Source organism: Chanos chanos, chromosome 9 (genome assembly GCF_902362185.1).
Source record: "Chanos chanos chromosome 9, fChaCha1.1, whole genome shotgun sequence".
Lineage (NCBI taxonomy): Eukaryota > Metazoa > Chordata > Actinopteri > Gonorynchiformes > Chanidae > Chanos > Chanos chanos.
In genome coordinates, this window is record NC_044503.1 from 10,114,504 (window position 1) to 10,185,049 (window position 70,546).

Sequence of the window (70,546 nt, forward strand, 5' to 3'; positions counted from 1 at the left end):
CTAAAACATACACTAAAACATAAGATATACATACACACACACATACACACAGACCTTTCAAGTCCTCCAGTCCTAGGTAAAATACCACCACAATAACTGGAGGAAATAACTGGAGAAGTTGGGGCTTATGGAGCAGCCTTGTAGTGATGGTGGATAAATTAATGTATGAGTATCCATATCATATGAGTCACTAAACTCATTTTCATCCCCGTGAGAATATCTAACAACCGGCTGAGGAATATAACGCAAGTTTTAGATCAGGTGTGCCCTACAGTATAAGACAGTCCCGTCTTTAGGGAAAGACAAGAAGGTCCAAGCGTATCACAGATATGTTACATGAACAGAAGTATGACTTCAAGCACATATCTCCAATTCTATTTCGAGACAAATATTCATTATTTTGTCCATCCAATCCCACGTAGAAGTGTTCATAGGGTGGAAGTGTGTATTTGACAAGTAATGGAAAAATATTACGAGGAAGCTCACTGTGTCGTTTTTGGTTTATGCGCAACTGTTCCTCGGTGATGTAACGGACAGCATACCTTTAGCTTTAACTGAATCATTTTCAACACTACTTGTGTATTATGCTAGTGCCATAGACGATAATTACAAAGGCTTTAACGTGTCATAAATATAACACTCGACCATGTCAACATTCTAATGAAGACCTTAAGAGGAAGTGACGTTTCTGTTTCGTCACCTCTGTGTTGATGTTTTGTGAAAACTGGAGAGCTGGGGGACGGGAGGAGGTTGACGGTTGTTTTTGTTCTCTAAGCATTAGCTAGCTCTCATTGCCTAAAGGGAACCATAACAATTTTGGAGGAAACTTGATTAAGTCCGAGTGTTGTAAGTAAGTACACTCACGACCCGAGCCTTTGCACACGCATACTATTCTTTGAACTGAAAAGGAGGAATCGTCACCCCTGACCCCCTCCCTAAATAGACACCATGACGATTCTTCCGAAGAAGAAACCGAACTCAACTGTCGGTGTTTCAGACCACTCCGACGAATCGGATAGACGCGCCGGTTCCGATCCTCACCAACACACACATGCGGTACGGACAGGTGCGAGGCCTAGAGCTTCGCCGCCGCCTTGGTCATATCAAGCCGCTCCTCCTTCGTCAAGAGAGGACAGACGGAATGAATCAAGCACCCGGCCGCAACAGGCCTCCCCTCCACCCGTAGGATCCGTGTCCCCTGTCGGTCCGGGAGATGGAACTGGAATCGGTGGAATTGCCTGCGTGTCAGGAGGACGCGGAGAGCTGTCAGGTAGTGTTGGCTGTGGTGGTAGCATTGGAAGTTGTTGTTCAGGACCTGGCCTCAGCAAGAGGCGGCGACAAACAACTTGCTCCGGTGGAGTAGCCGGTGGTGGGACGCCCGGCGTGTCCGGGAGTGGTGGAGTGGGTCCAAGCCCAGATTCTGAAGAAGGGGCTGGTTACAATAGTGAAGACGAATACGAGAATGCTTCCAGGCTACAATCAATGGACCCAGCAACAGTTGAACAGGTAACGATGCTAAAATGACAAAGCCTATATTAACATCTCATCCACTTGGTTCCAACCTGATTCAAGTTAAGTATGTGACATCTGTGTGACATGTCCTCTTTATGGTAACCGATTTCCTGGATTAAACCAATCCATTAAATATATGCTTTCCATTTCCTTGGTGCTCCCACTATCTATCTACTCAAATGACAGAACCTGGTACTTACACTTTCTGCATTTCTAATCTAATGAATCTTTTTGTCTTTGAGGACTATTTCAGTCTGTTTTACCCAGTACTTGGTTTTGGTTGATCTCTATAAGTATAAAAAATAATTTTCTGAATATCTTGTAATTTCTCCTCGAGTCTGAATTTTTCGAGATCCATTTGAAAACTGAAAAATATCTTGGATCTTGGTTCTCTGTGGTATGCAGTACTTATCGGCTTTTCAGAAATACATGCGTATAAATTTCATGGAGTAGGCTATTGCATCAAATTTATGAAACACGTTTTGACATTTTTCCCTTTTTTTAATCATAGCTTTCATAACTAAAGCGTTCTTGGTTGCAGCCCATGTATATTCTTAACATACCTTTTCTGAATAATCCACTGAAAAGGAAATGCTTGAAAACAATCCCTTTTTTCCCCCCCTGAAAACCAAATAGTTCACCTCAAACACAGTCCATTTTTAGGAGCGACTCCACCGTAACAGACTACACTGATAAACCATCTATCCAAGAATATGCTGCTAATGACCTAGTTAACTATAGACTATAACCAAAGGAGTAAGAATTCTGTGTGTTGTAGTGTTCACTCTGAAGCACAGAGAGAACGAAGTTTAAACACTTTCATGATAAATTGTTTGGTTATAATATGTGTTATTTGGTTGGTTGGTTCATTGGTTTATATGACTGAGTGAAATGAGAGTACAGTGTCGACTTGCGAATGCTCATGACACTTTTCTGGTCTTCTTTTCTGTAACTTTACTTAGCAAGCTGCCTTGCTCAAATAAACATTCTATTTCTACTGTGATGGTAAAGCTATAATAAATGACAGCAAAACAAATGCACAGTCATTTTTGAGATGCAGGCACAAACAGTGAAATAGGCCTGTATCAAAGACAGTCACGCACTCAACTTTATGATGCGACATAATGACAGTTCTGTGTCATAATGAGTGCTATGTTGGTGTCTGTGTGGTTTAAAATTTGGTCATACTGTATCCATCATGACAGTTTTTTTCTCTGAATCTGTTCTTTTAACATGCTAAAAAAAGAAACATATTACATTTTATTTGCTTGTGTTTTTGACATTCCTGTACTTTGCACTGGTCCCGATGGGGTTCCTGGGAGCAGTTTGCATTTGTGGTGTCCAAAACAAACTTCTCATCAGTTACTGTTATTTTAGATGCATAAGGCCATACAAATTTTCTTTCCCGAACATAACAGTTGATTGCAGAGATCAAGATTTAATCCTGTTTTCCTCTTACTGGAGTGGTTAGCGCCTAATGTTTTTTTTTTTTTATATATATATTGATTAAAGGACGTAAAGTGATACAAAGCACACAAGCGAATGAGAGACGAAACCTTTAGTCAATTTTGTCTTTGGCCCTCTCATCAGGAAGGTAGCACATCTCAGGAAACGCACTTATCAGCAACTGAATCTCAAGATGTTTGATATCAGAACATTAAGTATTAAGTCTCGAGGCTTCTCATTTTGAATTTTTTGTCTTCTTGCAGCAGGAGCACTGGTTTGAGAAGGCACTCAGGGAAAAGAAAGGATTTGTCATCAAAAAAATGAAGGAAGACGGCGCCTGCCTCTTCAGAGCTGTCGGTAGGTGGACGTAGCATTGCCCTCTGTATGTCATTTACTGTTTTCCACTGAACTAAGTTTGTTCCAGAATTTGGGTTAAATCCTAAAATTAACATTGAATGAAATTTCTTGTAAAACACATAATTGGAATTTGACCAGGAAAAAAAAAACATTGAGGTAATGAAATGGAGTTGAACTGAACTTGAAGAAAGCGGAACTGAACCGTGAAACTGAACGCAATTCCACTCTGTGGCGAGAAAATGCAAACACCGCGTTTTGAAAAAAATGGCCTCTAGAACCACTTCTAGAAAGTAACGCCTTAAATACAAACTAAATAATTCACATAAAAATATTTTAACACCAGAGTGTGGTTTTGAAGTATATTAAACTAAACCGAAAAAGAGAAGAAAATTAACCTTGTTTCATGCAACTTTTTTTTTAACATGTTGCATTAAGTATATGTTGATTTAATTTTTGTTTTTTTGTAATATGTGGAAACATTCTCTGAGTTTAGAATTTGTCACACACAATGGCGGTACTATCTAGTTTTTGTCATACTGAATTAAATGTGATGTATTTTACATTATTTTTTTTTAAATAATTTATATTTTAAGTAATTGTAAGTAATACCTCTCACTGTTGTTGAATTTCATGAATATCATTGAATTAAATGATTTTTCCTGTAATTTTAATATTGTGTCCTAATGACAAGTGTCAATGGTCAGTTCAAATACTACAAATTTAATTCAAATTAACTGCCAGTTGTCATTTAGTGTAGAAATGACCCCAGCCCTGGTGTTTACTGCTCAAATACAGAATGGAAGTGGATGAGTTATAACTTGAGATTGTGATGAATGTTTACTATTATATATGTCCTTTCTTATTCACTGTTACGAGTTTTAAAATAATGTTTTTTATTTGTGTGATTCCACCTTCACAAAACTCATCCATTTGGTAAAATAGTCAACAGTTACCACAGGTTTACACAAGGGGGCGCTGCTCATACAGATATGTAGAAATGCATTTTCGTCAAAGCACTAAAAGGAAATCATTTCACTACTTGAAACTTCTTGATCAGAAATTTTGTCTTCCTCTTAGTCAGAGATTCCAGTGTCATTTTCAGCTGTTGAATTTTGTCAGCTGTTGTGTTTAATTATCATTCATTAAATAAGAATGTGATTCTCCAGTGTTAATCAAGAATGCCTAATTTCCTTATGTAGCAGGTTATTACTAATGTTATTAATGAACTGAATTAAGGGAAAATGATCTCATATTCTTGTAAAAGGCACTGTCCTTCAGTTTTCTGGTTCTGCAGTAAATGGGAGTACTATAAAATGCCTTTTCCACCACAAGAAACAGCTATGTTTGCATTGTTGAATCTAGGCAGTTGTTTTACTATTAAGTCTAAATGGCCTTTTGTTCTCAAAAATTAAAAGCGGCAGTTAGAGATCAGGGAGGTGCTGGACTGTGGGTTTTATTTCCTGAGTGTAACAGGAAGAAATTGGCCTTTTGCTGGACACTAGTTGCTTAAGGGTCTTCTCTTTCATTTCAAAGTCATTGTGACCAGGGCTTTGAACCTCATGATGGACCTAGAGCTCTGACCTTTAAACCTGTAAATCTGTTGGGTCACATTAGCTGAATGAATAAATATTTCATGTGATCATACATGTAGATATAGGAAAAAAACACCAGCATTAGTCTTATAGATGCTGTTTCATCCAAATGATAAATGTTCAAAACTTTCTTTTAACAACAGTTAAGACTTAAGGTCTCCTGTGGGGGGCAGTGCTTCTCTGTCCTGTTGCAGTTAAGTTGAGGTTTGTGCGTGTCGTTTTCTTTCTTTTTTTTTTTTTTTGGTCTCTCCCTCAGTTCTCACAAGTGTGGTAGGCTATGTTCTGTTTGGGAGTTATTGTTTTGCTGTGTGAATATTAGCCAGAGCTGCAGTTACTCTGACCTACATGAAAGAATTCCCTCTGGGACACCTGGCCACACAGTCTCTGCACTGCAGGTGTGAAATCAACCCTTCTCCAAACAATCAAAAGAGTCAACCAAGAACCTCGTTATATAAGCTCAGTACTGGAGATGAGCCCACTGCTTTCACCTACCTCGAAATCTGTAACTTAGCACATCTTGATTACAAATGTCCTAAAAAACAAAATGTCATGTGGTAAGAAGTATCGGAACACATTGTAAAAGCTGGAGAGGATTAACCATTTGTCAGTTTAATACAGTTATAGTATTCATAATCTTTCTTAGAGTGCTGAAGCAACGCCTAGCTATAGGCTCTGTTGTCTCGTGTGTTAAAGACAACAGATCGAGCTTATTAACGACAGTTAATTTAGGCTGACCTCCATCTCTAAAAGCTATGTGTTACCTGTGAGTTATCTGAATTTCCTTCTCTTTTCCTGAGTTTTCCTAGTAATCCTTTATGCTGCTCGAAAGCCGGAGAAAAGTGACAAAAATGACAGATTACACATATGTACATGTACCCCTGAACTCTGAATGACTTTTCTAAAACTGTTATGTAACCTTGGATTTCTCATCTGCCTGTACTGCCTCAGCAAGGCCCATTACTGATGATCATTCAAGTAATTGTGAGAGTGTTTTAAAATATTGTAGTATTGTGACTTTTTTTTTTTTTTTTTTTTTTTGCATATTCACATTTTTTAATTCAAGTTTGCATTTGGAAGGTTGTTCATGCTTATGGTGCATTCTCAGTCCGTGTGTGTCTGGACGTCTTGTTGGTGAAATAACTGTGAAAAGTGTGGTTAATGCATTCTTATCAGCTGTCAGAATAAGGTAATGTGGACCAGTCATGGGTAATGAGGCTATGCACAACTACGACCACAATGCGAGCCTTTAAGGTCACTGTACGGCTGCGTTTCTCTGAAGCCTGGGCTATAGGGTCTTTTTTCTTTTTTTTTTTTTTACCGAAAATGGTCGCTGACTCATTTAAAACCTACACAGACACACGCACTTACAGACACGCTCAGTCCCTCACGCATACACACACACACACACACACACACACACACACCTGGTTTTCACTACAGAGTATTCAGGAAACTCTCCTTGGTTTCGTGTTTTTTTTTTTTTTTTTTTTTTCAGTTTTCAGAGGGGCTTGCGGTTTCAGGGGGATTTCAGTGTTGATCAGAAACCCTTTAGCCTGTCGGTAAGACAAATGAAAGTCAAAGGGTTTTGTGTTTTTTTTTTTTTTTTTATTAGAAGCTGACTTGTCATAATATTTTTAGGCTTGGATGGTATGGGAATATAGTATTCACACCTACATGGATACCTTCCATATTCACAAAGGTTGTGGGACCTTCGGTATCTTTTTGTAACCAAATTTCACGAATTGCAGGGTGGTGTGTGATTCTGTTACGACAGAACTTCTGCTTTTGATATGTGGGAAATGGTGTCAGGTGTTCGAGCACTCCCTTAGCTCCAGGCACATTCTCTCTCACTTTCAGAACCACAGTTTTGACCTTAACATTTCCTGACCTCTTTCTTTCTCTCTCTCTCTCTCTCTCTCTCTCTTCATTTTTACTGTGACTGCCCTAACGTTGTGTACACTTGCTTTGGGAGAACTTGGACACCCTGACCCAGGCAGTTAAGCAAACTTTAAATCAGTTTCCCGGTCCGGCTCCACAAAACAATAAATTGACATAGAAATAGGTTTCCAGACGTTGACTGTATGCAAAAAGACTGCATTCCACATATCCAGGTTGAGTCAAATGCTTGCTAGGCACAGATGGGTGGAAGTCAGAGATGAAGCACTCACTGTTAGTCTTTTGTAGCAACAGTAAACTTTCCTTCATATATTTAAGCATAAGTTTTTGAGACGTTTTTTTATGTCAAAGATTATGGCTGCGGAACACAAATCCACTTTTTTAAATTTAATGAGGAACCCAAGTGAAGAAAAAAAGAGCTTTGTTTGTGTTTGGTTCCCGTTGAATGCCCCTTCTCTAGTAATAGAATGGTCACTTAGTTAGAACTACCACTGCCAACCTTGCACTTCTCTAGGGCTATTTCCAGGCAAGTTTATTCTGAATACAGTGTGACAATAACATCCGACCTCAGCACCGATGAATAGTATCTTTGTTTGGTCCGTCACACTGAACTGTCACCCATTCTGTGAGATAAACCTTTGACTCTGTCGCTGTGTAGTATCTGTTGTCATCAGTTTAATATCTGATACGTTCTCTATCAGAGAACTTCTTATGAAACGCATTTTTAGAACAAGGGAACGCCAGAGGGGCACGCTCCGGCTGCTCCGCGCCGCGGCTCAGTATGGCAGCGCTTCCGAGAGAGAGTTGGAAGCAACACGGTGGCTCAGTGGTTAGCACTGTTGCCTCGCAGCAGGAAGGTGGGTTCGAATCTCGGCCGTCTCGGGTCCTTTCTGTGTGGAGTTTGCGTGTTCTCCCTGTGTTTGCGTGGATTTCCGCTGGGCGCTCCGGTTTCCTCCCACAAAACAGTTTACTTCAAAGACACGTGCAGAAAAGGACTGGAGTTGGTCCCTGCTCCTAGCTCCCGCTAGAGGCGTTTAGTGTGTGTGTGTTCATTGCTCCTAATGTGTATAGGATGGGTCAGATGCAATAAAGGTGTGTGATCAATAAAGTGAATAAATGTCCATAAACATCATTTTACAAGACCAGTAATCGAGGAAGAATCCTACTGGCTACTGCTTTAGCAATGCTCAACCCAAAATGTTAATGCGCACGGTAGGCCTGGCTTCTGTCAACTCTAAATGGGAAAAAGAATGACATTCCTGGGTGGGAATTAAAGCTTATTCTCTTTGTACGTTTTGATCTGAGATGACTTGTTGGCACAGGTATGAGTGATATTGTCTATGGAATGTGACAGGTTGCCACTGATGAGAATTTAAGCCGAAAGGCAGCGACGCTAGAAGCAAGACAAACCTGTGTGTGCAAAACATGCATAAAAACTAAAGACTGTAAACCTGTCCTGAAGAATTTTTGTCATACGCACAACGCATTCCGATGTTGGTGTCTTTGTGTCTCTGCCTCTGGATTTGGTCCAGTTTCCCCATTGCTGTGGGCTGATGAAGAAATTGCCAAATTGCCCAAAAAAAAAAAAAGTTTCTCATGTGTAGGATTGTTTATGATTTAATCAATACCACGATCTAGTGTGATCTTGCAGTTATTTTATTTTCAGGTGGTAATCGTACCTATGGTTGAAATTCCACTGTCAGCTGACTGAGGAAGAAGTTAGATAGTTGAATCTTACTATGTATCAGGTGTCTCCTTATCAGCAAAAGTATTAGTACAAGTTGATTTGAAGGGTTTCTAAGGGATATTTTTTTTTTTATGATGTGTCTCACTTGTCTGTAACTTGCTTCAATGGCACTGAACGGTTTGAAACAGAAATTTTTCTCTTTGAAAGTTTCGTATGACTCTTTCATTTTTGGTATTATTGAAAGTGTCACTGATTTGAACATCTGGGAACATCATCGTCGTCATCATCATCATCATCAAAAAAATAAATAAATAAAAAAAGTACATTTAGAGCCTTTTTGTTATCAGTGGTTGTTTTTCTTTTTAAGACACTGTCAAATAAGCATTAATCTTGTTCTGGCTCCGGAACTTTCTGGAATATACCGGTTGACAAAATGCTTAGGCGAGTATGCGAGAGCCTCTCCGAATTATGTCTCCACGGTGACTCAGCAAACACTGGGTCCACCTTGCTGCTATCTGTTCTCCCTTTTTTTTTTTCTTTTGACGTGTCCAGCACATTTGAACTGCTTTGCTTTAGGGCATCGTGCAATGTGGCTTTACACAAACACACGACCAAAGTTTGAAGCCAAGCTGGAGTCAGGAGGTGTCATGGCAGTCCACATACTCTTCTCGTTTTATTGATTTATTTCCTATACGGGAAAAACAACCAGTTTCCTAACATCCCAGTCCGTATGCCACTACTTTTTGAGAGCCAAGATCTGTTTCAGTTTTAAATATTGAGGAAACTGTTGTAAGCATAATGTGAGAGAATCCAGCGAAACAATTATGTGTTTGCAACAGTAGAAATTGTCAGCGCGCGGAAACACTTTGAGCATTGTTAATTGTTATAAGCTGAAATAACTGACGTGTCGGTAAAGACAATGCTGTCTCTGGTTCCCGGTGACTTGCCCTAAAAAACAACGTTGTGAAATCGTACCGTGTGATTCCAGTATCTGATATGATTGTGATAGGATTGTCTGTACCCTTTGGTCTAGTTATTGTAAAAGGCTGTGTATTTCCCATTTGTCTGTGTTAAAAATGGTTTTGACCTTTCCAGTCTCACAGACATGTGCTATTGGGAAAATGTGGAGATCCCTTTCTCCATTACACTAAAGAAAAAGACAAGCTTATGAAATAAGGGGTGTGACCTTTTAACCAGAAATAGGGGTCATCATCATGCTAACATTACTACAGTATAAAAACTTACTTTTTTTTTAAACTCCATTTTTTTTTTTTTAAATCTTTCAGATTGTCTGGCATCTAATGACTATTTGAAAGTGTAAATACAACCGAAGTGTCCAGTGACAGTCAATGTTCATTCAGTCAAATCAGGTAATCAACTGGAGACATTCTTGTCCACATCACAGCTTTGGAAAATGTCTTGTGTAAGGACTGCTGCAATATAGTCACGTGCACAGGGTGTGAATGAATAGACATTGTTGCCTGGGTCCGTCTGTGAAATCCCAAGGAAATGGTGAACTTTCTCAATTTTCTCAGTCCTCTAACTGCTGTCTGGCTGTCAGATGTCACAGATATTGCAATGCATTGGGAAAAAAAATGAAATGAGTTGAGTACATTTTTTTTTTTTTTTTTACCTACATTTGGAGGTCACTGGACCAATGAGTTTTAAACTACACAAACAAATAAAATAATCAAATGAGGTCTTTCGATCCAATTCATCCCGATTTATAATGAGTTTTTACTAATTTGGGTAAAACGTATTTTAACGGATAATCACTTTTCAAGAAGCAGTTTCTTCCAGGTGGAGGCTGAGAGAGCAAACTACCATGAATTTGCTGACCTTTGGCCCAGAATCTAACCCATAGCATAGCACATCAGGTCGCTGTGACCGTCGAATTGAGAGGTTGAATGGGATAATGACCAGTTAAACGCTTGTGGGACCAACGGGTGCTATCGATTTATTTGTTTGCGTTAAATGTTTGTTGGAAGCAGATTAAGGTGAAGATGACCTGGTCTTAGTCTTAGTCTCAGTCACAGGAACCCTTTTGTTTGTCCTAAAGTGACCTCTGCTCATTTTGACCTTTGAAAAAAAAAAAAGATAGATAGATCTAGATATATGTGAGATCATTTTGAAATCCACATAAAGGAGAGTTCCGTATATACTCAGATGGCACAGCATGGTGTCATCATGTAAAGATGAGGACCTTACAAAAAAAAAAGGTCACTCTCTACCTTATCTTTCCCTAACAGAGCCGAAAAGATCTTTTTTACGGGTTTTCAAACGTAAAAAAATTCCTCCCAGCGCCTTCACTGCTGACGTGTTTCCTGTCACTTCAATTATGTTGAATGAGTGCTTTTAGTGTCACTGAGGATCTGGACAAGATCCCAGGAACCCAGAGAAGAATAGATGCCCTCACTGAGTGATGACCTCACGCAACCGGCTGTTAACAGAGGATAACCTTTATCGTGGACAGTCAGACCTTAAAGGGTTGGTCCACCGACTTTGCCGCCCCTTCTAAAGCGCAAAGGCAAGCTCGGCCCCTTTCTTAGAAATGCGCTTACTTGTTACCAGCGAGATGCTATCTTCGTCCTACATTGGCGGTGGAGCGCTTGTGGTTTTTGCTTTTGCTAAGTTGTGGACCTGCTCTCTTCTCTTTTCTCATGAAGCGTATCTCCTCTGTCAGCTTTTCTTGGTAGTCTCAGCTGGATAAATTTGGCCTTCTGCTTTCAGAGCCCAGTCCCATGGTTGACCTGCCGTCTAACTGAACCGTTGTCTTATGGCATTTGTGCAACTGACCATTGTGGTGTCTGGAGATGGAGACACCGTGTGTTTTGTCACAGTGTTACTTTTGAATGCGCTGCACCGTTACTGTTTCGCTGCTTACCAAGAGTCTGATGTGTTTTATATTTCAAAGAGAGTGCATGGAAGACAACAACATGAAGTACCATGAAAATATAAGGTTAAGTGCTGAAACAGGCCTCATAGAAATCATTTCCGAAAGCGGTATAAGTTAAATGCTGTGGGTACACAAAGATGTAACACAATGTTTTGTTTTGTTTTGTTTTTAAACAAACAATAACTCAAAATTGTTTACACCCCCAAAATGAGATGTTTTCTGGGCTGTTGTGGAAGTTATGTTTCCAACACACTTTCTTGTAACATCTCTGCTGTCAGGTGCATGAATAATTTTTTTCAGTGTAAAGATTAACAGGAATAAAACATGCTAATCTGACACATAAATAAATATAATATTCTCTGTCCCAAACAGATGTAGAGTGTTCAAACCTTAGAAACCTAGAAATTAACTCTTTTCTGCACACTTGCATTTAGTGACTTCCAGGTCAGAAGGAAGTGTTTCATAATCTACTTCCAACACACAATTGCATTATGTTGCAACCAGAAAGTGTTTGTACCTTGAAGAATTGAGAAGTTGGTCTATTTTTTTGTTTTTTTTAGCTGACTCAGAAAAAAAATCTCTTCTCTCCTCATTCTAATTCAAACCAAATGAGATAAAGCGAAAGAAAAACGCCAACAAAAAAACCCCCAAAACTTTATTCCGCGCTTAAACTGCCTCCATACATTGTTCTTTTTTTTTGTTTTACCTGAAAAGGGAAAAATCCTTCACACATCCTGTTGATGTTGATGACTGACAATGTGCAATGATAGCAGCACACGCATTAGTCAACTTCATGTCGGTCCAGGCCAACCCTTCGTATGTTATGCAAATGTCTGTTGAAATATGGAAAGAAAACTAACATGGGACTGTTATTATGACGGATGAGTCAGATTAATGCAAATAGGTGAGGGGGGAATCCCTGTCTCGCTCACCCACGGATCCAACTCAGAGTCATACCAACACAGCCTCGGGTGTGAGCAGCCATGCCAACTTTAGCCTCATTAATGGAAACCATGTGAACTGGAAAAAGATACTGAAATTTCATCACCAGGCTGCCCACCAGAACAAACTGGGAACAGAAACCAGTCAAAAAGTTCCAACACTTTAACCACCCTGCTGTGATTCTCTTCGTCTGGTCGATTACAATAGTACTTAGTTTCTTGTATTTTGTTTTATTATTTTTGAACAGCAGATAAATATGGATGCGTGTGCATAATCTTCTGTGTCTGTTCACCTTGATGGATCAGGCTGTTTCTAACACTTTTTTTTTTTTTTTTTTTTGATGTACCCTTTATTCACTTAACAGTGATGCATCCAACTTCTTATCACTTCACATTTTTTTTGCTTTTGTGTTTGTTTGAGCTTGTCTTATTAAACATCATCTAGGATTAAAGACACAGCCATGCAGTCAAGCATATGGTAGATTCATAAAGACAACTAGGGCCTGCCAGACAATGTCAACGCCCTTGCACATCAAAAACACAACAGCCTCTGAGTTTTTCATTTCAGTAAGTCCGTGGCAACTTGGAAACGTTTTTCTTCGGGCGCACATTCAGTATCCCAATCAAATTAAATAAGTTATCCAGTCGATTTTTAAAAAGGGTTTCGGGGGATAGCAAATCAGGGTATTCCCCTACATGCACGCCCTGACCTGCTGCTTACGTACGTCGGTTGAAAATGTATAAAGCGAATAGTTTTATGCACCTTCTTGTTTCTTTTCTTATGAGTAGATAGTGGAAAAAAAAAATTTGATCTACGCATGAGCTGTGAGATGAAAGCGAAGCTTTAAGGCGCTTCACTGTTTGAACAGTCATGCTGGCGTTATAACCTTTTTAGTCAACCGGGCTATATATCTTCCATACGACTTTCGTATGTTTCATAAGAAAAGCAGGTTGCTGCTGCTGCTGCTGCTGCTGCGAAAGAGGAAATTGACTAAGAGATTCTCAGAATCATTGCGGGCTGAGGTCATGTGACTTGCTGGAATGGGCTTTGAGGCTTGAGCTCATTTGCATATACCGCGGCTTTGAGGAGGAAAAGGTGTTGCGACTGCGGAGAAGAGGCTACACGCCTTTGTTTACATCTGCCATTCTGACTCAACAGTGCTGCATAAACAGCCAGTGAGACACAGATGAAGCCCGCCAAAAAAACTTTTCTCACCCCAACGCTCGGTGCGGCCGTGCATGTCAAAAGTTTCGTCAGATAAAAGGCCTCTTACTTTAAGCGTTGTTGTGCACCCTAAATAGCTGTGTTTTGTCCTTATTTTAATTGTAAATTGATGTTATATTAAAAAAAATAAAACAGTTCTAATAGTAAACAAGTCCAAATCTATATAAGCTTTGCGTACTGCTAAAGGATTAAAGTTTCAGTGTAATTAGAGTCAGAGTTGCTCATTTAATTGAGTATGAATTTAACCTTAAATTGTTTGCAGGTTATGAATCATTCACTGTTGCATGTGCCTGACTGTGTGTATATGTTTGGAGCCTTCTGGTCCAGTTTAACGCTGGTTTAACATTCAACTGCATTGCTTTAATGTAGTTGGCAGTCTTAAAAATGTACTCTTTTTAATTCATTCATTCATTTTTTTTTTTTTTTTTACAGAATTTACAGAAATCTGTACTTTTTGTCTCTGTTTACAGCTGATCAGGTGTACGGAGACCAAGACATGCATGAAGTTGTTCGTAAACACTGCATGGATTACTTAGTAAGTTTTCAACTCATCTCCAATTGTGAATTACTGACAGTGCCAAAAAAAAAATCCCATGATATATCCAACAAAATCGTTTTTTTTTGTCATGTATTTAATTACAGATGAAAAATGCAGATTACTTTTCCAATTACGTGACAGAGGACTTCACTACATACATCAACAGGAAAAGAAAAAACAATTGCCATGGGAACCACATTGAGATGCAGGCAATGGCAGAAATGTATAATCGACCAGTTGAGGTTTATCAGTATAGCACAGGTGAGAAAATGAGACCCCTTCAAAACATACTTTCATTTTCAGAGGCAGATGTGGTCAGTCAAAAAGTTGTTAGTGAAAGTGAAAAGTTGAATGATTCAGAGATGAATAAAAGATGGAAATGATCTGTAGGCTGATAAAAATAAAAGTATTCATTTGTTATGCAGGGGCTAGATTAATGAATTATTAAGAGCATAGTGGTAGGAACGTTACAGGTTGCTGTCCTATTTAAGGAGGAGTTTTGGTCGTCTTGGAGTCCTAAACCAACTTAGAGATTAAGTGTTTTTATTTTATGTTGATTCTTTATTTTAAGAAATACTTCCTCCACATGTTATCTTCAAGTCTTTTAGCTAAAAAAAAAAACTTCCTTCTTATGGTGTATTCATAGAGTTTAAATTTTTGGTCCTCTTTCAGAACCAATCAATACCTTCCATGGGATCCACCAGAACAACGATGAACCAATCAGAGTTAGTTATCATCGAAATATTCACTATAACTCTGTGGTGAACCCCAACAAAGCCACCATTGGAGTTGGGCTTGGACTTCCCGCCTTTAAACCGGGGGTGGGTATGATCTTGTGGTATATGGTGACATTGGATAGAATTTCAACTGAATAACCACCAAAACCTATTCCGTACCAATTCATAAACATGCTGCGTCTTATCTCTGAGTGTTTTTAAAATTACTGTAGACTTCAGATCCTACTTTTTCTTAGTCAGAATTTGGATGAACATAAAGCCTCCTAAACTCATTTGGTCTGTCTTGTAACATATATGTCGTTCAGTTTTATTTTGTGTTTTGACGTCTCAAATGTCAAATCTGAGCATGTCAGTTTGTGCTGTTTTAATTAGAGCACGGCTGCTGTTTATTATTGCTGTAGGTTACTCTGTGTGAATTGGCCCCATTCGACCCCATTGGCCTCTGTCAGTCTGATTGATTTAAAGCACTTAAGTGTCAATGCTGCCTATGTGTACTCCAGCACATTGTCCACTCTCTGCCTGTTAACCCCCTGGAGACAAGCAGATCTTGCAATTTAGTGGTATTTCAACAGAGAGATTTCTTCTACGTGCATTGCGAGTAGTATTTGTTCCAGCGGGTCTCGACGAGGTTACCGCCTTTTGGTGTTCCTGACCTATGTGCGTCCATCACGCCGGATTTCTAAGTTACACAAGTTTAAACGCAGAATGTAACAGAATCTTTGACCAGGACATGGGGATGGGGATGAACGATTAATTAAACTGAGTACTCCAAACAGCTTGTGAATTCATGTTTTGATCGTGTTTTACTTAACTTGCAATATTTTTATTGGCAGTTGCGTTTGCAGCGCCGTGCACCTGTAACAGATGGAGAAGCTGAGGGCATTAGTCTTAACGGAATGTTGATGCTAGTCATGCATGAACAAATTGGTGAATAACATATTAAGTGTAAATTTTATTTTTTTCAAGTGGTACTCTCTACTAGTATCAACTGGTGATAAAGTTTTTTTTTTTCACTGAACTGAATCTTAACGGTGCCTGGAAGTGGTTGCGATTGCCTCGATTAAGCTGTTATTGAACTGCTACTTTCAAATACATCGTTGGTGTCTGCATGCTTTTTTGTGCTTGCTTTAGATGTTTTAGACATAAAATCTTTCTTTTCTCTGAGACTGATGAAGTCATTCGAGTTAGTCACGCCATTCGATCAGAGCAACAATTTAGAACTTGCCCATTCCCACCAGGACTGTGGTGTAAACAGTCAAAGTGGTGTAAACCTATACTTAATTGCAGTTTTGAAAATGCTCTTATTAACTGGTTGATTCATAGTCGGTCAGTGTTTGCTTGTCAGAAAGGCCCAAATTTTGTAACACTCCTTGACTCATCAAAGCCCCCTAAGACACAACAATTATGGCAAGTGTCCCACTTCCAGAACACACACATCAAAGGGCTTGGGCTCCTTGCACAGACAGGGGAAACATTCCACAAGTCCCTGTGTCTGCAGAGGAATGTATTAGCAGTGCACTGTCTTGTTTATGCTCCAGATGCTTAATGACAACATTGTAATGGTCCACAGGCAAAGCAGCATATACAGCAAATGACTTCCAATAATTACAAAGCATCAGCACACCCCTCCGCTCTAATCTGACCAACCAGGAAAATCACCCCCCCCCCCCCCCCCCCCCCCCCACCTTTACTGGTGGAGTATCCCAGCTGGTCACTTCACACAATGGTAGATTGGGGGGTGAAGTTTCTTTTACTACTGCCTGGGTTGGTCGGCAGTCATTCCAAACCGAATCGTAGCGGCAGTCAATTCACTGCAATGCCGCGGCAGAGAAAATACATGATTTCATAATCTCTCTCACAGATGTCACAGGTCATGTCAAACAATTCTGGATAAAGTCCTTATCTCCAATGCAAATTTCTCTTGGAGCTACTGTTTAAGGAAGGAAACCACAGTCCTTTCACAGCTTGCCCAATAGCAAAGCATGGCTCAGTAGAGTGCATTGAACACCCAGCTTCGGTCATGTAGTGACTGATAAAAAGGGCAGCAGTGAAATGGTATCTAAGGTACCACTCTGTGTGTGCTTGAGAAACACAACAGATCTTGTCAGTTAGAGCTCAGGAGGTGTCCCTTGTCAGAACAGCTGTTTCCTGCTCTGTGTCGAGGTCAGTCAGCAGTGTTTAATGGCCTGTTTTGGCAGATTGGAGAACAGAAAAAGAGGCCTGCAAGATGCACAGACTCTGTGGTCACTCTGCGCACGCACCGTGGACGTGCAGCGTTGTATGGAAGACTTTCCCACGTTAAAAAAATACAAAAAAAACCCAAAACCAAACAAACAAGAAAGAGGGAGCAAGGCTTTCCGTGTTCGCGCTGTGTTTTCCTTTATTCCTGTTCTGCCGTTTACGTTCATTCCTAATGGGGGATGGCAGAAAAATACGCTCTTACCTAAAGGGCGTCAGATACTATGGATGGTCTTTGGAATTTGGGCTCACCTAGGTTATTTGCATTTTTCCTGACTGCTAAATGTCAGGGTCTTAAAAAAGAAAGCTCTTAAAAAAGAAAAAGAACTTTCTGGAATTTCGCCCAAGGAGGCGGACTCAAGCTTACCCTGGAGGAAAAGCCTTTTCACCCGTTAGCGTGTTTCTTACGTTTTGTGTATCATAGCCACATGTTACCTTTTCTCTCTCTCCCAGCAGTATGCAGACCAGTTACTTATGAAGAATGCCATTAAAACATCAGAGGAGTCCTGGATTGAGCAACAAATGCTTGAGGATAAGAAGAGGGCTACAGACTGGGAGGCCACCAATGAGGCGATTGAGGAGCAGGTGGCCAGGGAGTCTTACCTGCAGTGGCTTCAGGACCAAGAGAAACAGGCACGGCAGGTGAGGAGGCGCAGAGTTACGCGTCAGTCTCCCCGAGCCTGTTTTTTTTTTTTTTTAATTCATTTATTCATTTTTGTCATTTAACCTCTCTCTTACCCGGCGAATCCCAGTGAGACAAAAATCTCTTTTACCAATTAGAACCAGCCAAAATGGCAGCTCGTTTAAAAGGAACTCGTTAAAAAAAAAAAACTGAACGCAATCAAGAAAAGCACAAGTATGTACAGAGGTCAAGCAGAAGTCTCAGACAAACACACTGACTCCAGTATATATATTAGCAGCCAGCTTGACGTGAGATTTAAAATTTTAAAACTGATACTATTAATGGTTTGGATATCTGGGATCTTTTGTTGAAAATCAGTCAAGGAGATGAGATTGACATGGGTCAGACTAACTTCCAACTCATTTCTGGAACCAAGGGCCATGACAATACTGTTGCCTTTCAGTATCTTCTGGTGGTATGTTAGGACAGAAGGATAGCCCTATGAATGGATATGTACTGATGTTCTATCCTACATATATCAAGGCAAGCAGTTATTATGGTGACATCAAAGCAGATGGGAATAATCCTTTAACAAGCAGACACAGAGATGCAATGACATAGTTCGGAATGAAAAACCTGACGTGAACTTGACTTTCTTTACGAGAATTTCAGCGTGCTTTCCAAAATCACAACCTTGATCTCGTCAGATACTTAGATGTGCATAAGCATCCACAAGCTAAATTCCTAATATCTAATACCTACTATAAAGAGGTTTGGAACCTTGACATTAATACGTGCAAGTTTCTTTGTCTTAATAGCATGTCAAAGTCGCTTCAAGTCAGTGAGGGCGTTCTGCATTAAACTGAGATCTTAGTGCAGACTCATGCAATCTGTCTCATAAATTGTATCATCCAGCACAATGGTGGTTTTGTGAGTTTTCAGACAGACTGGGGATATTATCAGTTCGGATAAGACAGAGCTATGAACATTAAATACCTCCCTGGTGGGCCTTGAATCACCAATGACGGTATTCTGACAGTTAACGCTATAATTATATGGTCTTTCTTCGTCAAAGTGCATATTATTCACAATAGCGGTCGACCCCTTTACAGAAAATGCTCTAGGTAACCCTTTGAGACTGAAGTAGTTTGCCGGTAAGCTCAACTGTAATTCTCTCTTTGTGAAGTAAAATTTACAATAGGTGGCTTGTAACAGCTCGACAAAAGCTGTGGTCTGTGTTCTCTCACGTTAGCCACCTGTGAATTGACTTGAGTGTTTACAGAAACAAGAGGCTTTCCTATAAATGGGTCCTTGGCTTATAAACATGAACCGGCAGTCAGAGGACAGTTTTGAAAATTTTATTACAATTATAAATCTGGCTATAGCCAATTGAGTGGTCAAGTGGCCATTTAATATGGGAAATTTTAAGTTTACATACAATGCAAATGTGTCTAAAATATTGGAGGACGCATCTTGTGTGTAGCAAAACATTCTGTTGAATATTGAACATGTGTGCATTATTTCTGTTTTTCCATCACACATTTCATAGTTATCTGTTAAGTATCAGCGGCACCTTGAATTGTTTTAGTGGTGGTTTCGTAAAAGTACTTAATTGAAGAGACAGCACTGTACAAGAAGGGAAATCCATCACTGTCCCTGTAAAGAAATGGAGGGTAGGGAGAGAAAAAGAGGTATTATTCTGTTTCATTGTGTTCAAGCTGGTGGGTACATCACGTTCCATTGTGATGAATGTCGTTCTGAATAGCAAGTCAGTACTTTATGCAATGACGCCGTCTCTGTCTCATAGCCTCGGAAGGCCAGTGCCACCTGTAGCTCGGCCACAGCTGCGGCCTCCAGTGGCCTGGAGGAGTGGAGTGCCCGTTCCCCACGGCAACGTAGCTCTGCTCCCTCTCCAGAGAACCCTGACACATCCCATTCAGATACAACCACTAAGCCACCCTCCCCGGCTGGAGCTGCCCTCATAATTTCCAAGCCGCCTTCACCTTGTGCCCCAGGTTAACACATTTTTTTTTTATATATATATAGAGAGAGACTAAACCTCTTACAGCTTTGAATGTTAATGGAACATTAATAGTTTGATTGAACTGTATCAACTGAACTGTTGCTAATGAATCAAAACCGGCTTGTTTTGTCAGGACCCAGCAACCAGGCATGTGTTGGACCAGACAGACCCACTTCCTCTTCGCTGGTGTCTCTGTATCCTGCGCTGGACTATCGAGCTATCATGCAAGAAATGTCACCCACTGCCTTTGGTAAGGGACCTTGTTAACCATGTCGGTCAGATGTTCTATTTGCATGCTTTCAAGTGTTAAGTTTGTGCACCATGCATGTTTTCAATACAACTGTGACTACATGTTTTACAGTGTATAATATAGGTGATTTATAATACTGTGTCTGTGACAATAAATTAAAAGTGTCTGCACATTCATGTTAAGAAACATGTAGCAAATGTGTTGTAAATAGATAAAGATTATGCATGTTTAAGGTGTTCTGGTCTGCGCTGATATTAGTACTCTGCCTAGTTTATAGTCAATGTGTTATCTGCTCTCACACTCTCGTTTCTCAAGTGGCTTAAGATTTTCAGTGTAGAAGACTCTGACATTGTTTTATATAGTAGTGTTTTGTCCCTTTGGCTCCTGTAGCGGTGGAGTCCATCTATTAAACTGGCCTCTTTCCCATTTACCGCAGGTCTAACAGATTGGGAGGATGACGAGATTTTGGCCTCTGTTTTGGCCGTTTCACAACAAGAGTACCTCGATAGCATGAAGAAAAATGCAATGCATAGAGAACCTTCTCCGGACAGTAGTTGATACAGAAGCTGGAGAACACACGCTGCCTCCATCCTTAGAGGAGACAGAAAACGGGGATCAATCCAATCACATTCTCTCCCATCATCCTAAACCTATCATCTCTGTCTCTCTTTTTCCATCCCCCCATCACCTCCTCTTCCGTCATCCATCAATAAAGTTCTATCATTAAAAGACTCCTCAGCATCTTCCTTTCTAATGCCATTGACGCCATTGGACTTCTTTAGGTGCATGTTTAAGTGAACACAACTGATATTGTCATAGAAAACACAAGGAAACGTTGCAAAAGTGTCATGATGTCCACTTTATCTTCTTAATAAGTAATTAATATAAGCTTTGTTTTATTTTATTTTCTTGATTGGGATGATTTTTTTTTCCTTGGAATAATAAAGAACTTTCTGAAGAATTTCTTTCCCGGACTGTTATTCTCTTATGGTGTATACACATAACTGAAGTTTTTGTGCTTGTCTGTGTCGTGCATTTTATTGTGTAACTGTTATCCATATGCAGGTAGAATGAATTTCTTTGGCACTCATCACAAAGGAGGAATTCTTCTGCTTTTGTTAATTTCTCAACCTAATGAGCTTTTTCATTCAGTCATGGCGGTCAGAGACTGTTTTACTGTTATTGACCTATTAAGGTCGTTGTAGGTTCCCACCGTTCTGAGTTGAAGAGATTTTAATTAACGGACTCATCCTACCAGCGCCTAGTGTTTCACATATTTCGTTTGGACATGAAGTGTTCTCATCATAGTGGGTTGTTCGTATTTATGTCTTGTGAAGCGTGGCTTAATTGCTTTCAGTCAAACCAAAAATTTTTTGGAAAGAAAATGCCTGGGGCAGCCCCGAGTTTCTTATTAGCCCACGTTGTTGTGAAGTAATTTTAAACAAGCTCGGCGCAAATTTCCCTACTTCATAAGGAGGCGGGCATAGCACAGTATTTTTAAGCTAATTTGTGTGACTTGTTAAATGCTGAACAGATGGCATTTTTGGTACTTTTGATAGGGATTCTAACCTCGCTGAAATTCAGAGACTTTATATTCTGTAATAGCTCATCAAATATAGGATACTTAGTATTTGGCGCGACAACAACCACAAAGATAGTATCCGGACCTCAGAATACATTTCCTGCCAAAAGCGCGGCGTTTTACCGGAACGTTGACTTAGCCGTTCAATTCTAAGAAAGGAAACGCTTGCATTTATCAATATTCATTTATTCAAATTAAGCAACCGTGATTGGTTGTCATTTCAAAACACTGAGAGCAAATTGGTAATGGTTGGACAGATGCCTTCGAGTAGGCGGGATTACAAATGTAAACTTAAAACATCAACAAACTCTGTGAAGGACAGTCTACTTTACAGACACCGGGCTGTTGATTGAGTCAACAGACGCATTTTTGACGGTTTTCGGATTTACGACATTCAAATCAAAACTCTCTTAAAATGGATACTCTGTGTTGAGGGGGCTTACCTCTGCTATCTTACCTTCGCGATTTGTTGTGTTTTTCACATTTTTGAATTTTTAAAATGCTGGAGAAACGAATTGCCGATCTTTGTTTGGATTCGAAAGAAGACGTTAGAGGGAAGACTGGTAAGGATTATCAATAAATTAATAGTATCAGCAACTACTAACAACCCTATGAACAAATTAATTCTTGATTCGTGTACATTATATTCTTTGATAGGCAAAGTGTTAAAATGATTAATATAGGTGGCTTTATGTTTGTTTAACCCACTTATTTACCCGTAAAATGGTGGTGAATTTGCAAGGTGTTGCAATAGTTATAGAAATGAATTTTTTTGCAATTTAAGTGCCTCGGTATTTACTTACACTTAAAACTGCAACCATTTTCCGAAGGGACACAAACATAGTAGCCCTATTTCACTGACGTGCCATCAGAATTCACAAAAATGTATTTTTGTTTTTGTATTTATTCTTACATTTGTCTTTACTTCTTTTGAACAGTTAAGGAGCCTTTTGAGAAACAGTATCAGTATGGTGCGCTTCTTGGGAGTGGTGGATTCGGGTCCGTCTTCGCTGGACAGCGTATCTCAGATGGTCTACAGGTAAGCGACTCTCAATGTGTCACGAGCATTTCGTTATTACTAAAGTCATGACGGTAACACAGAATCCTGTCTTTTCAAACAGAAGTATAATTTTTTTTTCTTGATTACAGGTGGCAATCAAACAAATATCTCGTGACAGAGTACAACAATGGGCACGACTGGTGAGTAAGCATTACTCAGTATTGTTTTACTGGGGTTTTTTTTGTGTGTGTGTTTGTTTTGAGCATGGTCTAGTAAATACGGGCATGAGTGAGACTCTCTTGCGTCTCCAGTGCATAAACTTCTAGCCTAAACGTTAAGTAGGATTGCTCCCTCTACTGGTAGCTAAAATTAGATATGCTACTCAAACACCTTTGCGCATGTACAGTGACGTATGGACAGTTACGTAGACGGATTTTTCAAAACACTCCATTCAGGAAGTACACGTAATTTCCCACAAGCTACGGAGAAAACTCCGTGGTATTTGCCCCCCTCCAAAAAAGAATATCTTTATAAATGGCATTTGCATGTTTTTCCCCTACCACATCAATCAATCATATGGGACAGTCTGATGGTGATAGTAATTTCATTTTCTTTTCATCACAGCCTGATGAGCCCAACCTTGTTCCCATGGAAATTGCCCTTCTCCTACGCTTGGGAGGTGGACCAGTGGCTGGACATGGTCATAAGGGAGTGATCCGAATGCTTGACTGGTTTGAAGTGCCAGGTCAGGGTTTTCTAATTGTGTTTGAGAAACCCCAACCCTGTCAGGACCTTTTTGACTTCATCACTGAACGTGGAGCGTTGGAAGAGCCTATTGCTCAGAGGTACATATATATTGGATTTTTTTTTTTTTTTTTAAAAAAGAAACATATCTAGTTTTCTGTAGACTGACTTTTTCTTCTTAGAGACAGTTATTGGTTTTAATATGTCCAGACTCATTTTTTTTTTGTTTACTGCTTATTCACAGGTTTCTGAGGCAGGTTGTCGAAGCCATCCTGTTCTGTGAATCGAGGGGTATCGTTCATCGAGACATAAAGGATGAGAACATTCTGGTGGATACCCGCACTGGAGACATTAAGATAATCGACTTTGGATCTGGTGCTTTGCTCAAAGACTCTACTTATACAGACTTTGAAGGTGAGGGAGATTTAACATCAGAGAAGTCTATGACCTTTGATTTCTTTGTTTTGTTTTGGGTTTTTTTTCACAGAATTGTTATTAGTTGTAAAACATTCTCCTTTATTCATTTTCTGTCTCTCTCTCTCTGTTTAGGGACTAGAGTTTATAGCCCTCCAGAGTGGATTCTTCACCAGCGGTACCATGCTCGCCCACTCACTGTGTGGTCTCTGGGTGTGCTGCTCTTTGACATGGTCTGTGGGGACATTCCCTTTGAAAGGGATGCGGATATTGTCAGAGCCACTCCTAGTTTCACCAAACGTATCTCTAACGGTGAGGTCTTATCCCTCTTCCTTTTTTTCTTTCGTCTTATTTATTTATTTATTATTATATTGTGCATTCATTTGCAATGGAGAGACTTAAAATGTTTAGATGACAATCAGTAACTTACAAAATATTCATTTTTTCTTTCAGAGTGCCAGTCTTTGATTAGGTCATGCCTCAGTTACAAACCAGAGGACAGGCCAAGTTTGGAGGAGATATTACAGCATCCTTGGATGGACAATTCAGAGGACTTTGGAGATTTGCATGGAAAACACATCACACCAAGCCTTTGAATCCTGGACTATTAAAACATATTTGGAGAACTTCACATGCCGCTGTTTTTCCCACTGGATTACTCAAGCTCTGTCTTCTGAATTCATCTGCACATCTGTCCTTTATTTGACGCATTTCTCAAAAACACATCGAAAACATTTGTCACCTTTGAACACTGGCATAAACGCAGAGACAGTGTCATCTTTACCCTGAGTTTGTTGCCTTAAATGTAGCCCTGGATTATTGTGCTAGTGCTGTAGACACACACTGTTCAAGTACGCATTCCCAAACCTACATCCTTGGTGGCTGCATACTTGATTGTGAGATCCTTAACTTTTATTTATTATTCATATGTTACTATTTATTTTGGAAGGATCGTTTCTACATATTTATGAAGGACTGAAGGCGTGTTGAAGTTTCCAGAACAATCTTTTTTTTGTTTTGTTTTGTTTGTTCAAATGGCCATAATGGGTCATGTGGTTTAGTCATTTGTGTGACTATGTTGATGCCTGGTTTTACAGGTTTTCTGTATCGGTGGTATTCTTACCCTTGTTCTAAGGGGGAAAATAGATGCAGGATTCTGTTTCAAGTTGTCTCCTAGTGGGAATTCTGACATAACAATCTAGAGCACTATGAATCCCATCTCCATTGCCCTAAAGTGCCTCTCAGGTAGATTCTGGGAGTGGCAACAGAGGGGAAAAAAAGAGAATGGCATTCCTGAAGATCTTGACTGGATTAAATGACACAGTTCACTTGAAAACTGCCTGGGACTTTTTCTCTGTTTGTTTGTTTAACTTTTGTTTTCTTACAAGACTACCTTTATATCCTGCGTCAGAACTAAAGAATGTTAACAGACCAGCACTGGAAGCAAAACAGCTCAGAAACAATTGTACAGAAATAGTTTGGTTTACTCTTCAAGAGAAGAGATGAGCAGATTTGAAACAATGTAACACAGACGAAAGAAAAACTACTCAAGCTGTTTGTCAAGACATGTTTGTCAAGATGGTCAGAATTTATATTTATGTTAGCCTTAGTATTTGAATCAATTGCTGTTATTTAAAACCAAAGAGACTACATATGGCTATTCTCCATCTATATTTATTTTATTGTATTTTTTTCCCATGTAAGCTGGACATAGAGGACCAAATTTATATTTCATTGTCAAGATTCCATAAATACAAGTTAACTGCAATTCATGTAAGTTGTGTTTGAAAGTACATAATACTTTGGCATCGAGCCTTTGCTTTAGCTTTTGCTAAAGTGGTTCTGTCTGAGTTGGAGTTGTGATATTTTTACCATAATTACATGGTCAAAAATGAAATGACATCAAGAATTACTGTCAAGATGAATTTAAGTTTTGAATTTATCAAAAGCACACAGGTTTAGGTATTTTTAATTACAGCAACTAGTCTATTTTTGTGACACTGAATACTTAAGAAAGGCAAACTGGCATGTTGTCATTCAAGTTCTGTCATTCCAAAAATCCTGACCAGTCAGTCAGGGTTTGCACAATATTTGTTGTAAATACTTGTGTATTGTATTGTTATGATGTGGCAGTCATCACATGTTTTATTTAAATTAAAAATGAAAATCTCTGAATTCAAAATTGCTTCCGTGTACTCATTCTGTTTATTTGCATTTGCTTAAACTTCAAAATACCCAGTCTATGTATTAACAAAGAATTTTACACACTCACAGATATAGGACTACTTTTACATAATCAACGTTGTGAGTAGTGAAGTTCATAGCTGTGTGTTGTGATGTTTCTAGTGTGTCTCCTCCAGTTTTATTTATACATTCTGCTCGTATAGATACTAATTTGAAAATATATTTTTAAACACTTCCTGGATAGTAACATACCGTTTTTGTTATCATCATTATCATTTTAAACAGCAAAACATATGTCTTTTGGTTAACAGCAAAAAAAGGTATTTTGTTCTGATGACAGGCAGATAGATCCTAATTATTTGTTATTCCTTTGCTGAATTCAATAATTCTGTAGGGTCATTTCATGTTGCTGAAAACAAGTGTCATGGAAGAGATGACATAAGAATGATGTGTCATCAAAGGATTAAACTGTCATAAAAATGTTCTGTTGTTAGATTCAACTCTTACAAATTTAATTTGAAGGACCCAGCAGCTGTGTGTGTGCAAACCTGGGTGGTGTTCCAGAAAGCGAGTTTACTGAAAACTCTGAGTTAGTTCACTCAGAACAGGTAGTAAACCTCCTAAAAGAAGAGCCCTGGTGCTTTGTTTTGCTAGGAGAATGAAGACAGAAGGCTCTTCTTTTAGGAGGCTTACTACTTACTCTGAGTGAACTAACTCTGAGTTGTCAGTCGATGGTTAGCCCCCCCCCCCAAAAAACACCCTTTGAAAATAAAGTAGTCAATAGTCAATGGGAGTCAAGGCTGTTCAGTAAAGTGTTAGGTGCCATAGAGACACATTGAACAAGTCCTTACATAGATAGCAAATGTAAGAAGCTTGAGTTCTCTCGCTGTCTCTTTTTAAAGTTGTATAGTATAGTAAACAAATGGCTGCTTATGGCATTTAGTGGACAACAACAACAGCAACGACGAATCCACAGAATTTATCTGATTTTTGGAGATAAAATTTGATTCAACTGCACCGTTACTATGACGGCTGAGTCTCAAATCAGCACCATGACTCTAATTTGCCATTCAGAACGGGTCGTCACTAGGTTGTCTTGAGGTTCATGACAGTTTCACTGTTGTCTTGCTGCTCTCTGGTGGCCATAACAGAAGCAACATGCTGACAGCTTATTTCTAGAGGCTGAAACAGGAGAGGGAACTAAATGGTAACGATGCGGGGGCGTTAAATTACTTTAATTCGATCCAAACCGCTTTACATCAAATTATTACCTAACGATTCTGAAACGAAGCAGTGTTAAGGCTAAACGGAAATGAAGTAAGACAAAAGGCTATGGAGAGCTGTTTATTTGAATTGTTTCACCACCTGAAATTGTATTATGTGCACATATTATATTCCAGTTCCTAGTGATTAAACTGAATTTCATCACTGCAAAAATTTGCAAATGTTAGACAGGTAAAAAAGACAGCCTAATCTTAACTTAAACTTGTACACTACGGCACAAGTTCGATGTTTCCACGTGGTGATCTTACGCATAGCTTTCCTTCAACAAATTGTGGTTGTACATGAGAAATATATCATTCAGCTGAAGTAAGCAATACCTAGAGCAAGACAAAAGCTTTGTTCTCAGACAAAGATAGATTACAAATCCACCTTTGTGTAAAGTGCAGCCACCTTTTTACTTGCTGGATGGACAACTCAGAGTAAACCGCTCCTTACTGGCGAACCATACATGAATTTCCGCCACACCACAAAAGTAACTGGAGAAGGCGAATCAAAATGCTATGATTTTTTCTTTATGTGGAACCGATTATCGTGGGTCTGGCAGTAGATCCACAGACCACAGAAGATCCACATAGTCCACAGACCTGGATTACGTTTAATACTTGAGTGATTGGTGGGATAGCCGTGAGTGAAAATTTTAAAACAGATCGGAACGATTTACCAATCTTGACTATGCACCATACAACCAAATAACAGCTGCACGATAAAGAAACTGTGCAAAAGCAATAGCCAAAGCATTCCGGTCCAGTAGTTGGCGATATTGTACATCCCAAGTGGTAAGTTGTTCACAACAAAACGAAAAGAATGTATGAGCAAAAATATCTGATTGGACAATTAAACAGACACGACCACTAGGTGAATGTAACAAGGAAATGATTGTAGTGGTGGAACTGTCTACTCGTCAACTGGACACAGAATTTAGGTTTCTGTAGTATCTGGGATTATCCCATGGAGGAGATATCGGACTGCCTGTCACTTAATGTTGAGGGACCTTTTCTATGAGTCTTCGTTTTTAACCTGGAGGCAGAGGGTTAGCCGAGAAGCAGAGTCGTAGAAAATCAACTAGCCAAGTCAGTGCTCAGTAGCTAACTCGTCAAATGCCAACATGGCAGCGGGAAACGAAGGACCAGGCTCAGGAGCGGGTGAAGACAAGGCACCCTCCCGCAGGCAAAATGAAGGTAAGAATTAGCACGTTATTTCACATCTCAACCACTTGTCGGTTAACGATGAATTTAAAATACATTTTCCTAACTTTCTTGATTGTTACGTGATTACCTGATTGCAAACAGCCAGTATGAATGTTACCCCTTTCTGATGCAGAATGTTTATTCTTTATGCGCACGTTAACTATATTAGTACTCTTTGCCAACAATATGATATGGTTTGATACCTACAGATACTGACACTAGAACCAGCTCTTTTGAAATGTATGTTTTATACAGCATCATTCATCACGAAGACCTAACTACAAAGTTTAACCGTTTGCTGGGTCAGGTCACTTCATTTACATTTTAGGTGTAGGATGTATCTGTCAAATGGTCTTCAAGTAACAGGATTAATCAGTTATTAATGATGGCACTAATCCGTGCATCGGACGGATTTCAATCAAGCCCTTTAGCAAATCCACGGCAGCACTGCTATCTCTAATTAGGCACCTCTACATCTTAGTACAAGGCTGTAAGATGTGCACTTCCATAAAATACGGTAACTGTAGACGCTCTAGCTGTACGTTCAGGTGCTTAAGATGACGTGGATGGTGGAAGGGGGCTGAAGGGCCAAAGAGGGCTTCGAGTAACAGAGACACTTTTTTCATCACCTTCTGGATTACTGGGTTTAGTTGCTTACATCACACCTGTCAATTCTGTAACAGCAGCTATTTATTAAACTGGAAAAACAGGATATGACTGTTCCTTTTTTTCCGTAACTTGAGCAACTGGCTTATTTCTCTTAAAAAGTAGATCTTGGATATATGTCACAGTCTATTATCTAATATCATATTTGAATACAGGTTCAGTTATTCAATTACTCCTTATTTGCTTAGCAATATGCAGTATTAATATGAAGCTTACCTGCTTAAAAACCTAAAACTTTATTCCTAAGCACTCAGACTTGCTCCAGACACCAGCACGTGGTTTAAAATCACTTTGTGGCATCCATCATAATTAGCCCTAGCAGCTACACAGGAATCTGCCAGAAACAACCAACTGGTTTGTTTGAGATTATGTTAATTTATCAGCAGTGTTTGCAGTTGTTCCATTTACTTTGAACCTTTTATTGTGTGATCACTGATGGGAAACAGTGTTCTTACTCTTTGCTGTTGCATCACCGCCTGAGTTTTTTCAGGATTTGCGAGTGAATCACCGAGGTGTTGACAAGGTGGAGTAAAGTAAACTTTAAACATCCTTCTAGGTGACGTCGTACCGAATGCCCAGTAAATGTGTGTGCAACTAAAAGTTAAACATTAAACTGATTTTATTACTTTTTTCCTATCCAGGCAGTACTGTTTTCTTAAGCATTTTTAACGCATTTAGAGTCGCACACTGTCCATGTGTTAAAAAAACTTGTGAAATCTGTCTGATGACAGCATTCCCTTTTTTTCTCCTTTTCTCGACAGTTAACAAAAACCTGAAATACGCCAGTTTGGCAGTTCTGGTGATCCAGAATGCCTCTCTTATCTTAAGCATCCGTTATGTGAGGACGTTGCCTGGCGACCGTTTTTTCACAACATCTGCAGTGGTCATGGCTGAGGTCCTTAAGGTCCTCACGTGCCTAATTATCATCATGCTGCAGAAGAGAGGTGAGTTCCCACTAATGCTTTTCTCAATATTGTCTCCCTTCATGTTCAGTATTTTATCATTTCCAGAGTCTGATCACAGTGAATATGTCAGAGCAATATGTCATTTAATACTCAAATAAGATTTTGTGAATAGTGTGAACAGTGTTAAATACTAATTGAGTTCAATCGAATATTTCGATGTACGATTATTAAACCCTATTCTAAAACCCTGTAGTGTAATCTTAGTGAAGTATCAGAAGTGATATTGGCTTTTAGTTTGAACCACACATTCTTAAACAATATGAGACAATATTATAATGCAATCAAAACAATACAAAAGACTATGTATCTTCACTGCTTTGAGTGTGGATTCTTCTTAACCCTTTCTTTACCAGGGAACGTTAGGGACTTTGTGACGTTGCTGTACGACTCCATAATAATCCAATACAGAGACACTCTGAAACTAGCCGTGCCATCCCTCATCTACACCTTGCAGAACAACCTTCAGTATGTGGCAATCTCAAACTTACCAGCAGCCACTTTCCAAGTAAGTGACTGTTACGTTATCCTTTTGTAAGTGCTTACAATCAGTCTTAGAGGTAGGAAATGTTGTTTTTTTTTGTCTCTTTTTTGTTGAAGCCACTATAAACATTCTTTCTGTCTCTCTCTCTCTCCTCCCCCCCCCCCGCTTTCTGTCTTTCTCTCCAGGTGACGTATCAGCTGAAGATCCTGACCACAGCTCTCTTCTCTGTGATGATGCTACGGAAGAGCTTGTCCAAGGTTCAGTGGGTGTCTTTGCTCCTGCTCTTCGTTGGCGTGGCCGTCGTCCAGGTGCAGCAGGAAGGAGGAAAACCGAAAGAGACGACAGTATCGGCCACCAGCCAGAACTATGCCAAAGGACTCGTGGCAGTGGTGGTGTCCTGCCTTTCCTCTGGCTTTGCAGGGGTTTATTTCGAGAAGATCTTAAAAGGCAGTTCTGCCTCAGTGTGGCTTAGGAACGTGCAACTGGGCATTTTCGGCACTGCTCTGGGTCTCTTGGGTATGTGGTGGAACGATGGTCCAGCTATCGCTGAGAAGGGCTTCCTTTTTGGCTACACGTCCATGGTTTGGGGGGTTATCTTCAACCAAGCCTTTGGGGGCTTACTGGTTGCGGTGGTGGTGAAATACGCTGACAATATCCTGAAAGGGTTCGCCACCTCCATTTCCATTATCGTCTCTACTGTCACTTCTGTCTACCTCTTTGGGTTCCATGTGGACCTAGTCTTCACACTTGGCGCTGGGATGGTCATTGGAGCTGTATATATGTACAGTCTGCCCAAAGCGACTCCTTCTCCGACTAGTGCTTCTCTCTCTTCCGCCAACCACAACAGGAGTGGCGTATCCAGCCAGCATGGAGATTCGGAGATGGATGCTTTCCTCCCAAAGTCAGTGGTGGTGAAATGAGCCATCTGCAAGCTTGTCTGTGTCCTGTTCCCCTGTTCTTATCGTCACTTCACCCCTTTTACTGGATTTCTAACACTCTCTTTCGCCTTTCTTTCTGCCTCTTTCTGTTTGTTCCAAGAACCTGTCCTCATTTTTACAAAGGAAATATTGATCAAACTAAAAAGAAAAAAAAAAAAAAAGGGTGTGGGACCTCTATTGGGGTAGCGCTGATAAGATATTAATAGGGATATCCATATGTTTACTCAGGTCAGATCATAAACCATGCAGTTAGACTTTGTTGGTTGTTTGGTTTTGCATTTGTTTTTCAGTATGTTTGGAAAGCACAAGAACTAAATGTAAGGTTGCATTTTTATCATTGTTTATCATTGTTTGCCACATTTAGTGAATTAATCTCACACTAATGCATATTAATCTATTTACTATTTGCCTTAAACATCAGTCTTTCTCAAAAAGAACGAAAGCCTTATGGAATGCTTGGATAACATTGATGTTATCATGTAATCAGTAGGATTTGGCCATGTAAAATGCATCATGTTTAAATTCATTCTCTTTATTTAAAAGTACTTTTGAGAGGTATGTTCGTAAGGCAGCATTAGATCAGAACGATTACCGTGGTCTTTGTAGTATTGACAACAAGTGCTGGGTTGTTAAGAAAACTGAGAATATAACGTTCACTTAAGCGTAATTGTGTAGAATTTTGTCCATCACTTTGTGCATGAGTTTTTCCAAGTTGAGAGGTTAAAAGCTGAGACACACACCCTGGGTTTAATGTGTAAGTTTATGATAACAGCCTTTTCTAAAGCGCTCTGGAGTTCCTTTGTACTGGAGTCAGTTTAAGCTTCCACCACAAGTAGGACACATACCAACTATATACAGTCCTCTCATTTTTCTTTCACTTGGACTTTGGCTCCAAAAAGTCCGAATTAGGAAGTTCTCCATTTTGCCTTTATACAGCAAACTATATATATATATATTAGAAATTCCTAAAATCAAGACAAGAAAGATGTAAGTAGAACATAGTTTCCTTTTTAAAAATGAAGGAAGTTGTCAAAATACCCTCTGTAATTAACTGTGGATAATATATTTCTATGAAATGAACCAAAAAAAAGAAAAAAAAAAAATCCTCACTTGGATTATGCCATTATGTCTGTTAGTGTAATTTTATTGATACTCTTGGCATTCTCACCTGGAAACAAGTTTGTATTCCCAGAATGTCCACACGTTTTTGAATTTGCTTATACCAATGCAAAGTTATTGACTCTGAGCTCTGAGCCGTACTGAAAGTAGCATGACCCGAGACTGTCGTAGATAAAGGTTTAATTTAAGTAACGATGTTTCCTGTCCCAACGGCAATGTGCTAAGTGATCTCACTAAGCAATATCTTCCATTGACCTTTTCTTTATGATAAATATGAAAGATATGAGTCGTCGGTTGAAAACTGGCAGCGCCATTAGTCACCTTGGTTTGTCGCCCGTCAGGTGCAAACAATGATTTTAACTTTCGAGTGAAGGATCGTACATCTAATTGATTTAGACTGGTATGACAAGTTGATTAACCGCTTAAAATACAAATACTTTATGCTTATTTGATGTTTGTTCCAGCATGCCCATCACAGGACGGGGGAAAAAAAAAATCATTGTTAACACACTTGTTCTGCTGCAGGGTGGATATGGCCGTCACTGCTTGATACTTCTCTTCTGTTCTCTTCTAACCTCAGCTTTTGTATGTACAGTGCACCTCAGACTAGGGACTTACGGCAATTATACAAAGAAATGGCACCTTAAAGAAAGAAGGGGTTGGGGTATTTATGTGTATGTGGGGGTTGGGGTGGGTGGTGTGTTTGGCTAGTAGTGTTTCATATGTGCTAATATAGGATACTGCTGTGCCTTCCAAAATTCACTTGTGACTGTACAGTACCAATGTTGATAGAATTTTTTTTTTTTTAAAAAAATGTTCATAATATCAATATATTATTATGACTTAGATGTTTTGTTTGCTCTGGAAAAAACTGAAGATATTCCATTCAAGTTATTATAGTGCCCATTTTGTGCAGACGTTTGATATTTCATACGCCAAAAACATGTCTTTGAAAAAAAAAAAAACGAAAGAAAGAAAACACAGAACAAAACTAGAAACTTCCATTGAGATGGACTTGATGTTTTGGTGTCTTTTGAAAGAACGTATGTTCTTCAGAACATGCTTTTGTTAACCAAATGGTGAAGGAAAAAAAAATGAAAAAGGTGTTTGAGGTTTGGGATTTAAATGGGTGTGGTTATGGTCCTGTGCATATACTTTTCTTTCTGTTTGGTTTTTGGGATTTAGATGCATGTCTTAGGTCATGATAAAGTAAACCTGCTATGGATTTCTGACAGGATACATGTTCGTGAGATTTTATCCATTCTGAAATTATTGTTTATAAGTACTTTCAATGTAACAACAACAACAACAACAAAATAGAAGTGCAGCGCCTTTAAGGGGAACTGATTTTCGGATGTATTTCTACTGTGAACCCTAGCATTACCTTTGTTAAATACAATCTCACTTGATGGAAGTCAGTCATTGGTTCCTCTGAGAGCCATTTGGTATTCTGATCCTGATTGGACATCCTCAGGCAGCTAAAAATAATCATGGGGTTTTTTTTTTTTTTTCCTTTGGGGTTCCTATTGTTCTCCTCAATTTTACATATTATTACGTGTCATTGTATTCATTGAGAAAGTCATGCTCTGTTGTGGTGTGCATGTGCACAAGTCTAACTTCAGCGTAAATCTTTCATGGTTGGCAATGGAAGATTTTGGAATTTAGGCTTGGAAGGTCAGAGCATGGCCCCAATAAGATTAATGAATACGAATGAAGAAGCTAACCAGTATGTGTGTCAAAACTGAACACGATGGATTTTGCTCTGTAATTGCACAAAGTTCTCGTCATAAACAGGGTCATGGCTTTTTACTCTTCCTCTTTTTAAACATGGTTTGTTTCTCCAGCACCATACAACATCCTAGTCCATATCATTATATAAAGCACTGAATTGACATCTTCAACAGGAATGGAGTAATTTCTTGAGCTCATTAAGAAAGCCAGCAGTTAGACATTTGAACTGGAGAAAGCCCCTTGCATTAGTGCTGAAGGACAAAACCAGTGTTTTAAAGGAGCAGGACGAGATAAAAAAAAAAGATCATGGCCCTGATTTAAAATGTCTAGTTAATTCCTCTGTCAACGTGAATTGCAACAGACAGGAGTGAACTGAATGACAGAATCAGAAACCATACTGAAGTTGTCAACACTTCACCTTTCCAGTCTCTTCATGAAGTAAAAGCTCTGCTGTCATACTATGTCTCTGATACTTTAATGGTTTTTTTTTGTGAGTAGTATACAAAAACTTTAATTACCAGCTCGTCAGCTGGCTATTTTCTCATAGTGGCCTCGTTCTTGAGGTATACAATAAATGATATGAATTAGTGATCATTTCCTGAGTTTTTGTGAGCTTCAAGAATGACTTTAATGTTTTTTCCTTTTTTTTTTTTTTTTGGATGAGCACCTCCATGAGGTGCAGAACAACATAGAAAGCTGTATAAAATTTCATTACACAGTATTGTAATCTGTGGCATTAATGTAGAGGGAGGGGGAATTCACAGAATGAAGGTAAGACGATTTCAGTCAAAACAAACAATAACTTACATTATCTTTCGTCAGCAGAATGACTGGCATTTTGAATAAGTATTATGGGGGTTGAACGTGATTTGACCTATGTTCACCTGTTAATTAGTACTATAATATCATTTTTGCCAGCAAAACTCGTTTTTGCAGTAATAACCACTATGATCTGCCAGCTTTCTCTTTCATACCGTTTCACTTTCAGTTGAACGGCTGCACGGTTATTAAAATCTGGTCAATACCAGAAGGGCCTGCCTTAAGCAGATCACAGTCTTCCTGGTGAGCTTTTATTTTTACAAATGTGGCAGCGCACTCAAGGAGACAGCATATACAGCATGTGCGTTCTCCCTGTTTAAACATGGCTGACGAAATGACCTTGGGGTAGATTTTTAGGACATGGGAAATAAAGTGGACTCTAACAGGACACACTTTCAAACTGCCTCTGAAGGTCTCTAAGACGATGATTTATGGAACATTTACTGAATACCGATTTGGATGTGTAGTTGAACTGTTGCCACTGTTTGTAGCAATTCGAATTGTGAATTTCAAATAGGTTCTGTGTTCAGGGATGTCTTGAAAAGATGATTCTCTGTGTGAACAGGACATTCACTGTGTTTGTCTCTCTTTTTTCCCCGTGAATTCAGAGCTGCCGAGAAGGAGAAGGGAAGCTGAAGAAGGAACCACATCAGCAGAAGTGACATGAGAGAACCAGGCCTGAGAACCGTGTAGCCATCAAGGGTCCCGTGCCCTCAGGAGACAATGAGAATTGTCTGGACAAAGTGCCTTATTTGTCCCTCTATAATTGTTTTAGATATCTTTTATATATATGAATGTTATTAATGTAAAACACTCCACAGCTTTCAAACATTAATCGGTGACTTTCTTGTAAATCACACTGTGACATATTGGCTGCCTTTACAAACTGAACACGATGCTTTGCTTCGATGAATTTAAGTGCATTTTAAGCTTGCTTTTTCATGCGTTATGTATTTTCTACCAGCATGTGTGTGTATGCTTTGCTGAGTTACCAATTTGGCCTTTTGTATGTTTGTGTATGTTTGTAACCCCTTACTCCATGTACCTGTACACACGTTTTAGTCCTTTGCTTTCGTTTTTTAGTGTTACGAAAACCATGCCAAACCTAATGAATTCTGCACATTTCACTCTTAAGTGGCCTTCCAGTGAAATTTCAGCATTTCTTTGCGGCTTGCGCAATATGAAGAGAGCGCATTTCATTTTTTTTTTCATAAAAAGACACTTGTTTCTCTGAACCGATCATACTCTTACATGGTGCTAATTTTATAACTTTGTAAACTGACGGTATTACAATGGTGCTTCCTTTCTCCTTTGTAATTTGCATGAATCTTGCAGATTTTTATGATGTATACAGTTTGATGGTGTCATTTTTTGTTCACTTGGGCCATCTGCTGGGCAAAGCTGGTCATACCTCACAAGGCTAGAGTACTGGCCATCCATTGGGAGAAGAGGCATTTAAAGGGGCCTTTGGAATTTTGAGAAATCCAGTCATTTCATGGCAGCTTGTTCTAAATTAACGTTATGAAAATGTACTCGTACAACTCTACAATTAAATATAACTCTTGAATTTAGAAATTCACGTAATTTAGTGGATGTACTGCAGATTACCTTGATACGAGTGTGTGTAACATACAAATGACTCATCATTTCGTTTCAAATTTTGGAGAAGACAATAAAACATATAACTCGAATATTTCACTTAATTAATGCTTCACTGATTGTTTAATTCGCTTATTCACGAGACATTAACCTGAAGCATAATTTAAAAGATCTTATATTTCGAAATAATAATTTGGTGTTGATGGTCAAATGATTCCAGTGCTGAGTGCGGGGGGGGATTCTTGCACTCATTTGGCGGTTTGCCCCCCCGTAAAAAATGAGACAGTATCCGTTGCGTCGCTTCCTTTTAATCAGAATTATATGATAAAATATTCACGTTGTGTAACCGCTCGTTAAGCTTTTGAAATCAGGTGATTGGACCACGTAGCCGTGATAAATAATAGTAACATCACATGAATCCTTAATACTACACACAAGGTTGAGTGACGAAACAAATATGTGATTTTGCGCAGCATCCCCAGACCCGAAGGATGAGTTGGCGTTCACACCGGAAGTAGAACAACTACTGAAAGTGAAAACAAGGGGATAAAGAATTCTGGCATTGCGAGTGTGTATTCTGCTGTTGTCTGCGTAGACTTGTTTCGTCGAAAGTCGTAAGTATTCACATTTCTATGATTACTAACACATAAGCAAATTAAACGAAGTAAAACCGTTAGCATAAACAAGAGTTCAGGTCAAGAAGGAGGCGTGTTCCATAAACTGTCAATTGGCTGGCGGGTGAGTTAGCTAAGTTAGCTAACTAAACTGAAGTCGTTCGACTTGTTATTATAAAGGGGGTTTGACCATAGCTATCTATCGAATACTAGCTCAGTGTAGACCCAAGTTGTACAAGTTTCGTCGCTTTGTTACCCACTCTGCTTAAAGCAGTGAGCGAGTTGTTTAAACTGGCTAGCCTGTTGTTTGAAAGTAGGCCGAGTCGTGTTGTAACAGCCTGCATAGTTGATAGATTTAAGTATGTCAGACAGCAGATTTGTCCACAATAGATCAAATTTCCAGTGAAACTGTTAACGCAGCCTTTGAAATTTCACTGTTGAATATCGTTACGCCACTGATGTGGCCCATCTCATTACTTGAGCTCATGTCCCATATGCGATGATGACTGTGCATACAGCACGAGAAGGAGTTGGGGGGGAACTGCAGTCATAACTCATTCATCGCTCGGGGGGGTTTCCACGAAACACGAGTTGACAGTTCGACAAATATCTTGATTTAAGTATCAAAACTGTGTAATAGGAAAATGGCATTAGAGCATTTTTATTGAAAAGTCTTAACTTAGCCTCGAGTTATCTGACTAATTGAGAAACCCTGCAGTATGTAACACTCCGCCCCCCATCACACTCAGGCCTATTGATTTACCGAAGAACGCGCCACTTACCACGACCTGTTAGTCACGAACAGTTGAAGTCACACCAAAGAGTGAACTCTGAAGTATTTTCACAGTTGGAGAAAAAGACTATCAACTTACAAAACAATGCAACATGCCACATCTTCACTTGACTCTTATAGAAAACATTTATTCATATAGTGTATTGTCGTTGGTTCATGTTTGTGTTAGAGATTAAAATTGACCATTTACTTGAATTCCTAGTCATTATCAGTGAGATGTTTGAGGCAGATTGGATATTGGAAGTAATTTTTTGTATAATTATCTGTAATCTCTAATGTATGTGATTTGAGATGGAATTACATATCAGTCCACCTGTGACTGAAACATGTGAATATAAAGAATTGTCTTCAAATAAACTGATGCTTTTGTGTGTAGTAATCCATATAAATCAAGAACTCATTGTAAGTTAAACAGTCCCTGTCTTTTGAACTTTTACTTAAATGATGTGTGTGAAAGAGATTGCACAAAGCTGTAGGTGATGTCATGATGGGTGCTTTCTGTCTGTCAAAAGATGGTGCTGTTGTGCTTCTGAAGAGTATGTTCTGTAGCCGCTGACAGATCTTAGGCAGCACCTAGTCACTTAATGTTAACATTGTGTGGCTACAACTCAGTGTGTATCAATGTGCTCAACACCAACCAACCAAATGAAATTCGCTAATTTGGCAGCACACCTTCTTTTAAGATACAATACTGTTTGTTAGCCCCCCCCCCCCCCCCCCCCAAAAAAAAATCTTTGACCTGTTGCAGTGTCTTGAACTCTAATATCAGAAAATCCTCTCAACATTAATTTATGTTCCTGCCAAGCCCAAAAACGATGCGTTTTGTAAACCATGCATTGACTCGGTTCTGAATATGTGCTGTTAATTTTCCCAGCAGAGTCTCAGGTGTCCGTCATGAGTCTCCAGTGGACGGCAGTGGCGACCTTCCTCTATGCTGAGGTTTTTGCAGTTCTGCTGCTGTGTGTACCTTTCATTTCCCCAAAACGGTGAGCAAAAAAACACTTTTATTTTAATCCCCTCAGTTGCAGTGCCTTCACAAAAAAAAAAAAAAAAAAATCTCTCCCCAGAATTTGGTAGTATTTAGTATTGTTCATTGCCACTCAATTGTCTGCATTTCTGAATGATATTTATAGCGCCATAATTCAGTAGTGTTTGTTTCTTCCATCACCCCTATGAAACATAAACAGAATGTTCTGGAACTCACATTTGGATGAGCGTAATTCAGTTCCTCTCTGCTTCCCCATTCCTCCTATGTTCATGTGATGGGAAAAGATGGGGATTCATTTCTTAAATGGAAGACGACTCACATGATTCCTGAGTTGGTTAAAAGGTTGCTAGGTTATGTGTAAACTGGAAAGTTGTAAACATCACTTTCTCAGAAATACAAGTAAGTCCTCATCAAATAAAGCTATTAAAAGCCTGAATCAACAAGCCTTTTTTTGTGTGTGTGTGTGTCAAGAGGAATATGAAGACAACACTGTTTGAGGAAAACTTCTAAATATTTACAAAATAAATGGAGTTAGAATTTAGTTTTTCCTAACAAAGTCAAGTTGTAGAGCAGTGATTAAAATGAAGAATGAGTGTTCAGACAGTGGTTTACACATACTATATTCATGTACTCTCTCTCTCTCTGTGTGTGTGTGTGTGTGTGTGTGTGTTTTGTGTGTGTGGTCTTCTTTAGATGGAGTAAAATCTTCAAATCCCGTCTTGTGACACTGATAACAACTTATGGAAATACAGCCTTTATCGTTGTTATTTGTATTCTTGTTTTTCTGCTCATTGGTGAGTGTTGCCACCTCATCCTAACATTACTAACTTTAACGATCAAACAGAGAGATTTGAACTCTCTGGGGAATGTGACAATAACCTTAATCGGGTCTAATCTAACTGTAGTGTATTTGAGTTGAAAGTCTTTTCTCGACTGATTTAAATGCATTAGATATGAACATCAGAGGGCGTTTGTTTGTGTCTCTTTTGTATGTATGTCCCCTGTGAAGATGCTTTCAGAGAAGTGCGGAAGTACAGTGTGACCGATAAGGTGGACCTGACCAACAACCCTGTTGCCATCGAACACATTCACATGAAGCTCTTCAGGGCCCAGAGAAACGAGTACATCGCCGGCTTCGCCCTGCTTCTGTGTCTGTAAGCGAACTCGATCTTTCCCTTACCGCTCTCTACCGATCGCTCGCTCTCTCTCTCTCTCTCTCTGCCTTTCTTCGAAAATGACATCGACTGTGACCTTGGAGATCTCGGTTCTGTGACACTGCAATTTCGTAAACTTAATTGATCGGTTCATTGAGCACAAAGTCGAAGCTGGTCATTTGGCTCCGAGCCTGAACTGTTGAGGAACTGGAGTCATTTTGTAAACATGCACAAATAGTGAGAGTCACCCGAGGTGCCTGAGGGCTGTGCTATTGTCCGTTCTGAAGCAGAACAAGGTGATGTAATTGGTTCTGCTGAGCATGTGAAGTGGAGCTTGCCATGGAGCTGTCAATCACCTCCCCCACCTTGGCTTGTCATTCAACCCAAAGCGTACTCACATAAAGTCTAAGGCCTACTTAAAAAGGCCTTATTTGACTCTTAGCAACAAAAAAGGTGATTTTTATTTTTTGTGACCGTCTCCAGATACCCAAAGTTTAAAGGGTGAAGATGAAAACATGTCGGCCTGTTTGAAGTTGGCAAAAATACCAGCGTATTCAGTTATGTAAGAATGACAGTTACTGACTTGTAAGTGACTTTACTGTTCCTTGAGAGAAAGATACATGGAGGAATTGATCTTTAATTTCCTTTTCCATGGTGAATCGACATACTAGACATTCCATTCCGATGCCTTAGCTATTTTGTTGACAGACCTTTCAGTGTTAACGGTGACCAGACATAAATATGCAGTCAGCGAAGATGAGAGAAAGTCTTTGCGCCGTGTTGCTCTGGGCGTGCTTTACAGTAACAGTGGAAAGAATGATAGAATGGTCCAGTGAAGGGGGGACCCCAGATATTTTCCATTCACAAATCTCGTTGGAGGTGCAAAGCTTCAAGGAGCTGATTGGCCCGGCGCGGACTGACGTGTCCAACGCTGCATTTGAAATCTCCTCGGTTATGTATCCCGGCTGCATAGTTTCTCCATACAGGGGTGTTGTCACATTTCTCTGAATGGTTAGCTATTAATATCCGGGAGGGTGGCTACTACATCTATTTTCAATACTACTTGTCCTGCTGCCAGGTTTGGCTCTTTGGACCGTCGTCATTTGGACAGCTGCAACCAGGAGCATGTGATCCAAGCAACTGGCGCTGGGGATTATATTTAGCCTGGCCGTTTGTTACGCTCCACACCTATAGCGCAGCGCTCGTGTTACAGAATCGCCCTCACACACGTTGGCTCCCCGCGCTCACGTACTCCGCAAAGGTAACCGGTCTCATTGCCCGTCCAGGTGGCCGGTGGAAATGGTGCACGCATCAGTGCAGTCGCTAGACACAACATCATTTTTCGCGACGAGCCGCAATAAACGGTCAGAGAACGGTTTCGGGAAAGTACCAACCCCGTTTGCTCATGCAACCTGAGAAGTCTGGTTGTGTGGTTGTGAATGTGAACCACATGCTGGTGACTTCATGGCCAGCGAATGGCCTGTGAGTGCACCGGGCATATTTAGCATAGAGGACATTTGCTCTGGTTTCACCATGGATAGCAGAGCCTATGTTACAGCTGTATTTGGTCATGCCTGCGTTATTCACACCGCAACCCAAAGTAACAGAGGTGTTCAGTTAGGCAGATGTGAAATTCCATTAGTTTCCAGTGAGCATGTCATTTTAGGGGAGCCCTTGTCAGTCATGTGAGTGTGCGTGTAGTATAGTACCGTATATGTGGTTTGAGTTGACTCGTTGTGCTCCGTGTTTAACAGAATAAATTTCCACCTTTCTCACATTTCTCATATTACAGCAAATTACGGCCAAGATTTAATACAAGACTCAGAGTCTGACTGAGTCTTTGTAACATGGAAAATGGGCTGTGCCATCCGTGGTGAAACCAGAGCAAATGTCCTCTGCGCTAAATGTGTAGAATTCAGAAACATTCAAAGTTAACAAACGTAATTTGTTGTGTCGATATTATGTACTAGCAGTCGAGAGACCAAAACATTTAGTGTTTAATGTTTCACCTTGAGGTAGAAGTTTGGCCATAGTAATCGGGGCAGGTTTCTAGTTCCTAGAAGTGAGATGTGCTCTCTGAGAATAATGGACTGCTATCCAGTGTCTGCCTGGCACATCGTGTTGGACAGAAGCACATGCCCTTTCTGGAAGGGGGAAAAAATATTTGTTCTCACTACAGGGATTTCATTTCAAAGGTTGATTTAAAAATATACAACTGTTTTGATGTTTTCTATTGCAAGACCAAAGTGATATGGTTCTACCTATGATTTGCTTCTTGCTGACGAACGCTTCTGGGAAATGGTTGGATTAGTGACGGTGTTTTGAGTGAAAGTTGACCATTTACCCCTACGGGCTTCCCCGCGGCAGCCTTTCGGACAGAGCGGAAACCTTGTAGTCCACCGAGCGTCGTATCATTTCTGTCCCATCACACAACAGAAAAGCGACCGTCGTAATCACCTTAGTGTTTTCTGCATTGTTGATTACATAAAAGGTTACTGAAAACCTGGTCTGTGACCAAAGATTTGTGTGAAACAACATGATCGTGTATGTATGTCACTCACGTTTCCATCAGGAAAAGTCAGCTTTAAATAAAGGAAAGGGGTAATTGCACATTATTATTATTATTATTATTGTTGTTGTTGTCACCGTTGTGCAGCTTTTTGCGATAAATCAGACCTTCTGTCTGTACTCCAGGTTGCTGAGGCGCCTTGCCACCCTGCTCTCTCAGCAAGCGACTCTCATGGCATCAAACGAAGCTTTTAGGAAACAGGCCGAGGGAGCCAACGACGCGGCCAAGAAGTACATGGAGGAGAACGAGAAACTGCAGGAGGTGAGTTCAGACAGGCCCATACAAGGCCTTTTTCTGACACTTTGTGCTTGACAATCTCCAAAATGCATCAGAGTGTCTTGCGAGTGGCTCGCACCGCTGCTTGTTTCCACCCCTGGCTTTGGTATGAGGAGAGAAGAAACGGAGAATGGGCGTAGGACCAAACATGTGGTATATCTGTGTATTTGATGAAAAAGCCAAGTCCCAAGATGCCTTTTTATTAGTTCTGAAGACTTTGGAAAATTTCATCTCGCTGACGTTATATATAGGTCACTTATCTCGTATGTTGAGAATTTCCCCCCTAAGGGTTGCTATACACGTTACGGTCACATGAGGGCGGTGCTGCAGACGTGGATCGTGCCATTGTGAGAGGGTTTTTTTTTTTTTTCTTGCAAAATGGATTGTTCTTCTACACGTAATAGGTTTGAAATTTTCAAAACTCAAAACAGTTGTCGAGAAAAAAAAAAAGAAAGAAAAAAGCCATTATTTGTCGAACTTTGGATCTCTCAACTTTACATCTGGATCAGATCAAGAGGAGAAGAAAAACTGATATTGGTTAATTATCATCTGTTTTATGTTTTTTTTTGTCTTTTTAATCAGAGATGGCTGAGTGGAATGCGTGTGTCATAAATTAGAGTGAGGACTGGGAAACTGCTCATCCTCCCACCACTTCTGTTATTTTTGTCTTAACCGATAAAATGTTTTTTCAGGCACCTGAGATCGAATCTCTCGTCCCACCGTTAGAGAGAGGGCCAGAATCGGCGCGTGCGTCGGGAAGAGCTCGTTCTTTCGAATACCGTAAAGGGAGAATGGCTTGACTCGGATCGTGCGGCGTAACTGTAATTTCGTAACACACTTCATTTGCAGAGATGACATGTCATAAGTCAGAACATTGATCTGAGTCTCAGAAGGTCACTAAACACGTGAATGTTCTGCGAGCCAGTACAGCACACATGCTGCGCTTAATCACGTCTGTCAGATGTTCGAACGCATCGGGCAGAACCGTAAACAAGAACCCAGGCTCCCATAGTGACAGGCAACGCATATATTTCAATTGTGTAAATGCACTTTGACTGTGCTTAATTCAGTGGAATGGAATGCGTCAATAGATTTTGTGTGACTGACACTTTGACGTACATCACAGTGCATATGGATGGGGGGGGGGGGAGGGGGGCTGCAACACGGTAGGTCTGTTCCATGATAGCATAAGGTGACACAAGCTACTGCAGAGTAATTGCGGCCTGCCTGACGACAGCCTTTAGGAATGAACACTCTGGCTAGAATTCAGTGCTTCAGTATTCCGCTCACCTCTTTTCCTGTGTCACGACACTGACCCACTGTGAGTAATCACGCTTTACATACATATCGAACCCTCGGCGTGATACAGAGGCCTAGTCATCTGCCCGGAGTATTGATTGTGGCTGTTGTGGAGAGCTCCACAGAGAGTCAAAGAGACAAAACGTTCGTTCCTAGTTCTTCTTACTCATAGACAGCACAAAAAAGCTATCTGCATCAGTACATGTAAAAAATGGATGTACTTGAATTCATTTGTTTTGTGAAGGTTCAGCCGGCGTTAGTGAGTATGCCTTCATGTAATCCCTTGTGGACCTTTTGTATAGACAACATGGGCATCAGTGTGGAACTTTTCCATTTTCGGTATTTGTGTTGCTTGCGTTTTAGCTTCTTGGGATATCAAAAACCACCTGACCTAGATACAGTGCCCCCCCCCCCCCCCCCCGGGAGCAAACTGCAACCCTGTTCTGTTTGAAATGATTAAAAACACTCTCCTGTTCTCCCATAAAGCGTGTTTGGATGCAGTCATATTGCAGAGTGTACCCAGACCTGTACTGAATGTTGCCAAGAGCCCAAAGATCTTCTGTCCGATTAAACAGAGATGAATGGTCTCCTGACATTCTGTTCTCCTCTGTTCCCTGTTGTACCTTCACTCTCTTTACACTGTCAGCATCAATAGTAGACAACCTGATGTTTCCGAAATGATTTTCCTTTTAACCTTTACAAGGACTGTGACAGGATAACAGAATGCAATACAGTGATGTTTTTGTCAACCTCCCGTCAAAACAAAAAAGACAGATCAAATTTGACTTGATCTATAAACAAGACTTCTGTTTTAGTCTTCACTTTACGAAGATTTATTTATTTTTTTTCCCTAATGAAGCTTTCAGAAGATTATGTAAGATGACAGTGGTGCATACAGTCGATGAACATTCTTGTGCAAGTTATTTAAATGAAATTAAATGAGTCAAAATTGATTAAACGTTTTTGGATATTTGGTGTATTTAAAAACAAACAAATTAGAAAAACCTACTTGTCTGATGACTGGCCCTTCCAAGCCGACAGAAATGACAAACAGACTTACAGACTTACATATTTTAAAAAAGAGAGTAAAAAGTAGAGTTAAAAAAAAAAAAAAACATAAATAGAATAGACTTAAATAAAGTAGCCAGTGTCACATCCCTATGCAGATGTGACAATGGCTATTGTCACGTAATATGAGAAGATAGTTTGTCATATTATCTGTTCCGTCTTTATCATCATTATCAAACTGTCAACAAGTATTTCCTGTCATTCTAACTAGGGGTGTAACGATACGCAAAAGTCGCGGTTCAGTACATGCCTCAGTTTTGAAGTCATGGTTCGGTATGGTGAAAAAAGACATGCAAAACATGAAATTTCTTTTCATTTATTATGAATGTACTTGTAAACTTGTACAAACTTGTAAACAGTGGCAAACTGGTCATAATTTCCAGTTTGCACTCCACTCTGTTTTTGTCCATGTACCGTTGATATTCACATTTGGATGATGCCGTCTCAAATGAGAAATCATGTTTGGCCTACTGCCAGCAACATGCCCGATTTCGGTTGAACAATACTGGCCCGCTGCCTTCGTCTTAACCACTTGTCTTTGCCCATTGCTACAGCAGTTCACTGGAAAACCGAAATGTTCCCAAACAGGAGACCTGAAGGATATGGGAGGGTCCTCAAGCTCTGGCTTTGCGGTCGCCATACTTATGATACTGCATCACTGACCTTGTGCTAATTCAGTCGCTAAGTTACGGCCCCATTATGGAATCGGAGAGGAAACTTGGTTTTTAATTTCAGTACAGCATACATACACACTGTATCTTGTCACGTATCACCTGCAGCGGCAGCAACGGATTGTTTTTTCCCTCAGTCTATATCAGCGGATCTAACCAGATGACTGCTTTCTTTTTCCTCCTTTTCACTCTGACCAGTTTAGTTATTCTGAGACCTGCCTAGGTATGGCCTTACAGTGAGGCATGCATGACCTTTTAAACAAAACAAAAAACAGTAAATGGGGAAAAAAAAGTACCTGTTATGGAGCACGCAGGACTGGATATGTTTCCTTTGTCTTTGTTCCTCTGTTCCTCACTTGTGTTGACATGCAAATCTCACAGTGTCAACACCTACGAGACAGGGGAAAAAAAAAAAAAAGGTTTGGTTTGTGGAGGAGTGGGAGCTGAGCCGCTGAAGGTTAAGGGCAGAGTTATGGTTTAAAATCACGTGAAGCCCGCAGTGAAAAGCAGATGGTCATCTGGCTACTGCAGACCATGAGCTATGCAAATCTACTTGCGTGCTAACCAGGTAGTTTTTCCACTGGGCATGATTCACTGTAGTGTATGAAACCATCCAAAGACTGACGTGTCATTTTTCGATGGTTAATCACAGACAGCAATTGGCTGGCGACGTAGTTGCCGTGATCCCCGAGTGTCTTAAAACACATACACGTTGCTTATTTCACAAACTTTAAGCACATACATACTGAATATTATGTCAAAACCTCATTATGAAAATGATTCATATGATGAGGGCAACGCTGGGGCGGACCTTGTCCCTCGGTCAGCAAATTTGCATTTGGATTAAACTGCGCTACGTACCGGCCACACTGCGAGTGTTCTGAACAGTTACATCCTGTACTAACCAGCTATACTCCGTTTTTCAGACAGTGTAAGAGGGACTGGCTGAAATGTACCATATCGAACGTGCTGTCGAGGTTGTTATGTGGAGGTTGAGATCCATACTCCCCCGCAAATTTGTCAGAGAATGATTGTGATTCAGCACTAGACGTGGGTCCTGTCTTCCGCAGAAACTAAGGGAGGCAGGCGTCGAACTTCCAGAGGTGGGAAGCAAAGCGGTTGGAGGTGTGGAGGAGGAGAACAAAGCCCTGAAGGGAGAGGTGAAACAGCTGAAGGAGGAGCTTGAGGCAACCAAGAAAGGTATGAGTCATTTGATGCACCCGCTTTTCGTGGACTCAGACTGCAGTTAAACAGAGCTGGAGCAGTGATGTTTCATTTTGTTTTTTTTTTTGTTTTTTTTTCCCATTTCCGATGGAAATTCTTTTTCTGATGAATTCAAAGCCATTGACAAGAAGGGGAATGAACCTGAGAATGAACTGTCACCAGTTTATAATCTGCACAATTGCTTAGTCAGTTTTACCGTAACGCCACCATCTTGAAAGACCACAGTTCATATTCCATATCAGCACAGAGTAAAACATGGGCCCAGACGACCCTGTAATCTGTCATTATTATTGAAATATCAGTTTTACAGTAACACTAACAGATTAGATCAGAGTTCATGCCCAGCACAGTTGGTGGGCACACTCCCCCCAGTACAGTGTGAAGTCATACCTCTAGTGTCATGTGGAGACTGGTTGAGGGTTTTTATGGGCATGTGAAGGAAATCCAATGTGGCTATTTCAAGGACAGGCTTATTTAACAGCTGATAACAGGTGAAATGTGAATGGTAGCATCTTTCTGTATCATGACTACGTGTGTTCGTGTGTGTTCGTGTGTATGTGTGTGTGCGTGTGTGTATGTGTGTGTGTGTGTGTTGGTAGCTCTTCAGAAGTCTGACAGTGATGTAAAGGCCATGAAGAAGCAGGCTGAGAACCTGACTGTGGAATATGATCGTTTACTGGAGGAACACGCCAGAGTGCAGGTCAGTGTTCAAACTGACAGTATCACCCTATCTCTGCTCCTCATACACTCCCACAGTCCTGCTGTGTCTCTGCTCCTCACACACTCCCAGAATCACCATATCTCTACTCCTCACACACTCCCACAGTCCTGCTGTGTCTCTGCTCCTCACACACTCCCAGAATCACCATGTCTCTACTCCTCACACACTCCCACAGTCCTGCTGTGTCTCTGCTCCTCACACACTCCCAGAATCACCATGTCTCTACTCCTCACACACTCCCACAGTCCTGCTGTGTCTCTGCTCCTCACACACTCCCAGAATCACCATGTCTCTACTCTTCACACACTCCCAGAATCACCATGTCTCTACTCCTCACACACTCCCACAGTCCTGCTGTGTCTCTGCTCCTCACACACTCCCAGAATCACCATGTCTCTACTCCTCACACACTCCCAGAATCACCATGTCTCTACCCTTCGCTTACTCCCAGAGTCCTGCTGTGTCTCTGCTCCTCACACACTCCCAGAATCACCATATCACTGCTCCTGACACACCCCCAGAATCACCATGTCTCTACCCTTCGCTTACTCCCAGAGTCCTGCTGTGTCTCTGCTCCTCACACACTCCCAGAATCACCATATCACTGCTCCTGACACACCCCCAGAATCACCATGTCTCTAACCTTCGCTTACTCCCAGAATCCTGCTGTGCCCTACACGCACAAACTCAGCAGCATGTAGCAAAACATTCACCAGAATATGGTTCAATAGTTCACGATTTTACAGGAATTCTCAACTCAACACTTGACAAATAGTTGAAATTGATTCATTTGGGAAGTTATGAAGAAGAGCAGGATGAACAAAAAAGTAATGTGCATGATTAGTCATTACTGATGGTCATCTTGAATGGAATGAGGGAATATAGTCACCCATGCAAAACAAGAATTCATTAAAAGAAGAGTCTACAGTGGTTCTGCGCTGTACTTTTATAGGTCTGAATGGTTCATTTCAGTCCCCATGTGCTCATGCCCTCTGAGGCTCCATCATGTGCTTTGATCAACACCGTACTGTGACTGTGTATTTTCAGTAAAAATGCACAGTTCTGTCTAAAACTGTATTCTGCGATTATACCTTAGACATTTGCACTCAACTCAAGTCCAGTATGGGCGTTGACGTTATACCCTGTCGGAGGAAAATTCAAAAGCGCTCAGCGCACCAGGGGGTGCGGCGATGTCAGCAGAGCTGTTTCGTTGGCCTTTAAATGTCAAAATGAATGTTGCACCGCGCTTAGTCAATGACCAGTAATAGCAGTAATCTACAGGTCAGCGTAGGTCTCATGCCCCATGCTGGCAGACAGACTTACACGCTGACTACCACGTAATCAACGGGTAAGAAACCCAATATCAAATGAAGGCTCTTCTCAGAGGCACGAGTCCCCCCCCCCCCCCCCCCCCCCCCCCTTGTGTGATTCACACAGTTGGGGTGGAGACAGTGGAGATAGCATTTCAAAATGTGTTTGGCCTCAGCGAATGTGCCATAGCCTTTAGGGTGTCCATAGAGCAACACTAATGACATTGAGTACCTCGTTGGTCGGAACCCTTCAGATGTTTGCATACTCTGTGATACGCTCTCCAGAGAGAATGAATTGACATTAAAAGTATGAATGTGTAAAGAGCGAATTCTGTAGATAGTTAAAGTTCCCGGAAGATACGATGGAAACCGGATCACGAGAGATGACAGGGTTACTTTCCACTGCCCTCTGTGACCTCTAGCATTACGATTAAATGTTGAGGCAGACGGGAAAAGAGCGTCAAATGATCCGTTTGTGAGACGTTCGCTCAGCGGTTATGTCAACGCGTTGACTTTCACGTTTCACGTAGCACAAACCTGACGGACTCTGGCAGAGACAGGTGGGAACACACACGTGCCCTGTACATGTTGCGTAATGTACACATGTGCAAGAAGGCTGTAAATTTTGATTTATTTATTTATTTGGGGTCCTCGTTTTCCTTGAACCCAGTGCACCTGCTATTTGGTATCATGACGTCTTGGTCTTGGTATAGCAGCCCTGAACAGCCGTACTGCGCAGCATGTACTCAGGTCCAGTGAAGTAAGCAAGATCTCTCATATACAGGAACAGATAAATCATTGACCCAGTTCACACTGTGATCCTCAGGAATATGTTATCATAGTTTTAGAGTAAACTGATGGCCACACCAGTCGGTGATCAAGTTCTTCTTATGTTTTGAACAAAAATAAACACCCCTTTGGTGTTCTATTTGGTTTGTTTGTTTGGATACTGTCACTGGAATGACTTCAAAAACATTTTGTCCAACATTAGTAATGAGTCACTCGTTAAAGGAGACAGTACCACATTTCATTTACATTTCAATTTCATTTCCATTGGAATGCAAATCCACTCAGAACACAGCACAAAACTATCTCAGATGAGGTTATGGGCTTGCTAGTGAAGCCTGTATGATAGTTTATGATCGTATCTTAGCTCTGTCACAGGTATTGCAGATGGTTCTCGAGCCTTGAGATACCTTAGCAATGCGTTGCTTTGGTAACTAATATTTGGCTTGAATCGGTTGACTGACAAAACCAACAGCTGCAGTGTTTTTATTTGGTTTGTCACTTTGTCATCGCTAATAAGTAAAATGGATGGTATGTATGTTATGGTTGAGATGCAGGTAAAGCTTAACCCCAAAAGAGTACAGTCATACAGACATACTGGGCTGTTTTATTTATTTATTTATTTATGTATTTATTTATGTATTTGAGATCTGTATTTTTCTGTCTGTCAGTGTCTCTTTCTCAAGATGTTGCAAACACGAAAGTAATAATTCATACAGGGTACTGTGCATCACACAGTTTTCACATCAAATTAGGTCATAGTTCATGTTGTGCAAGCATTGGCACTGTTTTGTTTTTTTTTTTTGTTTGGTTTTTTTTATCATATTGAATGAACTACATGGGAAATGACAGCAAGTAGAAGAAGTGAGTGAACTTTCTGATTTGCTCGTACCCTAGTGTTCAACATGATTTCGAATGAAAGCCACTCAGAAAAGTGCTTGGTTTTTGTCTGTAGAACCTTTTATTTATTTATTTATTTATTTATTTATTTTTCTCTACCAGGCGAATAAGGATGCCCGGCACGATAAGAAGTCCGACTGATGGAGGAGGACCAGCATGAATGTGTGCCCTTCACCCGTCACCGTTGGCGACAGTGCGCTCCACTGTTTTGCACGTCATCTGTCTGAGTGCTGAAGGAAGAACTCGGAAGGCTGTTCCATTCCAGTATCTGGTGTTTGATGCTTTATAATTGGTTTTTGTGTTTGTTTTTTGAGAAAGTTATGCAAATGAGTATCGCTTTCTCACACGCACACACCCCCACACACACCCCAAAGTACACGCATACCATACGCAAATACACACACACATACACATGCACACACAGGGTTTTTTTTTTCCATTTGTAATTTTTGATCATGTATTCTTTACTTTGTTTGGTAAGGCTATACTGTTCTTTCTAAAATGAGTCATTTTTCTTTTTGGGCCCAAAAAAAACATGACATTTTGTAATACTAAGGTATTTTGTACAAAGTCCTTGTCCTCGAAAGTTGATTTGTTCGTCAAATAGGAACCAAATCAAAAAAAATCTATCAACAATACATTTGGGACCACCATTTATTATACTTCGTTATACTATAATTATTTAGGCTTTGTTTTGGCGGGAATGTTAATATGCTAATCATGTTATGAAGTCTCTTCATGTTGGGGTCATGTGTAAATGGTTTTGAATTTGCTTATCTAGAGAGGTATTGAGATTTTGCCTTACAAGGAAATGTAGAAATGTATGTGTATGTTTTGTTCTCCTTTACATAAAGTCATCATCTTGAAGTTTAAAAAAGAAAATCAGTGTATGTTTAATGTTGGTACAGCAGTGTCACAACAGACAATTGATTTTTTTTTTTTGGTTATTTGAATAGCTCCTTCTTTTCATGTTGAATCATGTTAGGTGGAATGACGGGAAAAACAGTTCTTATTTTTGCATTGTTTCTCTCTCTCTTCAGCAGTACAGAGGCATTATTGACATTTTATTGTGCCCTGTTGTGAGATAAAAAAAAAAACTACGGAGAGATTGTTAAGCACTTATCCTGACAGGCTGGTACCAGCTGTGTCCGGTTTGGGTAGTCTGAGGCAGCAGAATCTGATCCAAGGCACGGTGTACTGTAATAGTGGTAAACTACCAAAACTTGGCAAGGACACTCAAGCATAGAAGAGTTAAGATTGCATTTCAAAACAGTTCCTGTTCTAGCAAAGGTAATGGAGCTTCAAAATATTTCACTGCAGCCTTTTGAGAATTACCGTAACAGATAGCATTTTAGTTCAGAGGGCTTCTTAAAATAGCCCTTGAGTTAATCACTTTGATGTTAGCTTCACTCTGACAGTTTTCCTTTTATTAAAATGCTGCGTAGTGTATTTGCTGCTTATCAGAGATCTTTGATGGCTTGTCAAAGTAGGAGGGGAAAACTGACAGTGATGGTAGGGCTGGCATGGAGACTTTTTTTTTTTTTTTTTTCCCTTAACCTTCCGACCTGAAGACGCTGTTGTACTGTAAACAAATATCTGTGAAGAGGGAACGAAGAGCGACGGGTCCCGACACCAGTGAGACTGAACAGGAGCCGACCGCGTACGAGTCAACGATCCTCTGTGGATCGTTTGAGCGGTTTGTTGAATTGTTGCACCTTGTTAAAAATAGGGCCAAGTACAAAGCAATGCCACAGTTAGGATTCCAGCGTAGAAAGGCTAGGTGGTTTCATGGTGAGGGACCCGGTCCTCTCTCGTGACCCGTTTCTCTGGGAACACTCTGTGAGACATTGGTCATAATAATAAGCAAATGCTTTTCTGTTTCCTCTTGAAATGGGTGTAATGTCGACCGCATTTAATAAAAGGTAGGCTGTATTTAAAAAAAAAACAAAAAATACAAACTTCGGATGTGGATGAAAACATCCACGTTTTAAAAATGGGGTTTTTTTTGTATGCCGCGATGTAGGATCTTGACAGGTTTTAAAGATGAGTCACGTCCTAGAACTCCAACAGTAAGCAAATTGACTGGATGAAGAAAAAAAAAGAAAAAAATCAAACACAGCTCACTTTAAAAGCAGTTGTTCTTGTCTCTGTCTCACATACATTAATGTATATGATGGATGTTCTCGGTGATTTCTTAATGCTTTGCATTGTATTGCTACGCTGCAGTTACATACATTGACAACTTTCTTTTTCCTTGTTTCTTTTGTATTGACTCGTCTGCATATGTCAATGGTCTGTAACTCAGAAACATACCAAATCTTCAGTTTCATGCAGCTGGGATGAGATCCTGTACTCAGTGCAAAGACTGACTGGTGTGAAATGATGTTGGAATAAGTGTAATTATTTATCAATAAACGCTGTCATGGATACCTCACCGCTACAGAACACCATGTTAGAATTCTATTTTTGAGAAACCTCAAAAAAAAAAAGGAAAAAGAAAGAAATGTCTTGAATTCCAAGATTTTTGTTGTTCCTCTGTATCACTGCATGTGGGTAGACATATAAACATAACATGATTTGTTGAGTGCTCCAAGTAAGATCCTGATACTCTAGATAAATTAAAATCTTTATCAGCAATCTCGAAGCCTTGGTATGAGTGTCTTACTGCATACCCTTGTTCTGGCTTCAAATGCTTTTTGATTTCTGAATTTGCCTTTGGGGGAAACAATTTTTTTTTACTGATACAATCTGTGACTGTATCTAAAGGATCAGAGGCCTGTATGAGACTGTCTCTGTCTGGCATCTCATAAAAAAAAAAAAAGGCTGTCCTGGAAGTTCAAATCTCTTACTCTGTTTTGCCCTTTCTCTGTACCAGCAAGGGTATATCTGGAGCTAAAGGAGCGTAACAGAAAAGTGTTAGCTTGTATCTTTCTGAGGTTACAGATTCAGTCGCTCTCCGTTTGGAACCGTTATCCGCGCATCAGGGGCCGGGCCTCGGAGAGGGTTTGACACCTCGGCAACACTTCTGTCCTTCAGCGGTCAGTGTAGCCGGGCTGCGCAAAATATTTGTCCGGGAGGTTAAAAAAAAAAAAAAAACGTGGAAAATACTCCATCGCATGATGGAACCGTCCCAAGCCACCTCTGTGCACCCACTGTGGGTAATCTGTTCTGCCTCTTAGGTTAAACTGTTTAAGAGAGAGGTGACTTGCCCCGAATTGTTTATTCATTCCGTTCACATTCCACGCTGCTGAGAACTGGGCCTAAATGTCGAACTCGAATCCATATCTTAAAGAGGGCTGCGTGATCCGGTGGTCTCTTTATGCAATAATATAGCACTGTTCCCGTAATCAACCGCCAGACAGGTCAGATGTCAAATATCAGAGGATGGTGACCAAACCCATGTTCTGTTCAAGTGAGTTTTAAAGGTCTTGTACACGGCGTACCGTTACATTATCGTGTAATAGAAGTATGGTGTGCACAAGAAATTAGACATTATGATGTACGTTTTCAGTGTACAAATGACATTTAAAAAAAAAACCAGTCTGATCCACAGATATGTCACTTCCGGAAACCATTACTCGCTGTTTTAACCCTTAATTAGTACTTTTTCATCATGAAATTTTCCCTCACTTTTGATGTTAGGCCCATTGCAAATGACAACAAAGCACTACTGTCATGGGTGAATAAATGTACCAGTCGTGTGAATGAATATGCAGTTTTTGTGTATTGTGATAGCTCTATTCAGGAATTAATCTTTCAAATTGACCACATAAAACTTGAAGCAAAAAATGAATTGGTCTAAGTGTTCACTGTGGAAAAAAAGGATGATAGCTCCAGGTGTGTCATTGACTGAAACATTGGAATTTGTATAATTTGTTCCAAAACAAATTTGGCCTTTTCCTAAATTACAAAAGATATCACCACCAAAATTTCAGATTTGTTCTTAGAATGAGTTAAAATATTTTGTATATTTTGTCAGACTTTGTATATTTGTTATTTATGAAGGCTTTGAAATGTGGATCAACAGTTTTATTTTATTGAAAAAGTCACATGTCATCATAAGAGTTGGCACTGCCGCAGGTATTTTGTCTGGTGGAACCTAGAGATTGTTGGAACAGTCAATAAAGGTTTGTAAGACCCAGTTTCACTGTTTACTGTCAGCACAAAAAACTGCCGCTCTAGTTGTCGAGAGTCCACACAAGGACGCTGTGTGTTTAACAAGGTTTTGGATGTTTTACGCATAACTATGCACCTCAGTTTGGAGACCCTTATTATTGTTGGATTTTAGAACACAAACAAACAGGGCCTCTAATCCAACTAATCCAACACATGTAAATGTCATATATTTCCAGGAATTGAATGTGTTTGTGTGAGCGTAATCAAATCTTGTAGTTTCTGTTCGCAAGTTTCAGTAAATATTTACAACCGGTTCATAATGATCGAAACACAGAAGCAAGTGTGCTGCTTACTTTTACAGACTGATTTCAAATATAATTTACGATGAAGCTCGACCCGAAAATAATGGACATTTGGGTAAAAAAAATAAAGACGGAAAACAAACATAACACCTCCAGTTTGGGAAACAATCCCTTTTTTTGTGTGTGATTTTCTTTTTGCTTCCTTAACTTTCCTGTCTGTTTTAGAGCAGCTGAAGATGACTCGCTCAGATCAATGTGCTTTGTTTGCTTCAGACTCCCATGTCAGTCACTCTCAATGATCAACTGTGTGCCATTTGTTGGTGTGTGTGTGTGTGTGTGTGTGTGTGTGTGTGTGTGTGTGCGGGCCTGCCTGCCTGCCTGGCTGGCTGTTACCAGTACTGCAGAGGCGGCAGAAGCGAGGGGGGCAGCTGTTGCACTAGGATACAGTACAGGATTGAAAGCCTGGCTGCTCCAAACCCCCTGACAGAAATAGACGAGATCTGCTCCGAGGGCATTGGCTAAACATAGTAAACAAACTTCTGCAGGCTCAAGCTCAGGCTTAATATGGCAGCTGCATTGCCCTGACAACCTTGGCATTTGCCATTAAATCCAGTTGAAACTGCATTAGCATAATGGTTACCCCCTTCCACCCAACTCCCCCCAGCATGGTCAGTGCTGTTGACTGACAAGGGCCGTGTCTCATATCTCAAAACAGAAAATATACATAAGCCAACTGAGTTATGTTAGAATTGTATTACAAATAGCAAAGTTAACGGTTCGCTCTAACATTAAGGTAAAAGGATTTCTGCACACTATTTCTGTTTTCAAAATAACTTTGATGTACTGGATTACCCATAAATCAATAAAAAAAAAACACAGCTAAGGTGTGATCATTTAAATAATATCTTAGCATTATCTTATAATTATGCTCCATGTACTAGCAAGACTTCCTGTCACATATCCAACTAGATAGTAGAGCAAATTACAAATACTTGCAACCACCAAAATTTTGTCTTGCACAGTGCACCACTGAATTCTCAGCTTCAGATGGGGCTTTGTGACCTGTGAGAGCCAGGACTGACTCATTAGGAAGAGCAGTTGGCCTGTTTAAACTCTGACTTCTGTTTGAATACCAAATCAGTATTTTTGGAACTTGCGTTACGCTAAACCGTAGTACTTAACTCATGTCAGACTTACAGAGAAAAATTAGATATCTTTTATGTCAGTAAGCAACATAGGTATAGGATTTACATTTAGGCCTCTCTCCTCTCGTAACACAAGCTATCTTTATGGCATTTAACATATCTGAATAATATTGTAATTCTGCAGATTAGAGAATATGATAAATCATACTTAGTATGAGCTTAATACAGATCACTACAGAAGTTTTGTCATTTACATTGTCACAAATGAATAGTTCACACGGACACACACACACACACAAAACCACTGGTATTTTCATTGAGTTAGTTTATTGCCATCGATTGCTTTGATTGGGCGAGTGAATCTTTAGCACAAAATCACAGTGGTATTAAAGCATGAAGCCCTCCATACATCGTGAAGGATATTTGTTAGATCAGAGTAACCTCTGTAAAACATTAACGTATACTGTACAGTTAGCTTAACATACTATTATTCATTTGGATTACGAATGGAAGACCATGGTTACACCTCACAGTGTGTTACAAAGCACATTAATGAAAGTTTTCAATGACATATTCACTGAGCCAACAGTGCTAGTATGACATTTCTAGACAGTATCTTCGCCAAAAGCTTTGAATCGTACATAAACTTCCTATAAGGCTATTGTACTGTGTTACTCTTTCTTCACGGGAGGTAATTCCTGTGATTAATGTCAAGGTCATTTATCTCAGAACTGTAATTAAGGAATCTTAAAGGTGTCCTATTCCCTTTTGAGTAAGTTACAGCGGCGCATAAGAATGAATAAGTATTGAATGAAACACTGTTTGTAGGATATTACTGCACTGTTATTTTGACTCAGCAGTAATCTTGTCAGAAGGAGGTGTACTATTTTAGCAGGAGTTGAAATATTTACTTCTGAATATTATTTTGATGCTGATACTCATCGATCAACACTCCCAACAAAGATAATTGCAAATGATCAAACCCTACCACTTTCTCTTTCATTTATTTCCTTGTCTCTAATGTGGCTTTAACACTCTGTAATACACACTAACCTTCGGAGGAAAAATACTGTCAAGAACAATTTGGCAGAGCACAAAAATGACACAATACATTTTTGGTAATGTACATTTCATCTATGTTTCTACACATGATGTCTATATAATAATTATTTATCTACTCACCAACCCAGGTTGTTTTCTATTTGAACAATACTGATGAAAAAAACAACAGCAACAACAAAAAACAAAACAAAACAAAAAGCCAATAATATTAATCATCTAAATTCCATTTTTTTTCCTGTAAAATTTTTTCCCCCTGAAAGGTTTTGTTTCTGTGTCCTCTGATGAAATGTCCTCAGACGTCACTGAGGGGCACTTAGATAATGTTAATCTCACTATCAGTAGTAACAAAGGCATATTGATCACTATGTCTAAATTCACCTTAAATTAACACTATCAGCCTGTATGTAAGTCCACCTGGACTCATAGACACACTCAAAGTGTTCACTTAAAACGCTCAGTGCTAATTAAGCACTGGTGGATTTGTTGTGTACCATAGCAATTTGTGCCCTGATTCCTTTCTATACATAATCCCAGAACACTGGTGCAAACAGAATGTGTGACATGAGAAAAAAACAGGGAAATAATTTGGAAAATACTTTGGAAAATTGGAAAAGAGAGATTGATTTTGGTTTACACTTCATTTATAGAAAATTTCAGGGAGTATTTCTTCAAATTGTAATTGCGATTGGAACTGTGATAAAAAATTACAATTCGAGTAGGATAAAAAAATACCTCTCTTTGCCTTTGTGAAGTCCCTTTCCCTTATAATATGAAACAGATCTTACATATTGATTAAAAAAAAAACCTTGTAATGAACTGGTCACTGGGTGGTTGGCAGAAAATACTGGAGTTAAACACACACAAAGAGTCTAACACTCTTAAAACTGTAGCACTTGATATTACAAAATAAAAGCATTTCAGCATGATATCCTTCACATTCCTTTCTGCAACTGCATTGCAGCTTTTCATTATGGATTCACCCTCCATTTTATAATTATCAAAATTACATACTGCATTTTTTCTTTAATATAACACAGATATTTATCATGTATCGTATATGTGTTTAAGCAAAATAAAAGCCTTCACAAAATAAATCTCTGATTTATTCAACAATATGTAAAACAAAACAGAAACTCTTATCCTAACACGATTAAAAAAGTGCTAGCGAGATTATTTTACAACGATGTGCAAATGTACTTATAGCCATACATTTTTTTTAGTATATTTTACATTCTAATAATGTCTATGATGTTACCGTATCGTTTTCTATTTTAATGGAAATGGCAGAATTCCCACAGGCCAAACTGAGGCCAGTTCAATGAGGCCTAATATAAACTTGGCTATTCATTGATGGGCTCTGGATTTAAGACAAAAAAGGCAAAGTTTGGCAACTATTTGTTAATCTTCAGTATACACGCAGCTCAAAAACTGTTTAATGCTTGCGGAAAGCAGCACTGCAGATGTTGTAAGTGTCTCCAGTTAGTTATTTAACAGTCTAAATCTGGCATTGGCAATTAATCCTGCAGTTGCTGTCTGTGGCAACATTTAGGTTATATTCTAATGTTTTCCACTGGCTTTACCAATTTGTCACAACATAAGAACCCTTTCTTGAATACTTCAGATTCAGATGAATACTTAAGTTAAAAGTCTAAAAGGACCTTAATTGGTATTACAGCTCAGAAATTTTGTACCTTCTTATCTTGTTTTAACCACCATAACCGAGCCGCGTAAATTCCCTTTCTGAATATTTTTTAGGTTTTACTTAAGCTCTCTACTTTTAGACCAGCTGGTCTTGGTGTAGATTTCCTGATTTCCTTCTTATTATGCATGAATGTGATAATATTTACGGAAATTATAACACTGATGCTTTTGTAGCACTGATATTATTTGAAGATTAAATTTATCAAGGGCCATATTTTGCATTCTCAATAACAGCTTTACTGCAGTGAGAAGTTTCCAGATGGTTTCAAGCATTAAACATGTATTCAGAAGACGCAGCATACAGTATTTTCGAATGATCTCAGCAAACAAATTATTGATTGTTTATGGCATCCAAAAACCCTTCTCTGACAAACTTTAACAGAGACGGAAAAGTTTGGCACAGAGATTAATCTTGTCTAGAATGTCGCTCTGAGGTCAAAAAAAACAAACAAACAAAAAAAAAACCCCAAACATTAAACAGTTGCTCATAAATTGAACCAATACCTTTTATTTTTTGGATCCTTGACCATTTGGCAAATACGTTATCAGCTAGGGTCCCCACAGAATTTTGTAAAGACTGACAATGCAATATACCAATAGCTGAAATTTTGGTGAACCTAACATTTTGTTGTATTACCCCTCGATGCATGTTTTAAGTGAATAAAATGCTTTTTCCCTTCTTTATTTGTAACTCGCTAATGGTTTATGAAACATTAGTTTACATGCCAACTTTGTAAAGTATTTTCACTAGTGAGGCGTGCATACCTCTTTAGTGTGTACTGACTAATCTACGTTCAACTGATTACGTCAGACAAGCAGATGATTTCATGGATATGGCTGACTGAAACCAAACAAAACAACAGTTCCCTTTTTCTCTTGCTCTGTATTCCTGTGGTCTTCCATGAGATATTTGTGGGAGTAATATGTGAGTGTAAGCAGAGCCCTTGCAGACTCTGCAAAATGGCCTGTGGGAATTCTGCCCTGTACAGTGAGGTGATGTGCTTACACTTAGGATTACTCTGCTATCAAACCGACTCAGTCCTAAGTGTGTGCAGTGTCTAACCAGTCACACCTTCCAACACACCCTCCACAAACATGCTGATTATTGTTTAGGCAAATTCTGATATTTACAGAATCTTCTCATTTGAATTTTAAAATTGGTTTCTCTTGAATTGTTTTTTTTGGGTGGGTGCGGGGGGGGGGGGGGGGGGGGGGGGGGGGAATTACATCTTTTTTTGTAGTAGGAGCAAAGCTCAATACTGTATTTTCAGAGAAATTATTTAAAGTCTTAGATATACTAAGATTTAAAAAAAAATTGTATCAAATTTAGTCAGAATTTCGATCAGCTTGTCTTTGGAGGGTTGGTGACTGATTTTGCTGTAGACCTCTGTCTACATTACACTCTCAAAGATAATAACCTTGTTCTCCTCGGTGCCTGGGGAAAGAGATGCCAGGCTTTTAATATCAGCATCTGGAGCCATGTATTCGAGGTGATGGGCACCCCATACTGGTTTGGTCAGGTTTTGCCAGCGCTAGAGGAAAAGGAAAAATAAAATCCAAAAAACATCCCCTCATTACTTTGATATCTTTGGACATTCCTGCTACACAGGGTCAGTGTTGAAAAGCTAAACATCATTTGTCTGAGTCACTGAATCATTACCACAGGTTTCTTGGAAGAGGGGATAAACATTCTGCAAAAATGTCTTAATTTCATTTGAGACTTAACTCAGGTTTGGATGCTACTGCAGTCAACATTTTATGCCCATTTTAGTGAGAATTTTGAACTGTTGTTTAAAAAGCCCAGCTTTTCTTTACAAGATCTCTTGGGATTTTTCCTGTGTCATCAGATTTTCCCACAATTCTATTTTCCATTCTTTGTCCCTTACCCAATCCAGCGACACATTTCCCACGACACATACAGCCATATGTAGCCTTCCCTATATCTGTGCCTCAACAAAAGTTTTAAATAGTCATTTTGCTCCATTTTAGGAGTTATGCCAAAAAAAGGCCCAATGGTGACCCATTCACCTAATTTAAACTCATTTGTTTCTCTGATGTTGTGTAGTTGGTCAAATTAGGTTAAGAAATGGGAACAAAGTTGTATTGTACTGACCTCTCTGAATGTTCCCTTGGCTCCAAAGAACTTGTAGACCAGGCTGACCGGGATGCAGAGCATGGAGGAGAGAGCTAGACACCAACCAATCACCTCACCCCACCATGGGTAGACATACACATTATTGTAGGTAAGAGGCTTGTAGTTTAGCAGGTGAAATAGGAAGATACCCTGTGTTAGAAAAATACAAAATTAATGTCCAGTGGTACTTCAAAAAACATAACCCTAAGCATTCTTTTGTGTCTCTTTTTTTCCTGAATCAAATGACAGCTGTTGTAAGAAATACAAAAAGCAAAAAACAAACAAACATTTTTTTAAGAATTGAAAGAATCTGTATGTGAAGAAGACGTGTTTTTTTAGGTACTGTGTTTAACATGACGTTAGAGTCAAAACTGAAGCAGAGACTTCCGAATGAGGACAGTTTAATCTGTATTTAAAACTGTTGCTCACCATGCAAACACATGGAGTAATAAAAGACCAGCACCACTTCATCCAAGGGAAAGGCCGGTAACCGATCATACGAGCGATATCATCCATGAACCTGTCAGCACCTGGGTCGCCAAAGAAAATTCTGGTTTTTTATAACAGTTTCTACCAAAGCCAAAATGCCAGTATTCCATTTTGAATGCATTTTGAATTTCAAATGTTATGAAAGTGCAATAACTCCAATACAAGCATAAAAATGTGAATCCATAGCGCTTAACACAGATGAATGAACTTTCTGGGTTTAAATATTTTGTCCATTTTTTTCTTATGTTGAGGAGAGTTTGTATGCAAAAGAGACAGATCTTTGCTGATCTTACCATAAACCCAGGCGACAACCACGCATTCCCAGAATGCCTGCCACAACAGGGTCATACCACTGGCTGAATAGTAATCAAAAAGCTGGAAGACATACATCCCTCCCTGTATGCACACACACATAATATACAAGGTGAGAGTGAGTGTATATAGCAAACCATGAACTCTTAAAATGAATGGAGATTATAAATGCTAAAAGGAAACACAAAATAAGTGTTATATGAACAACAGGCAATGTGTAAAACAGGCAAAGGAAAGTTTCTTTGAATCATATCATACCACGTGAGTGTAGATTTGGGAGGTGAAAAGAGTTTAAGCAATAGATTTTCGGGGTTGGGCAAGAATTTGTCTTCTGTGATTGTGAGCTTATCTTCTATACAAAATTGGGTTTGTTATCTTGGATATGAATGAAATGATTAATATCCTAAGTAAACAGTGCTGACCTCTTTATGCTTGATTGTGTAGCAGAAACGTACCTGTGTAACCATGGAGAGATCTATTATGAAGCACAATAAACAGCAGATTGCTACGGCAATTTCACGTCTGTAGCGCATGTAATACTTTCCAGGGAACAGATCAAGAATCCCAGTTACAAAACCTTCGACTCCAACAAACTGTAAAACAGAAGAGAAATTACTCATTGATGGTCCATTCCTTTTACTTTAACCAATCCATGTAACTCAGTAAGAACGGTGTTTTCTTTTTACAGTAAAGATTAGGAAACACACACACGAAGAGAAAACACACCTAAAATTATAATGTGGAAACTAGTGCATCTACATGGTAACGCATGACATGAAATTCCAGCACACTGATGAGTTCACCGAAATGGAAACGGAAATGACTAAGAGTCACTGGGTCCCCGGGGTCTAATGACTGACCTGACTGTCTAATCCAAGAAGCAGCAGCATGAAGAAGAAGAGGGCGGCCCAGAGCGGAGCCACGGGCATCAGAGACACAGCTTTAGGGTAGGCTATGAATGCCAAACCGGGGCCTGTTGGAGGAGGAAGACGAAGGGATGAGACACTCGAAACCGTGGTCTTCGTCATAGCCCTCAACACTGACACACTTACACACATACAAATGGCACTGACAGAGAGAAAGATCAAGAAAGAGAGAGAGAAAGATAGAAAATAAGAATGAAAGAGTAAGAATAGTAAAGAGGGAAGGATAAAAAGAGAGAGAGAGAGAGAGAGAGAGAGAGAGAGAGAGAGAGAGAAAGACTAGAGAGGGGAATAAAAGAGTGCAAGAGGGGTAGCACCTGGATGAGGTGCAGTTTTTGCGTGAAAGCTAATGTAGCAAGAGGTGGGAGGTTTCTTCTTCTTTGGGTTTTTGGGGTTTTTTTTTGTTTGTTTTTTTGTTACTTAATTCTATTGAAGACTTTGGTGTCATCCACGCAACAGTCAGGCAGGTTAGTTGTTAGACGTTTTCCTTCATTAACGCTTGGAACGTAATCTACTGATACTAAAATGTCGCAAAGGGGTGCATACCATCATGCAATTGAAAATGAATGTTTTGATTGTTACTTTTCTGGTGAACTTATTTATTTCTACATTGTAACACTCTGAGATCAGGTTTGATTCCATCGTAAATATTAGTCAGTTGTTGAGATACAAAGATGAGTACCACACCAAGCAAATACACAAAATCTATGTTACTGTAAATTTATGGTCAGCCAAGTTTAAATGTCATGTTTAAACTTGCATTTTTGATATTCAAAATATTTCTGTATCAGATACCTTGGTTTTTTAAATGGTGTCATGCTGTAGAAATATAAAAGTATAAAGATATTTTGTCTGTTTGACCTTGAGAGATGCTTGCTGTCTTTGAGTGAGATATTTTAACTTTTTTTTTCCTTTCTTTTTTTTCTTTTTTTTTTTTTACCAAAGACAAAATACAGATAGGATTTTAAGAGAGGAGAATGGAAATTCAACTTTCAGCCGTTTCTCTGGTAACTTAAACAATGTGCCACTACATTTTCTTTACTTGATGACTGCCAAACAGAAAGAGTGACAAGATTCTAGCCTGATTGAACATAACCTACAACTGTCAAACTCTACTGCTCAAATCACAGAACTTTTCAATCCGAAAATCACGAAGGAAATGACCAAAATGGCTTTAACATTACACCACACAAATAACTATCGACAACAATAACCAAAACTCATCTGAATTTTGCCACACACCACACACCACCTCACAAATGTTAATTCTACGTGTTAGCGGTTTTTATTGTGTTGGTGTTTTAGTAGGTTAGACTCAGGTGGCCAGACATAGAGAATTGGTCATTTTATTTATTTATTTTTTTCCAACAACGCTCTCCTTCTCTAATGCTCTTCTCAGTTTTGCTACTCCTGAACAAAATGACCTGTCCTGACTGTCGCGCTGGGCTGCCCTACCGTGTCAATGGTATGGCTAACTATGCTGGGTGGACCTCCAACAGCAGGCACTGATGCTGACTGTTGGGTTGCTGTATTAAGGTGTAAATGCTGACATTAGATATCAGATGTTTACCTGCAGCAGCAGTCAGCTCCAGGACCCCTCTTGAAAACGAGATGTGCACATCTCAAGAGGCAAAGTTCCTGGTTAAATAATCCTTAAATTAATATTTAAATAAATAGATATATAGAGATATAAGTGAATAAATACGAATATGAATCACAAATCAGAGGATATATATATATATATATATATGTATAACTGGACTGAAGACAGTAAAGGAAACCTTGTTAAAAGGATGAAATTTATGTTGGGAATCTTTTAATCTCTAACTGTACATCCTGCAACACCTGGATTGATTTTGTTTTAAAAATGTAGAAGGTAAAATCTCAGGTTGATCATATAGAATGTTATAGTTTTGATGTCATTTGTGTACAGCTGTACATAACGGCCAACTAAATGTCTTACTTCATAACTCTCACACAAGTGCACACATACCGCACAAAGAAAATGCACATTCCCAGACACTCACGCACACTTACATACAAAGAGACAACATACACCTCAGAGGCTTACATACACAGACATGTACCAAAAGACACAAATGCAAATGCTCTCTTTCTCTCACACACACATGCACGCACACGTGCACACACACACACACACGTGCACACACACACACGCACACACACACACGCACACACACACACACACGCACACACACACAGACACACACATATACATTCACACACATTTACACTATGATAAAATCCTGTGCCATTCTACTTTTATTGACTAGATGAAATTGTATTCTACCTATTCTTTTTTTTTTTTTTTGACAGGACATATCAGACGAATTGCAATTCTACAATTACGTCAGTACTAATGAATGAAAATCAACCAAGCGAGGTAACAATGCAAGTGCAACGATTCATCAAATCAAGGAGTCATTACTCTCTAACAAAGCCATTGCTCTCTGCTCTTGGAACATGTTGCACTAACAGCCTCAACAAGCCTGGGCTCTGGTTCGCTGCCACTAGGTGAGACACTGTCTGGGATTACACTATTTCAGTAGAAGACAGCATGCACAAGGGAATGAGTTATGGCCTCTTTTTTTTTTTATGATTGCTTTGACTCGTCTCTCATATCAGATAAAACTATTATTGCAAAATGATCAAACTTCTTACGTTGAGACTAAAAAAAAAAAAAAAGCCTGTGTGTTTGCATGCGCCCTAAACACAACTGTGTCAAATATGATCCATACATCATTCAAAGGCTTATCACTTCTGCAGATCATTATATGTGCTCTATTTTTGTTATTATAATATGATCACAGCCGTGTTTTCAATGAAAAAGAAATAAATAAATCAAATCCGCAGCTGTGAAACAAAGTAAATCCAAGCAAAACAGAATACAGCCCTGACATATTTAAGTTATGCACCTTTAAGTGTATCCAATTATTGTGCCCTGTAGTAGAAACAAGGACTCTTGTCCCGAATTGTTCATCAAATACCTGTCTGGGTAGAAGTAATTCGGATAAACACCCAGTGTAATGTAGACAGCAGTGTAAACTGACTTATTTTTGACAGTCATCTTTCATTGTCGTCGGTTTTATTCAAAAATAAATATTAGGTTCTCTAGATTTTTTACTTTGAAGATATGATTGAGGTTGAAGATTATTAGATAAAGCATATTTTGTATAAAAACAGGTATTGCTTGAAAAATATCAGTAAATAATGGAACAGAAATGTCCATTCGTTAAGCTGTGACTTAGCTTATATTGGTCTTGCAAGCACATATTGAATTAATATAGTGATCTGCAGAAAACTCAGCAAGTGATGAAGAATTTTGTAAAATTACAGCATCTTCATGTAAGAATTTAGCAAGTGGGTTCGGCTCCTTGATTTAGGAGTCTTACTCACTGAGACAATGGTGTGAGAAATTTCTCAAAGCAATCAAAAAATGTGTAAATAGCCCAAAGGATCTCCATGAGCCAAAAATTCTGGGGTTTAGGAGTGTTTTCCAATTCACCATTACTGATCATTTAACCTCAACACTTCATGTATTGGGAAATGAAAGAGTTTAAGTTGGCTGTTAGACTTTCAGTGTGAACACTAATACAATTTGGTTCTTTTCCAAAATATTCAGAAACCCCTGTGTGTCCTTTATGTGTCACGCTTTAGTTTACGAAGGGCAATCATACAAAATCATTTTAAAAACACCTGGTGAATAAGGACTTAGCTATAACTGGTAATTGTCTAGTTTGGCAAAATACAGTTAATGCAAGTTCATGCCATTCTCACTGCTCTCTAAGGAAAATATGCAATTCCACAATGTGCCTGACTGTAGTTACCTAAGGGGTGTTTGGGGCTTCACAGGCCCAAGTTTCAATGGATCGAAATGACTTCAATGACCACAATAAACAATCACAAATAGTGCCTTTTTGTATCATAAACAAATGGTAAATTCTGCATTTGTCTGGCTTATTTTATCAATTTCCAGTCTCATCTGCTGCTTTCTGACATTTTAGAACAGTACAGCAGCAAAACAAGCATTCTGCAAGGTTTCTACAGGTGTCTGTGTAAACTCCGTACACTGGTCATCAAGTAAAGAAAACAGAGATTATGGTTTCCCTTAAATGTGTCTAACACTATACACCTTTCTTTTTACGGCACCATCCTGGGAGATGACTCAATCCAGAAAATCCTAGTGAAGCTTTTCGTTTTGGAACGGTACAAAATTAGAACCATATCACAACTTGTCCAAAATGGAAGATATGCTGCTGACGTATGCCGTTAATATTTACGTATGGCTGATTTGGCTACATTTTCATATGTACATATATTCCCATGAAGCACATATATCTGTATTATCACTGTCTTATGATGGATGTTTTTACTTATCTTATGCATAAAAGCCTAATGACACACTGCGTTTCGTGTGAAAAATAAGACAGAGATGTGCTTGTTAGAAACGACCCCAGCCTTCATGCATGGATAACCGGGGTAAAACATGCCAAGAATCAGTTACATGCAACACTCCAGTTGAAGGGTTTAAGCTTTACTATTCTGTTATACAGGAAATGCAAACTGCTGGTGCCCTGCTCTGTTTGTCATTGTTTTGAGACTGCTGAAGCTTTTTGGCACAAAATGGCTAAAGTGCGTTATCGCTCGTCTCGGTTTCCTCATGTATCGTAGATTCTCCACCTCGTCTTTATACACACTGCATATGTACATGTATATTTGTAGTGCATATGTAAGAAGCTAATGTAGTCCTGCTCTAGACAGCTGTTGCACTGGCAGGATTTAAATTAAGATAGAACCCTCTGTCTCTAACAGATTTATACATACACGTATTGGACATGTACATACAAACACACACACACACACACACACACATACACATGTAAAGAAAGAGAGAGGTAGAGAGAGAAAGAGAGGGTCTAAAACCACATTGCGAACTGCTTTAATGGCCCACTTCATCTAAAGATCTACTCCAAAGAGAGATTAAATTTAAGAATTTTGAATAATTTTCACCACTTTTTTTACTCATGTGCACATAAAAATGTTCAAACACACGCATACATACATACACACACACACACACACACACGCACACACATACACAAACACACACACACACACACACACACATATACCCACACACACACACACACACACGCACACACACAGTCACATACACATAACATCCACTCAAATTCACCAACCAAATAACTCTGACAGTAGTAAACATCAGGAGGAGTCACAATGAATGAGGTAAACATTAGGTCTAAACACATCCCTCTTCATGAATTTTTAAATCACAGTACAATCCATTACTTCTCTAAATCTGAAGATCTGTTCTAGCATGTATCAATTTTCCTGTGTGATACTGCATTTTACTACAACATTAAAAATGAATTACACACACAACATACTAGATAAAGAGTCTCAGTAAGCTCCAGGCAGGAATGTAGTCAATAAGCACTCTGCTATGTAGAGTAGAAGCAATAGATTTATATCTAAATTATTAAAGAGATATAGTGCACTTAGATACCCAGCTCAGAACAGGCAATAAAAACAGAGTTGGGCTGGCACAAACCTCAATATCTTGAGAATACTCTGTGTGGATTACGAAGACATTAGTTGCAACATATTCAGTAACAGCATGTATCGAACTCCTTACACAGAAGCAATTTGTCTTCTCAAACTAATTCTGGAACTGAGGGCTAATTAACTTGAGAGCTGTTTCACCGTTACCTGATTCAGCCACTTTGGAGATGTCGACGCCTTGCTCGGATGCCATGAAGCCCAGAATGGAAAATACCACAAAGCCGGCAAAGAAGCTGGTTCCACTGTTGATAAGGGCCAGCATAAATGCATCCCTATGTGGACAAACAGAGAGGAATGCCATGGAATAATGAGGATATATTAACAAGGGGGAAAACTGGACTTGTCTCTCACAGCCTTTGGTCCTCATTAAGATGCATTTTTACTGATTAAGTAATTGCTTAATGAATGTTGTTTCATGGATGGTTGGTTACCAGTGTTTTGCAGTGTCCCCTACTTTAAAATCTGACCAGAGATTGGAATGCAACGACATCAAAAACCGTTACTGTGTTAATAACTTTACTCACTTAAAAGTAAATTATAAGGAATCAAAAAACATTGTAAAATCTTGAAAGATGTTCACCTGCAGTTCTTCTATTTTAAAAACGTACGGTTGAACTTTAATATAAGCAAGGTAAAAAAAAAAACCTAAAACAAATAAAAAAACACAGAACTTCGATGAAGGTTGCATGGGGTCCATAGACAAAACAAGGGATTATGAAACAAGCACCACAGTTTCTGCCGCTGCAAACAGACAAAACAAAAGTGTCCCTGGCAGGACAGGCTGGACTGTATGACTTACTTGTAGCAGTCATTGTTGAATCTGTTGTAGCTGCCAAGGGCAGTCAAGGCTCCGAGGCCAATAGCGTACGAGAAGAATATCTGAGTTCCAGCGTCAATCCACACCTGACCAATAGGAAAAATGGGATACCCCGGTCAGTTAGAGTTTAATGAACGGAAAAGTCTCTCATTCAAACAATTGTCAGACTAATGTTATTCGCTTCTGCCAGACCCGTATTAGGGTCCTGCTGAAGGTTTATCTTTCAAGTTCTATCAATAAACATCTCTACTGTATATTTCACCAACAGTATGTTTGAAATAACTGGTGTGTCCTTAACCTCTTTTGACCTGCTGATCATATCAGTTACATGACATATAAGACATTCCAAATATTCTATGTTTAGGTAAGTCCTTCGGTTAATATTAAAACTCAGAGTGTTCTATTTGTACACAATAAATGTATGGGGAGACAGAGAGAGAGAGAGAGAGAGAGAGAGAGGGAGAGAGAGGGGGGGGGGGAAGAGGGGGCGGGGGTTTCCTCTCTTTGGACTCACCTGTGGCTCAGCAAGTTTTGACCAGTCAGGCTTCACATAGTACATGATCCCGTCGTATGCACCGGGCAGAGTCACACCTCTCACCAGGAGGATGATCAGGACAACATACGGGAACGTGGCAGTGAAATACACAATCTGAGAAAAAAAGAGGAGAAAATTGATCTTTAATCATCACGATGTTCAAAGCAAAGACAGAGGAGAGGAGGGGGGAGGGGGGTGGTAGGAGAGAGAGCTTTATCGGGTGCCCGAGGAAGCTATCAGCTGTACTCTAGAGTTTGTTTAATTGCTTGATGATTGAAACCCTTGTATGGTAATACATGCAAGAACAATTTGATCTCATGTCACATGCTGAGTGAGCACCATGTGAACTCAAACAGA

At 39.6% G+C, this 70,546-nt stretch overlaps 5 protein-coding genes and 1 non-coding gene across 11 annotated transcripts in view; 5 read left to right on the forward strand and 1 right to left on the reverse strand.

Annotated features, from left to right (window-relative positions):
* Window positions 1-753: 753 nt before the first annotated feature.
* On the forward strand, window positions 754-20,847 carry otud5a (OTU deubiquitinase 5a). Of its 2 annotated transcripts, none has more exons than XM_030784088.1 (9): window positions 754-1,506; window positions 3,222-3,315; window positions 14,023-14,087; window positions 14,195-14,351; window positions 14,763-14,911; window positions 17,522-17,722; window positions 19,495-19,702; window positions 19,844-19,960; window positions 20,397-20,847. In XM_030784088.1, the coding sequence occupies exons 1-9, from the start codon at window positions 949-951 to the stop codon at window positions 20,516-20,518; spliced, it is 1,671 nt and encodes a 556-aa protein (XP_030639948.1). In that variant the 5' UTR covers window positions 754-948; the 3' UTR covers window positions 20,519-20,847. The 2 variants fall into 2 exon arrangements, with proteins under 2 accessions (XP_030639948.1, XP_030639946.1); XM_030784086.1 differs by having other exon boundaries at window positions 17,522-17,707.
* On the forward strand, window positions 7,436-7,618 carry LOC115821904 (U2 spliceosomal RNA). The gene has a single exon (XR_004025593.1). It is a non-coding gene; the product is annotated as a U2 spliceosomal RNA (small nuclear RNA).
* Window positions 20,848-21,908: 1,061 nt separating the features above from the next.
* On the forward strand, window positions 21,909-24,396 carry pim2 (Pim-2 proto-oncogene, serine/threonine kinase). Its single transcript, XM_030784038.1, has 7 exons — window positions 21,909-22,105; window positions 22,481-22,581; window positions 22,692-22,742; window positions 23,167-23,387; window positions 23,531-23,700; window positions 23,836-24,012; window positions 24,154-24,396. Exons 1-7 carry the CDS (start codon window positions 22,042-22,044, stop codon window positions 24,294-24,296), a joined length of 927 nt encoding a protein of 308 aa, XP_030639898.1. The 5' UTR covers window positions 21,909-22,041; the 3' UTR covers window positions 24,297-24,396.
* A 3,683-nt stretch (window positions 24,397-28,079) lies between these two features.
* Window positions 28,080-35,770, forward strand: slc35a2 (solute carrier family 35 member 2). Its single transcript, XM_030784628.1, has 5 exons — window positions 28,080-28,346; window positions 29,783-29,965; window positions 30,340-30,491; window positions 30,653-31,368; window positions 35,683-35,770. The coding sequence occupies exons 1-5, from the start codon at window positions 28,274-28,276 to the stop codon at window positions 35,708-35,710; spliced, it is 1,152 nt and encodes a 383-aa protein (XP_030640488.1). The 5' UTR covers window positions 28,080-28,273; the 3' UTR covers window positions 35,711-35,770.
* A 1,386-nt stretch (window positions 35,771-37,156) lies between these two features.
* On the forward strand, window positions 37,157-53,475 carry bcap31 (B cell receptor associated protein 31). 2 transcript variants are annotated; one of them, XM_030784527.1, is made up of 8 exons: window positions 37,157-37,287; window positions 38,955-39,066; window positions 39,762-39,862; window positions 40,078-40,222; window positions 42,917-43,052; window positions 47,176-47,305; window positions 47,929-48,029; window positions 51,149-53,475. In XM_030784527.1, the coding sequence occupies exons 2-8, from the start codon at window positions 38,975-38,977 to the stop codon at window positions 51,185-51,187; spliced, it is 744 nt and encodes a 247-aa protein (XP_030640387.1). In that variant the 5' UTR covers window positions 37,157-37,287; window positions 38,955-38,974; the 3' UTR covers window positions 51,188-53,475. The 2 variants fall into 2 exon arrangements, with proteins under 2 accessions (XP_030640387.1, XP_030640388.1); XM_030784528.1 differs by having other exon boundaries at window positions 37,158-37,287; window positions 38,958-39,066.
* A 7,288-nt stretch (window positions 53,476-60,763) lies between these two features.
* The window catches only part of slc6a8 (solute carrier family 6 member 8), a 21,852-nt gene continuing 12,069 nt past the window's right edge, over window positions 60,764-70,546 (reverse strand). For 3 of the 4 annotated variants that reach the window (XM_030784746.1, XM_030784747.1, XM_030784748.1), the window contains 9 exons: window positions 70,169-70,303; window positions 69,637-69,740; window positions 68,985-69,109; window positions 63,168-63,280; window positions 62,763-62,900; window positions 62,289-62,391; window positions 61,936-62,036; window positions 61,486-61,656; window positions 60,764-60,904 (listed from right to left, as the gene is read on the reverse strand). In XM_030784746.1, the coding sequence (XP_030640606.1) occupies window positions 60,764-60,904; window positions 61,486-61,656; window positions 61,936-62,036; window positions 62,289-62,391; window positions 62,763-62,900; window positions 63,168-63,280; window positions 68,985-69,109; window positions 69,637-69,740; window positions 70,169-70,303 (1,131 nt within the window). The remainder of the gene's footprint in view (window positions 60,905-61,485; window positions 61,657-61,935; window positions 62,037-62,288; window positions 62,392-62,762; window positions 62,901-63,167; window positions 63,281-68,984; window positions 69,110-69,636; window positions 69,741-70,168; window positions 70,304-70,546) is intronic. The other variant, XM_030784749.1, reaches the window with a different exon arrangement.

What these genes read in the sequence shown, in the direction of transcription:
- otud5a (XM_030784088.1), top strand. Translation starts at nt 949, where the DNA reads ATGACGATTCTTCCGAAGAAGAAACCGAACTCAACTGTCGGTGTTTCA. An exon ending in CTGCCTCTTCAGAGCTGTCG is followed by an intron (nt 3,316 to 14,022) that starts GTAGGTGGACGT and finishes CTCTGTTTACAG; the next exon opens with CTGATCAGGTGTACGGAGAC. An exon ending in GGTTTATCAGTATAGCACAG is followed by an intron (nt 14,352 to 14,762) that starts GTGAGAAAATGA and finishes GTCCTCTTTCAG; the next exon opens with AACCAATCAATACCTTCCAT.
- pim2 (XM_030784038.1), top strand. Translation starts at nt 22,042, where the DNA reads ATGCTGGAGAAACGAATTGCCGATCTTTGTTTGGATTCGAAAGAAGAC. An exon ending in TACAACAATGGGCACGACTG is followed by an intron (nt 22,743 to 23,166) that starts GTGAGTAAGCAT and finishes TTTTCATCACAG; the next exon opens with CCTGATGAGCCCAACCTTGT. An exon ending in TACTTATACAGACTTTGAAG is followed by an intron (nt 23,701 to 23,835) that starts GTGAGGGAGATT and finishes CTCTCTGTTTAG; the next exon opens with GGACTAGAGTTTATAGCCCT.
- slc35a2 (XM_030784628.1), top strand. Translation starts at nt 28,274, where the DNA reads ATGGCAGCGGGAAACGAAGGACCAGGCTCAGGAGCGGGTGAAGACAAG. An exon ending in CTCCCGCAGGCAAAATGAAG is followed by an intron (nt 28,347 to 29,782) that starts GTAAGAATTAGC and finishes TTTTCTCGACAG; the next exon opens with TTAACAAAAACCTGAAATAC. An exon ending in TACCAGCAGCCACTTTCCAA is followed by an intron (nt 30,492 to 30,652) that starts GTAAGTGACTGT and finishes CTTTCTCTCCAG; the next exon opens with GTGACGTATCAGCTGAAGAT.
- bcap31 (XM_030784527.1), top strand. Translation starts at nt 38,975, where the DNA reads ATGAGTCTCCAGTGGACGGCAGTGGCGACCTTCCTCTATGCTGAGGTT. An exon ending in GCTTGAGGCAACCAAGAAAG is followed by an intron (nt 47,306 to 47,928) that starts GTATGAGTCATT and finishes GTGTGTTGGTAG; the next exon opens with CTCTTCAGAAGTCTGACAGT. An exon ending in AGGAACACGCCAGAGTGCAG is followed by an intron (nt 48,030 to 51,148) that starts GTCAGTGTTCAA and finishes TTTCTCTACCAG; the next exon opens with GCGAATAAGGATGCCCGGCA.